A 72,089-nucleotide genomic window follows, 5' to 3' on the forward strand; every position below is an offset into this window, starting at 1 on the left:
GTTGGCGTTAGCAGGTTCGTCTGTTAGTCACGACCAGCGATGGATGCTCTCCTTGATCTTCCGATGCTCTGATACCAAGTTAAAGTACTTGAGATTCGAGAAGAAGAAGAGAAGAAGGAGAAGAAGAAGAAGAAGAAGAAGGAGGAGGAAGAATAAGAGTTTGTCAAAGAAATCAGGTATATTATTGTTCACTCTTGAAGAGCTTTCTTAACATTTTTAAGAAAATTACAAATGGGCCCTTGAATAGGTGCCCAAATACCAAAAAGAAAAGATAAAAGGACATAAATGCCCTTACATTCTCAACACTTTCCATTCTTAATATCCCCTTTTCTACATATGAAGACCCTAATGACACGATTGCCTAAAATTTTCCATTCCTGATATCTCAAATCTCTTGTTAGAGATGTCCGCATCAAAAGGTACTCATCATTTATAGTGTACTCTTCCTACATATATTTTTTTGGCAATACCCAAATATACCCCCAAGTAATGACCCTTATGCCAAATGAACAAAATTTCCACCAACCGATAGATAAAGGACCCACTTGAACTAACAAATTTTATGAACATAATTTTTTAAGGTAAAGTACATCGATGTTAGGTGTTGGTGCATTAAATGGTCATGATTAACCTTTGAATCTTAGCAACCATTGGACAAGTCAATTTAATATTTCAACTGTGGGGTATAGTATATTTTTTGAGTACATGCTATGCAGCTTTGGCCCAAGTCCCAATACTCATTAGGGGATACACATGTAAAACCGCTATATGATATAATCTAATGCCTATTCAAAGAAGAGATGCCAAGTGATCAACTGAACTACTTTATTATACCAATACACAACCAAATCAGTGTCTTCTTGTTTTTCCTCAATCTTATGATATAATCTTGAGTGCCACTTTGGATAAAACAATAAATCATATGGACCCATTGATGAACTTTGTAGACAGCGTGCGAGGGGGCCTATTATGTCACATGCACCAAGGGTATTTTTGTCCTAGATGATAATAAAATGAAATTGTTTTTAATCGCTTTATTGCACCTGACATGATACCGGTTGATTGGTTAAAATTATCAAAATCGAACCCTAAAATCATCTTTTTATAAAACTTGAACTAGTATTGATAAAAAAGTTAATTTTCAAAATTATTTTTATTTTATCTTTTGATAAAAATATATGATATTTAAAAATTTTCTGACCAGTCAATTGTAATTATAATCAGGTATTAAACTCTTCCCATATCATTATCTTTCCCGCATCATAGATTTCCTTTTGACTTTGATTAATGGTAAAAGTGCGCCTCCTCTTATTTGGGTGGGGCGGCATCCGTTGGTTGGGTTATGGGCTTGTGGCCCCCACTCCACATTCACACTATCAGGACCGACCACGGATTGACGGGTCCCACCATGAAATTGCCTGCCAGCCTGTGGAAACAGAAGATCAGATGGAGGAGGTTAACCAATTGTTTTGAAGCTTATGGCCGCATGCGCAGACCTGCTTTCTACTCGTTGAAGAAGAAGAAGATGGACGTCTAAATTTGCCACGTCAGCAATTTCGTTGGTGAGACCGGAGGATGTGTGGTATCTATGGGCTATGGCAAAGGTGTCTAGACGGCCCGACTAGTAGTAGTAATCCTTTTCAATATGATGCCACGTGAAAAGCAAATCGGAACCTATGAAATACAAAAGATACTTTTCATTCTTATTTCGGCGGGTGAAATACAGCGGTTGTTGGAACGGTCGTTTTCTGCAATGGGAAGCCTTAAAGGTGGAAAAAGCTTGAGAGTTGAGAGAACGAGCCTTGATTCATGGCCGCCTGTACTCTGTTTTGGTTGGTCTAAGAACAAGAACAGAGACCGATAATTTGATTCGGATTTCTGGGGTTTGACGGAATAGGGAACGGTTTCATTGTTTTCATTTCGGGTAAGCTTACAAAGAACGTACTTTAGCAATTCTCTTTACTTCCATTCTTTCTGATTAAGTTTCAGATTTTATTTTTCTTTCTCTCGGTTTATTCCGTTGGTTATTCACGATCTTAGTCATGATGTTGATGTGAATAGACATGAAATCATTTCATCTTTCTCTCAAGACTTAGACTAGATAATAAGCTAGGTGGTTCTGAAATCGGATTTTTTTTTTTCAATTTTGTTTGGCAGTCAGTTGGAAATAAAGATATTTCGTAGAAGAAATATGCACATGGATGCTCTTAGAAAACTAACGAGTCAAGAAGTTTGAATTTGATGCTGGGAAAGATCCTCCCTTTCTTGTTAGCTTGACTCCGTTTCCTAGTTCGACTAGGCAGCCTCAAATACTTAAGTTTAGAGTTCTTAGTTGGATGAAGCAAACCATTCTTTTTGACGTCTAACAGTAAGGCTGCGTTTGGTTTTCTAGAATATAAGGGAGGAACAGAGGGAAAGTTCTTCCCTCAACTCTCCGTTCCTCTCTTATTTTCTATCAAACCCAACATATAAGAACTTGAAAAAAAAAAGGGGGGGGGGGGACCAGATCATATATTTTATCACCCTAGAAGAGAAAACACCCCTTTATTTGTACCCAGATAAAATATGGACTTGTTTTGAAAAGGTCTATCCTGTAAAACTTGATTTTTGTAATCTTGTTAGCAGGATTGTATGTATTAAATGAAGCAATTGATGCTTGCAATCTCTATTTTAAATTTTAAAATTTAAGTTTAATTTTTTTTATTTTTCTAATTCGGCAGATCTCCTTTGGACTCATAGAAAAGAGAAAGGAAAACGGAAACCATGATATTTCAATTGGTCGATGAGAGATCTGGGGCTTTCTGCTCTCACTTTCTCATTTGAAAATTTGATCTGAGAATTGTTATGCTTGAATTAAGGCATTAACATTGCAAAACAAAAGTAGTATGTTTTCATTTTGTAAAAGAGAGAAAATCAAGACTTAAAACGGAATCAAGCTGATGACTTATTCTTGTATCACGCTTTGGTGTCTTAAAATATGGATCCTTATTTCATATGGAAATCAATTTGCAGCCTGAAGGCGCATTCACGTTTACATGCAATTGCAGAAGATTGAATCTGATATTATTTCCTGGATATGAGTTGTGGTTGTTTTGGTGCCCCAGCAGTAGAAAAGAAAAAGTACCATGCTTATACTCATCAAGATGCAACTGGTAAGGACTTATTTATGATTCGATCTTCACATTTCTGCAGACTAAGGTAAAAGTTAATGCCATACAAGGGAAACTTATTCATATGCACAGAAAAGATTGTATAGCCATTTTTGTGTGTGAATGAGCACACTTCTGTGCTTGTGCATTTCAGTGTATATGTGTTGACATGAATGCATCAAAGTTCAAGCTGAATCAGGAATTAGACAAAATCATTTCTGCAGACTAAGGTAAAAGTTAATGCCATACAAGGGAAACTTATTCATATGCACAGAAAAGATTGTATAGCCATTTTGTCTAATTCCTGATTCAGCTTGAACTTTGATGCATTCATGTCAACACATATACACTGAAATGCACAAGCACAGAAGTGTGCCCATTCACACACAAAAACACATTCTTGCCTTAACATATAGTGTTATGGATCCTGTCATGCCTTCACTTTAAAATTCAACCTAAAATTTTAACTAATTTGTTGTTCTTGAAAGTATGCTAAGTTTGTCTTTGAGAAGGGCATTGGAGGGGACAGGGTTCACAAGCCTTCAAGCAAGGTGTAGTGGAGGCCTCCTAAAGCACAAATATGAAGTTTACCATGCCATAAAGAGTTAATAAGTGTAATTCCCATGTCATTAGCACACCTTTATCATCATGCTTCTAATCAGATTATTTGAATCACATGAATTGAATAAATCATGCTTCTAATCAGAAAAGGATTCAATGGTAGGATTTAAATAGAAACCTCCGGAATTCAAGGTTTAAATTGTGAATCATATCATAAATCACAAGATTTTGAAATTATAGCTGGAAAGGAACCACTTGACTTTGACTAAGTGTGTCTTTTGAGGGGTCAGGTCATCTCCCCTCCTAGTTTCTCATTAATAAAATTCTCTTTTTTCTTTAAAAGAAAAGAACCATATGACTATGCAAGCATTCCATCATTTGGTTCTATTAGCCACCAAGTTAAAATAATGATGATTAAGCTGCTTCTGGTTCAAAAGTTATGTATTAAGATAATTTTTTTGTATTACCATGTTTTCTTTATTTGTTTGCTATGCTTCAAATATCTTACTCTTTCTTCTTGTTGATCTCCCATCTCTTCTTTTCCTTTTATTTTCAATTTGTTATTTATTACTATTTTTATGGTTGTGTGTAGAGCCATTGCCAGGGAATATCAAAATATTCCGTTATAATGAACTGAAGTCTGCAACAAACAATTTTGATGCAAGCAATAAGATTGGCCGAGGAGGGTTTGGAACTGTTTACAAGGTCTGAACAATTTACATAATATTTTAGTTTGAAGAAGTTAAAGAGGACAGTGTTAACCACATGGGTAGCATCATATGTATTCACCTGATGTTTTATTTTGATTGATGCCTATGGAATCATTAAAAAAAGAAGAAAAAGAGAGAAGAAAAACACAGTGGTAATTGTGCTTTAGATCGAGAAAGTCAAAGAGTACAAGCTTAACTGCATAAATAGTGTCATGTATAATTATTTGAAATTTGATAGGTAATGAAACAATCAATAAGAAATGATAAAAAAGAGATAAAAACAAAATAAGACTAAATGGTCTTGAGCAACAACGACCTCCCCCCCCCCCCCCCCCCCCCCCCCCCAAAATATATATATATATATATATATATATATATATATATATATAAATGGATTAGTAGTGCATCTCAACATGAACACATGAGGCCACAAGCAAGACAAATCTAAAATGCAATCTCCAAGAGGACCAGACATTTCACTAAGCTAAGTAAACAACAACGACAAAACACGACAACAATCAATGAACTAAAGGAAAGGCCATAGTTTTCAAGGCACCAAGGCGAGGCTAGGCGGCAGGAGGGCACCTTGTCTCCTAGTCGCCTAGGCGATGAATTATTTTAAGTAAAAACATGTATCCTAGGGTAGTTCCGTTAAAGTATAGAAAATCAACATATTCCAACATATTCATGAGAAGAAGAAGAAGAAGAAGAAGAAGTTAGTATATAAACACACAAAATTAGTAAAGAAAAGAAGAAAATGTGTTGATTGGACAACATTTTATGTTCTTCCTTACTTATTGGTTCAGGTTTTGAAAGTCTTTGAGGGTTCAATACAGCATGTAGCGATGTTTGTGTTGATTAAACCCTAACAAATAAGAAAATAATAAAAAGAAATTAGTATATAAACACACAAAATGAATATTTTAGTTTTAAAAAGGTCTATTTTATAATTATAACCTCAAAAAATTAAGAATATAAAAGTTTTTCATAACACACTATAGAACACTGCTTGGTGATTAGGCGAGGTGAGTCTCCAAGGGCCCCTTGTCGCCTTGGCATTGCCTTGACAACCATGGGAAAGTCAAATAAAAATATTTATTGGAACTCGAATCATCCAATGCTAGTCTTATTGCAGCCTCATTAGAAGACATAGGTTCCTCCTCACTTTTCAACTTGTGAATTTTCCCCTTTTGTTCAGTTCTTTTTATCTACCACTCTCTTGCTTCTTAAAACAAAAGAAGGGTCAAAAACCATCTATGGGAGAGAATTTCTGAAAGAGATTTTACAATCAAGGTGGTTCTATATAATTGTTTTGTTTTCTTTTTCTGCTTGATCATCACAATATAGGAACTTATTAAATATTAATGCTTTTATAGCTTATTGTACTTTTACTAATGATTAAGAACTTATGCACTGGTTCTATGTTTGGTATCAAATATGAGGCACAAAAAAAATTGTCTTATTTTTCTATCAAGTATACATAATGTCTATATTTATTAATTTTAATGTCATTTTTCCAGGGAATCCTCAGCAATGGAACAAAAGTTGCTGTTAAGGCACTTTCTGCTGAATCAAAGCAAGGAGTGAATCAATTCTTGGCTGAGATTCAAACAGTGTCAAATGTTAAGCACCCAAACCTGGTTGAGTTGATTGGATGTTGTGTTCAAGGAAACAATAGAATTTTGGTTTATGAATATGTAGAAAATAACAGCCTTGATCGTGCATTATTAGGTAATCTTCAGCAGCCACTATAGGTGAATGACTTGATGATATTCTGAAGAAGGCACTTAAGTATATTTTATTTTTTGTATCCTTGCAGGTTCTAAGAGTAAAAGCACCAAGTTAGATTGGGATAAAAGATCTTCTATTTGCATGGGTACAGCTAGGGGTCTAATATTTCTTCATGAAGAACTTGAGCCACCAATTGTGCATAGAGACATCAAGGCTAGTAATATACTTCTTGGCAAGGACTTCATTGCAAAAATTGGAGACTTCGGGTTGGCTAAGCTTTTTCCAGAAAACATAACTCATATTAGTACACGACTTGCTGGAACAACGTAAGTGACCTTTCAGATTCTGAAAACTATGGAAGGTTATATGTAGCATATATTACATGCCATTGTTTTTCTTTCCGCATTAGAATTTAGAAAATGAAAACCTTGCCTGTGAAGGTGTTTCTTGAGAATTTTGATCATTTTAGATATATTGTTGATTAATCTTGTCATTTCTTTTTTCTTTTCTTTTTTGTTTAATATATGTAGTCTTTACATGTAACATGTAGCGAACACCATATAGTTGAGATAATGCTTAGATGATGATGATGATATATACTCATTACATGCAGCCACACACACAGGAACACTCTCCCTTTTGAGATGCTTCATCTGTTGACATAAAATTATATTAAAATTGTTATCCTGATATTACAAGCGGTTTATATTGGTCATTGGCCAAGCTGGTTCGGGCCAAGTTTACATGTTTTGCACTATTTAATTTTACGAGATATATTCCCACATTGTAGTATTGTTTGATGCAGTGGTTATTTGGCACCAGAATATGTATTGCGTGGTCAATTAACAAAGAAGGCAGATGTTTACAGCTTTGGGGTCCTTACACTCGAAGTAATTAGTGGCAGAAGCGTTGCAACAACCTGGGGAGAGATGAAGAAGTGTCTTCTTGAATGGGTTTGTTGGTTTTCCTTTCTAATTATTGTAAACCACTTTTGCAGGACTTGCACTCCCTGGACATTTCCTGATCAGTATTTTGCAATCTTGATTTGATTTCTTGACTTCTAGATCCTCTGCTCTTTTATGTGAGACTATGGTTCTATTTTCTGGCAGTAGTTCTGCTACCAAAAACTTTACAGTTTACTCAGCAACTCTTCCGTTGAAAAATTCGAATATACTTTTGCTTATAAATTTAATTATGGAATGTTACAAGATTGTTATCTCCCACTTTCATATTTCTTCCCTGGAGTTTACTATTTGATTTTTCCTTGTCCCTTCTCATCATCTTCTTTTCCTCCCTCTTTTGGACTCAGCTAAAGAGAAAGGAAGGCATGACAATCAACAAAACATTAAGTTACAGTTGCAAGTACATGCCTTGTTAATCCCCCTGTAATGACAGTCTTTAGCAGTCACCTGGTTTTTTGGTTTGCTTACCTAAGATTCAGGTTTACAGATCATGATTTTCCATACTTAAATAAATCCAGTTCATTAGGGGTAGGCTTCTAAGATTTACTTTTTTGCTTTTCCAAAGTTTGCCTCGTCCAATTGCTCCATCTTCTTTTGTTGAACAGTCTATTGTGAGACGTGAATTTAAACAAATATTTTTAATTTTGAATTGTAGTTTCATATTAGATATTTGGATTTGTAATTCACATATTTAAGTTGTTAGGAGATACAGTTTGCAAAATGGAGATTCTTCTCTGATTTTTCATGAAACGATTTGAAATAAAGTATGGTCTTTAGTGACTGCTAGGTCACAGGGGTGGTTTGGGTTTGCCTAACAAAAAAATAGGCATAAGTAGAGGAAATAAAAATGGAAAAAAAACCAGAAATCTATGTTGGAATAAAGGATATTGAAATCTTCCAACAAATAATGATATACTTTCCTACTTTCTTGTTCTTTCCTTTTCTCCTGAAAGGGCATTCTTCATAATTTGTAATGCTTAATGTGCATCTTTCCATAATCTTCCTCTTTTTAATGTATTTCTCTCTGTTTCATCATCATCATCCAAGCCTTATCCCAACTATATGGGCTTGGCTACATGAATCCTGTTTCACCATTCTGTTCTGTTTAATGCCATATTCACTATTAAATTATTGGCACTTAAATCATTTCTTACTAGTCCCTTAAACTTGTAAAGTATACTTCTTATGGGTCCTGTCGATGGTCTTCTAAGCACATGACCAAACCATATTAGTCTAATTTCTCTCATTTTATCACTTATTGGAGCTACTCCTAGGTTCCTACAAATGGCTATTTCTTCTATCCTTTATAGTTTTTCCACTCATCCATCTTAGCATATCTATTTCTGCCACTTATCCTCTAGACATGTTTCTTAGCTGGCCTTACGACTGTTTTGTAGATATTTCCTTTTAATTTAAATGGTATTTCTCCCTGTTTCTATTCTATTATAATATATGAGGTTTGCCTCTACAGACATGGCACCTTTATGGGGAAGGAAAATTGTTGGAGCTGGTTGATCCAGAGATAGAAGAATACCCAGAGGAAGAAGTTCTTAGGTACATCAAAGTAGCCCTTTTTTGCACCCAAGAAACAGCAGGTAGAAGGCCTACAATGAGCCAAGTTATGGACATGCTCTCAACAAACATACGGCTCAATGAGAAGGAACTTAAGCCTCCAGGTTTCTTTGAAGATTCAGTGGGAACCAGTGAAATCTCTTTATCAACAAAAAAATTCACATCAACCAACTATACCAACCAATTGTACAGCTTTTCTCCAGTCACCATCACTCAGGTGATTCCAAGATAAAGTATCAAATTGTGTTTCTGAGCTTGTAAGACACCATTTGGGTCTTATGATTTCTGTAAATGGTTTTGGAAGGGAAAAATGTGAATCAGTGAGAGAGTAGTACCTCGATGCCCTGCATGCCATCTTTAATGCTTGGGTGCTTGTTTGGAAGCTCTGTAGTGGTTCTCTATTGTATTCTTTTCTCCATCACAAGAGCTATTTGAAAGTGGCCTGTCTGTGGAAGGTTACTTAAAGTAAAGATGTCGGTTGAAATTGATAAGTGTTTTTGTAATGTATAACATTAGTAATTATATGGAGTAATTTAAGTAGCTTCTAGCGATCTCTCTTCATTGTTTTCTTCTCTTCCCTCAGAGTTCTTTGGAAGTGCAGTCACTGACAGATCTCCACAAGAAAAGATGTCTGTTCAAATTGAGAAACAAATTTCTAAATAGTGCTTCACCATACTTTTCATTTGCCCGGAGAACATTGTCCAGACTGAGAAGAGCATCTTCACAAGCAAAGATCAATGCCTGGTTCCAGCAAGACAGTCTCAATCTTCAAGCATCCACAGTTCCACACTACCTGGTTGGACTGTTCAGATTGCTGTAAATGCTGGCTTAACTGTTTTTTAATATGGTCATTCACACAACTTCAAGCAACCTCTTGCTGCTTAAGGGTAACCAAGGTTCATGGTATCAATATCATACGGCCAATATGTATTCTTTTTTGGTCTGAGGTACACAATGCACCCATTGAGCAAAACAGTTGATACTTACCTCAAAACAAGTTTGTATTGAACTTATATTCTTTAATATTTATTAGAATGTAATACAAAGTTGTATGTTGATACTTGTGAAAATGTGTAAGAAGTAAGTATCTTGCATGCTAAGTTCACTTGATTTGTGGTTTCTCAGTTCCCATTATAATTTATAAACATATGAATATTTTTTATTGTGGTGTATTATGTATGTAAAAGTACAATATTGGATTCATGTGTATTAATCATACAAATGTAAGTTACAATTGGTTTATGTCTAATATGTTGATTGAAATATTTCACCTTAGACAGAAGCTGGTGAACTATGTACTTCTTATATGTTTTGCCCCTTGTATCCAATTGAATTGTGGAATTTGTGTTATTGGTGTATTCATAAAAGGGTTCAATTATGATGTCGGAAAGACATTATACTGGAAAAACTCACAACCAATCAACTGGCATTATAAAAGTAGTAACCAATCATGTGGGTTTTCATTAAAATTCAATGGGGGTTTTGATTGGTCAAAACCTTTCTGGTATCACCAGGAGCAAAATTTGTACCCAGTTCAGTTTTGCTTTTGCTCATTTGGCTGAATTTGGGAAGAGTGATAAATACAAATATGTATAGTGCAAAACCTTGTAAATGGTATTTCTAAACATTGTATTTGCACTGTATATATCTCAAATTGAGCCTTTGTAATTATGATTTTCATTCTTACCTATGCTAGATTTGTACTTTTTTTGCTCTTTTGCACTCATTAATAGTGTAAATTTTGCATCTCAAAACTGATTTGCACCACCTTCCTCCTACCTACCTCAATTTTTTTTCTTATAAAGTGGGGACAGTAGTCGATCAAGACTACAATCAGTCTTGAATCCGAAAGTAAAATAAAGATTTCAGGTGGAGAAAAGAAGAAGAAAAGAGAAAGAAAGTAGAAGCACACAAAGGGTTTTAGAAAATGAGAGAGAGGGTCGATTAGAATCAATCTACCGACCCACTCTTAATATTTATATGTTTACTAATTGTAAAAAATGTTGAATTGCCCTTAATGCTTACATGGCAAATAAACTAATAATAAAGCTGAAATAACAAGATGTAACAATAAAACTAAAATAACTACCAACTAACACTAACATAACTAACAAAGAATACATGTTGTGTTGCCATACGAACACAATGGGGACCATAGCCATGGGGTCTACATCAGTGTTCTCTACACTCCCCCTCAAGTTGGGAATAGATATTTATCATTCCCAATTTGCATAGGTCTGCCTCTAACTTCTTCCTTTGAGCAACCTTGGTGAGAAGATCTGCGAGCTGTATGTTGGAGGTGATATATGGGAGACACTTCTTGAGATGAAACCCTTTCTCTGACAAAATGTCGATAAACTTCGATATGCTTAGTTCATTGGAACAACCTTAGTGAGAAGATTCGTGAGTTGTATGTTGGAGGTGATATACGTGAGACACTTCTTGAGATGAAACCCTTTTTCTGACAAAATGTCGATCAACTTCGATATGCTTAGTTCCTTGGAACAACCTTGGTGAGAAGATCTGCGAGCTGTATGTTGGAGTTGATATACGGGAGACACTTCTTGAGATGAAACCCTTTCTCTAACAAAATGTCGATCAACTTCAATATGCTTAGTTTTGTCATGTTGTATCGGATTGTGAGCTATATTAATAGCAGCCTGATTATCACAATACAGCATTAAGGGCTTCTAATAATCAATACCCAACTCTTCAAGCAATGACTTCAGCCATAGGATTTCAGCCACACCATTAGTCATCGATCTATATTCAGCTTCAACACTAGAGCGAGAAACAACACTTTGTTTCTTACTCCTCCAAGAGATAAGGTTACCTCCTACAAAGGCACAATATCCAAAGGTAGACCTCTTGTCATCAGCACTCCCGGCCCAATCAACATTGTATAGACTTTTATCTTCATGTGATCATTATTCTTGAATAATATACCTCTACCTGGACATCTCTTCAGGTATGCTAATATTCTTTCAACTGCAACGATGTGAGTAGTTCTACGAGAATGCATATATTGACTTACAACGTTGACTGCATAACTGATGTTTGGTCGTGTGAGACAAAGATATAGGAGTTTTCCAACCAGCTGTTGCAACATAGCTTTGTCTTCAAGAGGCTCTCCACCATCTGCACTAATCTTGTGATTCTGTTCAATGGGTGTATCTGTAGGGTTAACACCCAACTTTCTACTTTCTACTAACAGATCTAGAACATACTTCCTTTGAAAAATAAAGATCCTGTGTTTAAATCTAGCAACCTCAAAGTTCACCTAGATCTTTCACTTCAAACTCTTGATGAAGGAGTTGTTTGAGAAACTCAATCTCACTATTATCATTCCCTGTCACTACAATATCATTCACATATACAATAAGCAAGGTCAAAGAAGAGTCCACTCTTTTAATGAACAATGTATGGTCTGACTAGGCCTATACATAGCCGAATGTTTCAAAGGCTTGTCTAAATCTATCAAACCAAACTTTGGGTGACTGCTTTAGTCCATACAAGGCTTTATTCAGTCGACAAACCTTCTTACATGTCTCTGCATCATAAAATCCAAGAGGTAATTGCATGTAGACTTCTTCCTAAGTCTCCATTTAGGGAGGCATTTTAAACATCCATCTGGAACAAGGGCTAAGAATAACTGGCTGCAAGGGTTAACAAAACTTGAATAGTGGTCATCTTTGCCACTAGAGCAAAAGTCTACAAAGGGTCTATACCATAAGTCTGGGTAAATCCTTTTGCAACTAACCGGGCTTTATGTTTCAATGGAACCATCAGCATTATGTTTCACGGTAAGTATCCATCTACATCCAACTAGTTTCTTTCCTTTGGGCTGGTCAACTAGATTCCAAGTATTATTCCTCAAAAGGGCATTCATTTCAACCTTCATTGCATCTTTCCACTCAGGAACTAACATGGTTTCCTGCACTGTTCTTAGAATAGGAATATCAACAATGGATGTGAAAAATGACCTGTAAGAGGGAGACAGTCGATCATAGGACAGAAACTGAGAAATGCAGTGAGTTGTGGATGTGGTGTGATGTTGTTTCCATTTACGGATTGCAATAGGGAGATCAAGGTCATCCAAAGAAAGTGAAGTAGCAACAGTGGAACGTATCTCAGTGGAACCTGGATCTGATAAGGGGACTATAGTACCTGGATCTGGATCTGTAAGAGGAACTAGGGCTGGCCTAGATTGCTGATGACCAAAATCAATCTTTCTCCACCGCCTGTGATAGACTTTCAACTCCTAACACCTCTGAAAATCCTCTCCGTTACATCCCTCATCACTCAATGGAATGGGTAAAGGAACTTCAGATGAGTTAACCCCATTCTCACAAACCCCATTCTCATTACTCTCCCCCTAAAGTGAAACCCTAGGGTAATAGGGTATCTCCTCAAAGAAAGTAACATCCATCGAGACAAATCTCCTCCCAGAAGTAGGTTCATAGCAACAATAACCCTTTTGAGTTTGTGCATAAACGAGAAAAATGCATTTGAAGGCCTTATGGTCAAATTTGAAACGATGAGGTCCAAGAATCTGAATAAAGTAGGTGCAACCAAAGGTTTTAAGGGGAACAGTAAATAATTTTGCATCTGGGTATAGAAGGGTAAACGGAGGCTTAATGTCAAGAACCCGTGAAGGAACTCGATTAATGAGATACACTGCTGTGAGAATAGCATCACCCCAGAAACGGATAGGCACATTGGAGGTAAACATAATACTTCTAGCCACCTCCAAAATGTGCTTATTCTTCCTCTCGGCAACCCCATTTTGTTGTGGTGTATAAGGACAAGTATTCTGGTGAATAATCCCATGATCAAGTAGATATGAGGCCAGTGGCTTAGTAAAGTATTCTCTCGCATTATCAGATCTGAGGATTTTGATTTTGACCCCGAACTGGATTAAAATCATCTGATGAAAGGTTTACGTAAGAGCAGGAACCTCATCTTGAGAACGCATAAGGTAAACCCAAGAAAAACGGGTATATCCATCAACAAGCAACAAGAAATATCTGTACCTCCTCCCCCATAGAAGGGATGTGACATGGGCCCCAAACATCGGTGTGCATAACATCAAAAGAATTACTACTTCTTTTATTACTCAATGAATAAAATGTTCTACAATGCTTTGCAAGCTCACAACTCTCACATCTAAAATTTGACATCTGAACAGATTCAAACAAATTAGGAAATAGACTCTTCAAAGACCAAAATGATAAATTACCTAACCGATTATGCCAAAGCATAACCAGACTAACAGACTGAGAAACAAAAGACTTTTTATCTTCATGATATTTCCAATGAGAACTCTCTCCAAGCAGATAGATCACATTCGTCTCACGGCCAGTCCCAATCACCTTCCTTGTCTCCAAGTCCTGAAAAACACATCGGTCAGGGAAGATGATTACTGAACAGTTCTGATGTTTTGTAATACTACTGACTGAAAGCAAGTTAGTATCAAGCTTAGAAACATGCAAAAGTGAGGATAAGAAAATGGTATAAGACAACTTGATGTCTCCCTTTCCAAAAATGGGAATTAGGGAGCTATCAACAATGGACACTTTATCTCTACCAAAAGATAAGTGATAGGTAGTGAACAGGAATGGCAAGCTAGCCATATGGTCAGATGCACCTGAGTCTATTACCCAATAATGTTCAGTGTTACCTGGAGTTGAAGCATGGTAAGCTGAGGTCCGAGTACCTGAATGAGCAAAGGTTGATGTGGAAGGAGTTGATGATGACTGAAATGACTGAGTTGAATTCTCAATTTCCTTTTCTAACTTTGTTAGGGCAGCCTGAACAATAGCTAAGGTGTCTAGAGGCGTGCTTTTTGTGCTCAATGAGAATGCAGAATCGGTATTAACAGCCATATGAGCATTACCTATTTTGTTCCTCAGTTTTGCTGGGACTAGATGATGGTGCAACTTCCAACATGTGTCTTTAGTATGCTTAGGTTTCTTGCAATGTTCACACACTAGATCCCGCTTATTTTCCTTCTTCATATCCCTTTCTGTATCACCTCCAAACTTAGGCTTAATTGCTGCCAAGGCTGGTGGGAAGGGCTGATGCTGCATCATAACCTTCCTCCTAGTCTCTTCACTATGCACCAATGAGTAGGCTTGAGATAAGGTCACATTGTCCCTTGTTAGTATCTGTTGTCTCACGATATCATAATCAGAATTCAAACCAGTTAGGAATTCAAAAACCCTATTAATCTCAACTTGCTTTCTATGAGTCTGTACATCATTCTGACTTTCCCACTCAAGTGTTTCTAGATGGTCAATTTCATGCCACGGAGATTTCAAAGTAGAGAAGTAAATGGAGACCGGTTTCTCTCCTTGCTTGAGGTTATTAACCTCACACTTCAATTCATAGGCCCTAGCAACATTAAGGGGTTGGGAATAGGTCTCTTTCATGGCATCCTAGATCTCTTTGACTGTTTTTGCCCACAAATAGTTCCAGATAATATGTGACTGCATAGAGTTGCACATCCATGTTATAACCAAGTAGTTTTCTTGAATCCACTTAGTATACATTTGGTCCTCCTTGGATGGTTCTTTCACATCTCCCAATAGGTAGCTAAGCTTTCTTCTACCCCCAATAGCCATCATGGTCGATTGAGTCCATTCTAAATAGTTGGATCCATCAAACCTCACAGTTGTAATCTGAAATGCAGTCTCAGACATATTACTAGAACTACTAGTCCCAAAAACACCTTCCCCCTGATTCTTGAACTCCATTCTTGGTTAAGAATTAGCAATTAAAGGCTTTTAAAGCTACTGTAATAGAAAACAACACTTAAACAACTGATAACAGCCAGCCTAGGTCTTCCACAAATAATGGGAAAACAGAATTCTGTATGAACTCAGTTCATATCTGATCTGAAACCAATCGACAGTTCTAACCGTAAACAGTCCAATTCTTGATAAAGGTTCTCACCCCCAAAAACAGGTTTTGAAGCTGAAACAAGTTTAGAACTCACTTAGAAAAAAATCTAGGATGCTTAAACAGATTTAGGAATTACCCAAAAGGTGATAAAGATCAGGTTTGATCATAGGGTTAAGGAAAACTTGGAGAAATCTTTGTGAGAACAAAAAATTTCTCAGCCCTACCTTCCAGAACAAACCCTAGAAAAAAACCAGAGAACTCTGATCGCCTTTGAGAAAATAAGGGAAAGCTCAACTGCTCCTTCTAGATAAGTCCAACCTATCTTTGACTGATGACGGTCTCAAGAAAATATAAAAACTTACCCAAAAAACTCTAAGCGACACCTTCAATCTTGGCCTGAACCCTAATATTGATCCTTTTAACCTTCTCTGATTCTTTCTGATTACCAAAACACTCTCCAAGCCTCTACATGCCTTTGGACAACTACTAACCAAGAATCAACCAATGAGCAGTGCTTTCTAAGCTTCCAGCCCTAGGCAATTCTCATATGGTCGGCTGGATTAGACACACATAAGGAACCCTAGATTGGCTCTAATACCAAATAGTCGATCAAGACTACAATTAGTCTTGAATCCGAAAGTAAAAGAAAGATTTCAGATGGAGAAAAAGAAGAAAAAAAGAGGGAGAAAGCAGAAGCACACGAAGGGTTTTAGAAAAGTAGAGAGAGGGTCGAATAGAATCAATATGCCGACCCACTCTTAATATTTATATGTTTACTAATTGTAAAAAAATGCTGAATTGCCCTTAATGCTTACATGGCAAATAAACTAATAATAAACCTGAAATAACAAGCTGTAACAACAAAACTGAAATAACTACCAACTAACACTGACATAACTAACAAAGAATACATGTTGTGCTGCCATACAAATATAGTGGGGACCACAGCCATGGGGCCCACATCAGTGTTCTCTATAGGGACCACACACCCCACCTCACTCGTAGACAGAAAACCCTCATCCTACCTCCATTCTTTTTCATTTAAAGTTAGAATTACTTCATTTTATTTCCCTTAAACAAATAAAAAAGTCAAATCTGAAGCAGAAGTAAACCCAGAATTTATACTCAGCCTTTTTGCACTCCCATGCATTTACACCAATACAAATGAAATTCATACTGCAACCAAACGCAGTCTCATGTGTTTTATACCTCTTCTTGGTGCTGACTGTTGTGTTTGGAAAAACAATAATTATGTGTTTATAATGGATTGAAATAGGGGCATTTTATTACTGCACCTAAAAGCGGCTTCAAGAAAAAATATTCCATTCCAATAACCTACATGATTTTAACCCTATCCACAGGCCACAGCCTACATGATTTGGAGATGCTTGTAAGTGAGTCAACTTGTTTTTTATTTGACCAAATCAGCGGCTTCATTGCAGATCAAAAACACTCAATATAAAACATCATCTAAATATGCAACATGTAAAATTTGGTCCCAATCAAAGGTCGGCATGAAATCCACAATTTTTATGTTTACTTATACAAAACTTCAACGGACAGAAATTGTTGGGTGACATATGGCTTAAGAGGCTTATTTGGTGTCGGTATCTGCATCAAGCATCACAAGGCCAATTTGCTGGTCCACATTGGACAACAGGTGATTCGGTTGTTTGTTGACTTTGAAAACTGAGAACAAGGTAGATCCTTTCACGAAAGCAGTGATGCTTTAAATGTAAAATGCTATTGAAGCAGAAGCTACCGCACTGCTAGAGGGTTTTAATCTTTTCTCATTTTTTGGGCATTCAAAACTTCATTGTGGAAGGAGATGTCGGAGATGTAACCCAAGCTCTGTTGGAGACTTACGAGTCTACTCCTCAGTCCTCACCCTCCTTGCCTAGTTCTCACGCTCATTGGGGATTGTAGAGCCCTCCTTTCAGGTTTTGTGTTTGTCAATTGTGAGACCCGCCATGTCTAAAGGGAGGCCAATGTTGTAGCCTCACTTACTCAGCCACCGTTGTTTTTATTCACCTCCAAACTATCAAGTTCGAGCTTAATTCGAATTAGAGACTTGAGCTCGAGCTCAAGATTAGTTCGAGTCAAAAGCTCGAAAGTTTGAACTCGACTACCTTTGATTGTAGGCCTCTCAAGCAGCCGAGGTCTCCATCGACTACTGAAGTGTTGAGCTAAGGTTTCCCTAGCAGGCGAGGTATTGAGTTAAGGTCTCCCTTAATTGACAAGGTGCCGAGCTAAGGTCTCCCTCAGTTGTCGAAGTGCTGAGCGGAGATCTCCCTTAGTGACCGAGGTGCCGAGCCAAGGTCTCCCTCAGTGGTCGAGGTATCGTCTAACTCGAGCTTGATTTGAATTAGAGACTTGAGCTTGAGCTTAAAGTTCAAGCTCAGCTCTACTTGAACTCGACTACCTTTGGTTACAGGTCCCCTAATAGCCGAGATGCCAAGATGAGGTCTGTCTCAATTGGAGAGAGAGTGGCATTCTTGTAATTTATAAGGAGAGAGATGGCATTCTTATAATTTGTAAGAGAGAGAGAGAATTGGTAGGAGGAAGTGACATTCTTGTAATTTAAAAGAAAAAATAGCAAGAGAGAGAGAGAGTTTGAAGGAGAGAGTAGTATTCTTGTAATTTAACAGCAAAAAAAATGACAGAATAAGCGAGGGGTGGTTTGTCTTGCTATTTCAGTCAACGGTGGAAAAGGCAGGGGGAGGTTTCAGTATTTGTCAGAAAGACAAACCTCAAGGAAGGTTCAAGGATTTTTCCCATATCATTTGAAGTATCGTAAATCTTGGTTAATGGAAAACTTTCAAGAATAGATTGGCATGTTAACTCAATCATGTCTTTAATTAGGGCTTTCAAAAAAATCAGGTTTCCAAATAGACTTCCAGTTCCAGCATGGTCAGATTGACATATTCATTCATTGTAAAAATAAAGAAAAGAACAAAAAATGGCACCATTACCCTCCTCAGCCGTAGATAAAAAAATGTAAAAGGCCAATAGCAATGGGTCACTGATAGAACTAAACCAGCTTGTAATTAAAGAAATGAGGAGCTTATATTGCTTATTCTTGTATTCTCTCTGGTAACATACAAAGGCCACACCCAGAAACAAGCTTGAGTCACTAAAGTAATAATACTCAAGAAATGAATTCTACCTACAAAAATAAATTTCCAAAAAAAAAAATTGTAACGAACAGACATTGCAAGCCCACCGACCCTGAAGCAAAAAGAGAAGAAAGGCTCACTACAGTCCACAGCCAGAGTGTGTGACCTAGACGCAGCTGTGTTTATTCTCAGTAGCGAATGGCATGGTCAGATAGTAAGCAACATAAGATCCAATTCATGGAACAGAAGGGATAAAAGAAGATACAGGAAAAAAGGAAATGAACTTATCATGTGCCATCATCATCATCATGCGGTAGATGAGTCAGGCTTTTTAACTGTCTGGCCCTTGACTGCAGCAGGAGCATCTTTCTTGGGTTCTGGGACACCATTTGCAACCGCTTCTTTGGCAGCAGATGCTGGTGTAGCATCCTTGACATCGTTCTCATTCTTGGCACCCTTCCCATCCTTGGCGTCCTTTCCATCTTTGCCATCCTTAGCAGGTGGAGGGGGTGGTGGGATCATGTGAGATGGAGGTGTCTGCTTCAGCTTCAGGAGTAACTGCCGCATCCTGGAAAGATCAGTGGGCTTCCCAGGCTTTGGACCCTGGATAACCACAATGGATGGCTTCTTTTCTGGATCCTTTCTTCCTCTTTTCTTCTCTATATTAGGCACTTCATGGGGGATGAGCTCTGCTATTGCTTTCCAGTATTGTTGGTCCGCATTCTTGTGGAATTTCTCTTGGTTAGCCAAGTGTAACTGTCCAAGGACAAGACCATTTGTATTAGGAATAAAATAAACAATCTTTTAGTAGGATATTTAGCTAGTTTATTAATTATTTTCTGTCATCAATCAAAAAAAGAAAGAAAGAGTGAGAAAAAAAGTCAAAACTGTCCAAGAGAAAAGGAAAAAACAGAGGCAACAATAATGGAAAGGAAGCAATAGGAGCGAAGTTCTTTGGCAGTTCAACCTTTTCTCTTTCTCTGTTATGAGCCTTGTTAGTCTCACAGTTAACTCTTCTTTTCTCATAGAAAGATCGTTTATATTCTTCAGCTTCTTCAATAATCTGGTTACGCATCTCTTTCTCCCTCTTCTCCTTCTCCTCAAGATGAATAGCATTTTGGCTGCTCAAATCCATAGTTGAAGTACTGTAAGATCTAGTAAATTCTATAGGCAGTAAACCTTAGCAACTACTACTTAAATCAGGCAGGCAATTAGGTAAAGATAAGAGAGAATATAAAGCATATAACAAACCCTATCATAAACTATACACTAAAGTGAGAGAAGTGATTTATAAACTTGCAAAGATAAGAGAAGGCAGAAATTTAAATCATGTTGGATGCACAAAAGAGAAAGATTACTAAGTTTTTTGTAAAGAATGAAGAACTCAAGGAAAACTAGGCATCTGTTTGGAACCATTGCCGTTGCTCCAGAAAACGGCACCACATCAGAGCCATGTCAGAAAAAATGGTGCTTCAAGAAACGGGCATTTGTTTGGAACCATTTTTCCATAAAAAACGGTGCTCCAAGCCACACCTTGGAAATCGGGAAGGCATGGCTTGGAGCAACGCCAAATTTGGCGTTTCCTGGAGCTGCAGCTCGTTGCTGCCAACAGGGCAGTGATGTGGCACTGATGTGGCACTGGATAATGGATACCAGTGCTGAAACTGTTTCCTGGAGCATTGGTAACAGAAAAGTTGTTGTTGCTCCAGGAAACGTCCTACCTGGCAGCAACTATTCCAAATAAAAAATAAAGACACCGTTTTCTCAGAAAGCGGTGCTTCCAACCCACACATCAGCAGCACCATTTTCTGATGCCAAACAAAACAAACAACGACCTACCTGACTGCATCTGCAGCACCGATGCCAAACATATTCTAGAGAAGCCATTTAAAAGAAAAATTACTAAATGAAGAACATATAAAGGCTGATGGTGGGAAGGAATAAGTAACTCTAATATAAGTAAAAATAATAAGTACTTTTTTACAATTAGAGCTTCCAAAGCGGAGAATTTAAATAAAACAAAGAAGAGAAAAAATATTAGGACTTGATGATATTCCAATAGAAGTTTGGAGAAGTATGGGAGAGCAGGAGAGGTTAGGCTTGCTATTGGCTAACTATTTCATAAGCTAATGAAAACAAGGAAAATGTCAGATAAATGGAGAAACATGTTGCCTATATTTAAAAACAAGTGATAATACAAAGTTGCAATAGTTATCATGGGATTGAACTAATGGCCCACACTATGAAACTTTGAGAGAGAGAGAGTAATTGAATAGAGGTTACAACATGAAACCAGTGTTTTCAACCTGTAGTCAAACCAGTTAACGCATCACCTAGCCAGATTTCTAGGTCCATTTCATCCCCAACGTATTTGCTTGGAAAAAAATGTTGACTTGGTCAATGATCTGATGAGCCGTTCGGTTAAATCACTAAACCATTTGACCTGGTAGCATGTCACAAATTAGACATTAGTTCTCTTTTTTTTTTGTATTTTATCAATTTATCCATTTTCAATGTTGAAACAATAATGCTCATTTATCATGCTTTTTGTGTATTTTTATCTATACTAATATTTTTGTTCAATTTATGATGTCATAGGTTGACTGATTTGACCTGGATGGTTGAACCACTAACCCACCATCCAGAAGAAAAGCAGTTCCATTTTTGGGTCATTATATATAGATTGCATGAAACAAGCATATTGAAAACCTAACTTGGAAGCTACCCCTTTATAGAGATAGTTGACAAAAATATGATAGAGTACCTTCATAAAGTACTCATTTATTTAGAGGAAGCATATGATAGAGTTCCTAAAAAGTTAATATAATGGGTTTTGTACATTTCTGTCCACCCAAGAGAAGAAGCAAAATAATGCAGAGATGAACAACAACAGCCATTCTTTGGGTGGTTTGCGAGGAGAGAAACTCCCAACTGTTCAACAATAAGGAGAGGTTTGTTGAGGAAGATATTGATAATATATCAACCAAAGTCATACATTGGGTAAAAGCAATAGACATTTCCTAGAAATCATAAAAAAAAAAGCAAGACATTTCCTCTCCCTTCTCTGTGATGATATTATAAGAACCTGGAAGATAGTGGCTGATACTTCCTCAACAAAACAACTCTCCTTCTTACATGGACTTCCCCAAGTTCAGGTATTGTAAATCTGAATTTCGATAGATGCAGCCTAGGAAACCCTGGATTGGTGGGTTTTGGAGGGGTCTTCAGAAATGATGATGGAAACATTGTGGCTTTGTTCTCAGGCTGCATAGAGGTTGGAGACTCAAGGAAGAAATGTGGGAAATTCTACATGGGGTAAGACAGGCCAAAGCCATGAATCTCAGATGTTGAAGGAACTCCAAAGTAGTAGTTGGCTGGATAAGGGGAAACCAGGAGGCTCCTTGGATATCATGTGTAAATTGGGAGAAAATGTATTGTGGATTCCAAGATCTGCCAATGGGTTGGCTGATGGATTGACAGAACAAGGGACTAGAAGGGACAGTTTGAATTGGGATCAACTGATGTAATTATACTGCTGTTTTTCTGTTTCCCATCTTCTTTGCTTTTTGGTGGTGTTAGCCAAGGCTAACAATCCCAATGGTGTATCTTTACCCTTACATCTTAATAAAATTCTGTCAGTTATTCATAAAAAAGGGTTTTAGAAAAGAAAAGAGTACCAAATAGGTAGATGGACCTAATTAAGGAAAAGGACATATATATGATGGAGCAATAACCAATATTGAACACCCAAGGAAAAGAAAAAAGATTTTTTCATTAGATAGGACTCCACCAAGACTCAGCATTCAATCCTAATTTGTTTGCACTGGTCATGAATAAATACAAGAGGAGGTCCCTTGGTGTATTCTGCTTGCCAATAACATAGTATTAATTAATAAACTCAAGAGGGATGTACTGCAAAAAAATTAGATTCACGGACAAATGCCTTAATGACAATGGGTTTTAAAATAATTAGTAGGGGTGCAACTTGGGAAATCTCATGTTAAAATTTGAATGGGCCTGGCCTAAAAGCCCCAAGCCCGGTGCAATGTAAAATCTTCAAATCGAGTACCCAACTTGCATCGCATCCCTAATAAGCAGGACTGAAACAAAATATATGCAACACAAGTTTAATGATAATAGGAGTTCAAATTGCCAAATTGGGTGCATTTAGGATTAGAGACCAAGAGATATCTCAATGTGACCACTTCTTTATCTTAGTTCAATTAAGGAAGTTAATGGGTCCGGTTAAATGGTAAACCCAACTTGACTCGACCCTATAGGATTGGGTTAGGGCCATGCTCATTAGGGTGTAGGGTTGGGTAAGGGTTTTGATTCTTCAACCCGAGTTAGGTTGGCTGACCTGGCCTATTGGGTCATAATACCCCTACACAATATAAAGGGCATTCTTGTAATTTGGTCTGACTTCTAACCCCTAACGATAAAGTTTTAAGGTTTCTCTTCATGTTTGTTTTAACTTTCCTTCTTTCACTATGGAGAAAGTGATACCTTGGTCCGATAAACCAAATTCTAACTTAAATTCATAGCTCTTGGATTTTCAAAATGTGTGATAAAAAAATATATAATTCAAAGACTGCAGGTTGGATCAGGTCAGTAATGGGTTGAATCCTAGTCAGGTTCTGGTGGAAGTATGGGATGATTAGGTTAGGGTTGAGGCAACCTGTGCTGAACCTGACCCGTTGATATTGTTAAGTTCAATAGTCCATAAGAAGGGAGACTGAAAAAGATGCTAATCATAGAATAAGAGCAGCATGGGCAAAATAGAGGGGTGCATCTAGAGACCTGTACGTAGGAGAGTTCCTCATGGACTGAAAAAATAAATTATAAAGTGGCTCTAAGGCCAGCTAGAAGCAACATGTTCAAAAAAGCAAAATAGCAGTTAGCAGAAATGCAAATGTTAAGACAAATGAGTGGAAAAACTAAGATGGTTTGATCACGTGCAAAGAAGACCATCTATAGCACTGGAGAGAAGAAATGATCTATTACGAGTAAAAGGGTCTAGAAGCACTACGAGCATATCTAAAAGGAAATAGGCTGAAGTAGTGAGGTGTTAGACAGTTTTGTATGCCCTTAGCTTCAATCAAAATTGATGTACTTTATGAGTTTATTGTAAATGAATAAAAGTACATATTTGATTCATGTTCCCTTGGTATGTTTCTGTGTATTACCTTTAAACTGGACACTTATTGAGACTCGTGTTAGTTTTGAATGTTCACAGCCAGTGGGTCGGTCTGGGGAGACCTATCCTGACAAGGCTGACACTGTGGTGCCACCAAGTCGGTTGGGGTGGCTTGTCTCAGCTACCGGGGTGAGACCTTAGGCACATATAGTGTGGGATTAATTGAATCTTTGAACTAGACCAGATTTCCAGTATTGCCCTGGACCTTGGAGATTGATGGGCAAAACTGGAAAGTTACACCCGACCCCTAGACTCGATTATGATACTGCACTAGGTGTCGGATCGGGCTGTCTTTGATGTACCAATCAGTGAGATCCTTAGCAGGGGTCAAAACCTGGGTATGTTGGGACAATCCGAGAATTCATCTGAGTGGGTGATCATAGTGACAGGATCAGCCCCTTTGTCGGACAAAGGTAATGATCGGGGATGCACTCTCACTGTTGGAAACCAAGACTGCCGGCAGCCGATTTCAACCGTTGAAATTTGTTTTGCAAAATATATTTTATATGAGATATAAAAGTATATATATTATGGTTTCTAAAATGTTTGCAAAAGGGTTTTAATTCCCGGGATCCATATAAGTGGAGAGTGCAGCACTGTTCCTTGCAGCCGAGGGAGAGGTCCTCTCTTGTCGGGCAGTGTATGATCATTATGGGCTGAGAGGTTAAGTGTAAGACCATTGAGGATAATACCTGATGGGCTAATCTTGCATCTGCCCACAGTCCCTGGGTGTTACAAGGTGGCTTGGCCCAAGGACCACTTAGGGTAAGTGTTGGACCCATAGAGCCCATTTGATGGGTTTCAAGGGGTGCACTGTCTTTAACAGTGTATTCGACCAGGCCTTGTAACAAAGGCTGGGCCGAACCCATGTGGCTGATGTGTAGATCAATGCTTGGGTCCCACGCCATACAAGGAAGCCCAACTGGGCAGCAGTTAGGAAGGTTAAGTGAGCACATAAGCTTAATGGGCCTAAAGCCCATTTCGAACTGGGCTATTAATTTAGTTAATTAAAGGGGCGAATTCTGAGATGGATTAGCAGTTAGGATAGGGTCTTAATCCTATCCACTCAGAGAGTCCAGATCTGAATGTGATTCAGATCTAGAAACCTCCTAATAAGATTAGGATAAAGCTAATCTAATCTGCAGATAAGATAAGGGTTTATCCTTATCATTAGAAGAGAAGGCTGATCCAAGTATGATTTGGATAAGCACCTCCTAATGGGATTAGGAGCTGATCTTTTCAAGTTAACAAAATGAAGAAGGGGGCGACAGCCTTGAGAGAGACCAAGAAACACATCAGATCCTCTTTAGTGCTGAAATCAAGAAGAGAGAATTCTGCACCCTGCAAATACTCTCTTGCCGCCTCCCTGCTCTTGCCGCCCTGTTTGCCAGTTCGATCTCCAGCTGTGGGAGAAGTCAAGATTGGATCTTGACATCAGTTCTTTGAGAAATGACTGAAAAGGGAGCTGTGCTCACGTTCCATCCTGTTGTTTCTTGCGAAAGACAGAGTTCTTGGGGAAGAACACTGCTGATTCTGCTCCACCCTGCACTACGCCATCTTCAGTGGGAGCAGTCTTTGGATCCTTCCTTGGGCGTGAACACCTTCGTTGGGAGATATTACTTCTCCATATCAGGTATTATTCTCTCCCATTCCTTTTGGTTCAGATCTGGTTCAGTTTAAGGTTCAAGATTGATCCTTGAAAATATGATTTTCTAAATAGGGAATGTGATTCCCAGTTGAAGGAAGAGAAAAATTTTTGAAATTCGCCCCTTATTCCGCAATCTTTGGGCATCCATGGGATGGATCTCTCAACCCCTTCATGAGGAATGACTTAGGGGACATAATTTAAGAATGGATATGACATTGAATAGAGCGAAATGGCAGAACATGATACATGTAGCTGACCCCATATAGTTGACACAAGGCTTAGTTGAATTAAGATATCAAGTTAAGCTTAAAACAGTAAATATTACAAGTTATGATATAGTAATATCACAAGTTACAAAAATATCAATGAACTGCACAGCCTAAAATTGTTCTGGCTACAGGTTCCCAATTCTGGCAGTTCGACAGTCTGGTTCCAGTCTGGTTCAGACAACATTGTTTGAAGTTTTAAAACGCTTTTGTGTGGAAATAATTAGTATGGGATGCAAAGGAGATAACAACCAAGTTATTTGGGCCTTGACCTGAAACCAGAGAGGAAGACTCTCCCAAGTCCATCACTCAATTTACACCCTAAATGAGGGGTCAAAAAACCACATTTGGCTTGATTTTGGTAGTATCATTAGATAGATTATTGAATTACCTACCCAACAAGACCAAAGTTGTGGGATTCAAAGATCAATTGAGCAAGTTATGGCTGATTTATAGACAATTTAAATGTCTCAAGGGATTTTCTATTTTTTATTATTTGAGTTTTTGAATTAGAATATTATTAATTTTAGGACTTATATTGGTTTTAAAATTCATTTTCTGGTAAAAAAAGTCTATCAAGGATACCAAATGATGGTGGTTCAGTTGGTAGGTTCTCTGACTCGTCGGAGTAGAGACCTGGGATTAAATCCCACTGCCCCCAGGGTTCAGGGGTTAAGGGAAGGGAATGGGCTATCCCCCGTTGAGTAGCCCCATGAAACAAAAATAAAAAGCTTTGTGGGGATGGAAAAGGATAATCCATGAATGTGAGTATCATGAAGGATGAATGGTGTGCAGAAAAGTTCATTGTCAAATGATTAGAGTTTAAGACCAATTCCAGTCAACAAAAATATAGCTTATCAATTTGATAGTCCAGATTGATAGCTATACGCCATGCCTTATTGGACAGCCATAGTGAATTCCACAATTAAGGTGTCTAAGCTTCTTGCTTGGTTCTTCCCACATATGTTGAAAGGATGAGAAGCTCAACAATATCTGTTGAGGATGCTAGAAATCTTCACTTAATTCCTGAAACCACTTAAAGGTGCCCTCTACTTGAGGACTTCATGCATAACCTTCCTATATTTCTTAAAAGTATCACAAGACAGTGAAATTTATCTTGCTAATACTGATGTGTCCACTCCAAGAAAAAAAAATGATCTTCAATTGTATCTCCACCCAAATCTCAACTGTTCTAAAGGGGAGTGACAGAGAGCATGCCTTGGACTATTTGAGTAAGGGTTCCTAGATCAAAGGCCTCCAGCTGCACAAGTTTGAAGGCACCAAAGAGTACTAGATAATTTAGACACATGGATATAATGTGATACACTAGGAGAATCTTTCTCCATGTGATCAATGTTGGTTCCCATTGAAAAGAAAATAAGCCAGTTTGGAGTAAGCCCCGAGCCTTCTTCTCAAGTGCCACTTGTATGGAGCAGGGAAATTGGGATGGCCATTGGATGATAGGTGCAATGACCTGGGTAAGAAACCCTGTATCCCACACTTATTTGATGACAGCAGAATCATGCCAACATCATTGGTTCAAAGCGAACTGTTCATCTGCCTTAGGGATTGGAAAACCTAGTTTTGGGGGAAAGAATTACCAGATTAACTCGTTTAAATTTTAAACAACTAAAAGACTTATCGTGATACATAAATGTCTTCAACCAAGTATGGTAGACTTTTATTTATACACACATCAGCTAAAAAGAAGGATACTTATTCAATGTAAGAGTGCAAAACGAGCAGAAGCTTACAACTCCTAACGCAAAGTCAGAAACCACAAACAAAACAGTTCAGCTTATGAGAAAATTGCCGGACTTAATCAATTACACCAGGGGGAAATATCAATAAAATGAGAGTAACGCAGAAAGATCTGAGCGTATTTCATAAGCGGCAAGAGAATGATCACAAATCAAGAAGACAAACACAATGCAAGTATACAACTAGCACAGCCTCAACAGATCAGCCTAATTGAGATCCAAAATCAAAGAAAAAAAATGACAAATTGAACAATTCGAGACCTCACCGTCGCCATTCGCGAAAAGCAAAACCTTCCTCGGGCTGCATTTCACCGGGAGGAGGAAGCACAGGTCCGTCAGAGGTAAAAATGCCTTCCGTGTCCGCAGCGAGATCATATGCTTTCCCATTGCCGTTGGATACGGGGATCGAGGAGAAAGGGGACGGAGAGTAACCGGGAGTGGGATCATTGGCGACGGAGGAGCTAAAGCCAAAGATTTCAGGAGAAGGCGGGGAGCCATCTAAGTTGTGGGAGAGGTTCTGGCCGATGACATCGTCATCGGTGGGGAAAGCACCGTGGTGGTATTCAGAGGGTGCAGGTGGAGGGATGCCGTCGGCCATATCGATGGGATCTACCTTGTGTTCTTCGTCGGCAGCGAAGTTCATGTAGGACTCGTAGCGTTGGGAGGGGAGGCGAGGATCGTAGCCGATGTAGCCATCGTCGTCGAAGGGGCGAGTGGAGCTCCTCACCTCTTCTCCATCGTTGCTGAATGTGTCAAACGACTCCATTTGTGCACCTCTTGTCTCTGTTCTCTGTGTGTATGAGTCTCGTCTCTCTGGTCTCGAATATCAATTGTCCGTCTTTCGCTTGATTTTTCTCTGAGAACGAAGGAATGTAGAGGTGGTTGCACTCACAATCAGAAATAAAGAAATAGTCGACTCTCTGTGAGAGAGAGAGAGAGAGAGAGAACATTCAAACGTGTTGAATAAATAAAAGCCTGTCAGTTTCCTTCGACAACGTGAATTGTTTGTTTTTTCGACTTAAAAAAAAAAAAAATCACAGTTTGGAAAAACAAAAAACAAAAAACATCGATGATAAGAAAACACGCAAATCATATCGTTTTTTATTATTTTCGAACTTATGAATTTCTGATTTCAGAAGCAAGTTTTTCTTTTATAATTTGATATACCATGTTTGATAAAAGCACTTTTCTTTTATTTTTATTCGGATCTAACTCCACTGAAATGTGTTACTGATATGTGTGCAAAGGGAGTTCGCGAATATATGTATGGTTTTGCTATCCTATAACAAGAACAATGGCCACATCAGCAAGAAGGTAGTTTTTTTCGTTTTATAAAACAAAATCATTTGATGAGATCGGCTTCGATGCTCACAAGACCGTGCTCATTTCTTACCGATCGTATAGCCTTTTACAACCGTGAATTAGGAATATTTTTCTATTTGTATTTTTTTTATGAGAAAATATTAATTGCAAGGGACTGTGCGAACCGTATGAACACGGTATTCCGAAGACCAAATCCGATTTTTCATTTGATATAGAAGTATACCACTTTTTATAATTGATCCAGGCAATTAAACCGCTCAACTCGGAAATTGGTCGTCAAACCGGTTCCCTTTATCGCTTGGTTCAGAATTTTCTAAAAAAATTCATTGATTTGGGCAATGAACCATTGACCTTACGGTTAATTGCTGCACCATATGATCCGGACAAGGATTTTCAGGTCAATTTTATATTTTAACTAATTTTTTTTTATTTTTTAAATATTTAATAATGAGATGAATTGATCTATTTAGACTGGACAGTTGAACCACTGACCCGAAAATCAAAGGCAAGAACAGTTTCATTTTTAGGTAACATTGTGTTAAAAAAAATGCCCATTTTGCTGCTGCTAGTCTTACAACCATAAATTGCAGGTTCTAAAACAGCATACAAATGGAGATGGGTATCCCAGCTTGTGTCAGCCATGTCAATGGTTGCGTTTGGTACAGATTGGGATTTATCAATCCAACATCTCAACCAAAACCTGTCCCACCTGGTTCTCAGAGCTGGCAGAATGAAAGATTCATTTATTCTTTCTTTTGTGATTGTGAAATATTCATTTTTCACTCAAAAGTTAAGGCTGCGTTCGGTGACTTAACGCCAACACTGTGAGGATAAATGTTCCCCAATGTGCACCTGATTGGGTTTGTTGGGACAGTGTTGGGAGCATTTGTTGGTAGCAGATCCCTATATGTGTTTGCATCTATTTGTTCATAACCATGTTTTGCATTCCTATCTTATACAAAATGTGTACTTTTTATCTCATTTGCAGTAACTAGCTGTGTAAATTTTGCATCTCAAAAACTGATGTAAAATTTACACCACCTTCCCCCTAAATTCTCTCTTCATATTAAGTAGACACCCTATCATGTCCTGCCTCAATTCCAGACAAATAATCCTCCTCCTACCTCTATTCTCTCGCATATAAGGCAGGACCTTAGTATTGCATTTCCTATTTTACTTCACAGATAAGCAAGACAAATTCAAATTTGAAGCAAAAATAAACCAGAATTCACCCAGTCCTTTTGCACTCCATGCATTTACACCACTGCAATCAAGCGCAACCTAAGTTTTTTTTTTAAGTGTTTCTTTGTATGTATTATAGTTGGGATAAGGCTTAGATGATGATTATTAATTTAGTGAATGTGGGAGGTCGGCTTTACTACTCCAACTTACGAATTTTGAGTTTTGAGGGTTTTGATTTATAATAGTCTAAAGCCCAAACTAGTTGGACACCCTTTTTTTAAGGTGTAGTTACTTCACCTTGCTCAATTAGTTTCCATGAAAAAGGTACCACAAAGATAAATAGCTGAAATGTTGAAGTTTGAAGCAAAGTCTTGAGGAATGAGGAAAATTTGAAACTTAGGTTGTGTTTGGTATCATTGCAATTTCTATATGAAACATTTTGGGGTTGATTAATAGAAATTAATGAGAATGATGGATTGTCACTAGGTGGATTCAAGTTGAGTCGAATATCAAGCCATTCAGCTCGGCTTGCCAATAGAGTATGAGGCTCGAGCTTAATTGGAGCTAGAGACTTGAGCTCGAGTGTGAGCCAAACGCTTTATAAAAATAAAAAGTTTTTTTTTTGTTTGACATATGAAATTTAAGAAATATAAAAATTAGCTAGTATTATATATAAAAAATGAAAACATTATATATACATATATGAGTTTGACTATGATATGGAAAATATATAATATCCGAAAAACATCTGGCCAATCAACTGGAATCATAAACTTAGTAGCAAATCAAGTGTTATTTATCAAAATTCATGGGTGGGTTTGATTGGTCAAAACAACCTTGATCTAAACCTTGTTCTATCAACTTCATACTCCACTATATTTCCAGGAGATGACCTAGATTAAATCATTAAAAGGCCCTCTTCTTTGGACCTCCGTTTGATCCAACAAATTGAATTACCCCATTAAACCTTGCATTGTTGAAATGGCCCAAAGCCCAAGGCCATGTAACGAGAGCTAAATCTATTTATCCTAAAATCGATGCCGTCGCGTGGCCCATTTCTTCCACCGAAAGACTGATTATAGGTACTGATGGAGGGTGATTTGGCCTGACCTCGTAATAAGGGGACACATGGACGTGACTCAACATAGGTGACAACTTGGCATAGCTAGTTCTCTACAAAGTAATACTCCATCACCCCGAACTAAGGTTTTTCGAGTTGAGATCATCTCGAGCTAAGGGCACCTCAGTACCAAGTCACGACACCAATACATAATTCATTTTGGTGTACGACCCTTAGCTCAAGAACAGAAGTTTGAGGTAGAAACCAGCTCGGATACACCAACCTGCCCTCGATACAATCCTGAAAGTCAATCCAACGGTTCATTGAATTCTACGGGATCACGCCTCGTAACATCTAAGCATTATCTCCCCGTCCTGTTAGACAGTTTTGTATGCCCTTAGCTCCAATTAGATTTTATGTACTTTTGACATTTAGTGTAAATAAATAAAGTACGTGTTTGATTCATGTTGTGTGGTATATTTCTGTGTAAGACCCTAAAACTAGACACTTAATGAGACTTGTATTAGTCTAGAACATTCACAGTCGTTGGATAAGTTTGGGGAGATTTATCCTGCCAACGCTAACACTAGTGTGCTGCCAAGTGTTGGGGTGACTTGTCTTAGCCGCCAAGGTGAGACCCAAGGCACATGTAGTGTAGGATTACTTGAATCCTTGAGCCGGACCAGATTTCTAGTATTGCCCTAGACCTTGGAGATTGATGGGCAAAACTGAAATGTCACACCTAACCCCTAGACTCGATTATAATACTGCACTAGGTGTCGGATTGGGCTGTCTTTGATATGCCAATCAGTGAAATCCTTAGCGATGGTCAAAACCTGGGTATGTTAGGATAGTCTGAGAATTCATCTGAGTGGGTGATCATAGTGACAAGATCAACCCCTTTGTCGGACAAAGGTAATGATCGTGGATGCACTCTCTCTAATGGAAACCAAACTGCCGACAGTTGATTTCAATCGTTGGAATTTTGTTTTGCAAATTTTATATATATGATATATATACTTATACGGTTTCAAAATGTTTGCAAATGGTTTTAATTCCTGGGATCCATGCGAGTAGAGAGTGCAGCACTGTTCCTTGCAGCCGAGGGAGAGGTCCTCTCTTGTCGAGCAGTGTTTGATCATTATGGGCTGAGAGGTTAACTGTAAGACCATTTAGGGTTACACCTGGTTGGCTAATCTTGCATCTACTCACAGTCCTTGGGTTTTTATAAGATGGTTTAGCCCAGGGACCACTTACTGTAAGTGTTGGGCTCATAAAGTCCATGTGATGGGCTCAAGGGGTTCACTGGGCTTTCCAGTGAATTCGGCTAGTCCTTGTAACAAAGGTTGGGCTGAAGCCATGTGGTTGATGTGTAGATCAATGCTTGTGTCCCACGCCATACAAAGAAGCCCAACTGGGCAGCAGTTTGAAAGGCTAAATGAGCACATAACCTTATTGGGCCTAAAGCCCATTTCGACCTGGGCTGATATGATCACCCACTTCAGGGGGCGTATTTGGGATTAGGGTTAGCTAAAGGATTAGGGTTCTAACCCTATCGACTCTTGGAGACCAAATTCAAATGTGATTTGAATCTAGTAACCTTCTGATAAGATCAAAAGTGGCCTGACCTAATTTGCAGATATGATTAAGATTATCCCCTATTCAAATACTGATTTGGATTGTGGTAAATCCTAATAGGATTGGGAGATTTCTTAATCACTAAGAAAACAGGAAACCCTAATCTTGAATTACAAGAATTCGACCTAGGGTTTTGTAGTAACTGAAAGGGATGGTAGAATCCATCATATGGACGCCAAAACTGTTGCAGAATGGGTGGGCGAATTTCAAAAATTTTCTACCAACCTTTCAACTGGGAATCGCATTCCCTAATTTTAGAATCAAGATTCAATGATCCTATTTGAACCAGAATCGAATCAAATCTAAATCAAAAGAGAAAGGAGTGGTTATACCTGATCCAGAGAAATAATATCTCCCAAAGTTGGTGTTCACGCCTAAAGAAGACACCAAGATCTGCTCCTGCAAAAGGTGACACAGCAACTGTGGAACAAAACCAATAGAGTGCATCCTACACACTGAATCCTTCACAAGAATCCTTTGAAAGCCAATGAGCACCAAACTGAATCAACCTTTCAGCAAAGACTGATATCAAGAATTCTTTCTTGATCTTTCTCTGGCAGAGAAATCGAACTGCAGTAGGAGGTGGCGGCTGCAGAAGAAGAAAGCTAGAGACGATGATGGCGAACAACTTTTTCTTCTCTAGGGTTTCTGAGATCCTATCTCAAAATTGCAAATGTGAAAATTCCTAGGGTTCGAATTCTTGTCATTCGAATAGGGTTTCCTCCAGTTACTTAATGATTAAGAAAAACTCTCATGATCATATCAAGAGTTCCCCTTATCCAAATATGTATTTGGATTAGGACTGTTCTTAATCTTATCTGCAGATTAGATAAGCTTTTGGGCCCATCCTAATCTCATATCTGCCCCATGTTAATGACTAATCAAATCAGCCCAATTCGAAATGGGTTTTAGGCCCAATAAGAATCAAGTGCTCAAAAGTCTTCCAAACTGTTGCCCAATTGGGCCTCTTTGTATGGCATGGGACCCAAGCATTGATCTACACACCGGCCACATGGGTTCAGCCCAACCTCTGTTACAAGGCCTGGCCGAATTCACTAGAAAGCCCAATGAACCCCCTAGGCCCATCACATGGACCCTATGGGCCCAACACTTACACTAAGTGGTCCCTAGGCTAAGCCATCTTATAAAAACCTAGGGACTGTGGACAGGTACAAGATTAGCCCATCAGGTATCATCCCAAATTGCCTTACACTTAACCTCTCAGCCCATAATGATCAAACACTGCCCGACAAGAGAGGACCTCTCCCTCGGCTACAAGGAACAGTGTTGCATTCTCTACTTACATGGATCCCGGGGCCAGCAGTTTGGTTTCCACCAGAGAGAGTGTATCCCCGATCATTACCTTTGTTCGACAAAGGGGCTGATCCCGTCACTATGATCACCCACTCAAATGAATTCTCAGACCATCCCAACATATCCAGGTTTTGACCCCCGCTAAGGATCTCACTGATTGGCATATCAAAGACAACCCAATCCGACACCTAGTGCAGTACCATAATCGAGTCTAGGAGTCAGGTGTAACTTTCCAGTTTTGCCCATCAATCTCCAAGGTCCAAGGCAATATTGGAAATTTGGTTCGGTTCAAGGGTTCAAGTAATCCTGCACTGCATGTGCCTTGCGCCTCACCCTGGCGGCTGAGACAAGCCACCCAAACAGTTGGCAGCACACCAGTGTCAGCCTTGGTAGGATAAATTTCCCCAGACTTATCCAACGGCTATGAACATTTAAAACCAACACAAGTCTCATTAAGTGTCTAGTTTTAGGGTCTTACACAGAAGTATACCACACAACATGAATCAAACATTACTTCATTTATTTACATTAAATATCAAAAGTACATCAGAATTGATTGAAGCTAAGGGCATACAAAAATTGTCCAACAGTAACAACTTCTGCAATCTGAGATAGGATCTCATCTTCATAAGCTGAAATCTGCATCCATGCCACTTTTAGCCTTAGGAACTTCTCCAGCTACTGCCACCTTACTGCTTGGTTCGAACTCCTCTGAAGGGAAGATCAAGAAGCTAGTTCTTGAGATCAGTCTTTGTTGAAAGGCTGATTTCGTTCGGTGCTCTAAGCCTCCAATGGATTCTTGTAAAGAGTTTGGTACATAGGACGTACACTGTTGGTTTTGCCCCACCATCGTTGTGCCATCTTTAGCGGGAGCAGATCTTGGATACTTCTTTGGGCGTGAACACCAACGTTGGGAGATCTTGATTCTCCGTATCAGGCATAGCCCTTCCCTTGTTCTTTGGTTCAAATTTGGTCTAGTTTGGTTTGAGTAGGATCCTTGAATAATTGATTCTAAAATAAGGGAATACGATTCCCAGTTGATTGAAGGGAGAATAACTTTTGAAATTCGCCCACCTATTCCGCTGCTTTCTTGGCATCCATATGATGGATTTCTCCCTCCTTTCACGTTTGATTCAGGCTGAAGCGATTAACATTATCAACTGATAACATTATCTCCAGATAACACGGAAACGGATTCTATCATGGCGTTGATCTCGAAACTATTCCGTAAAGCCTGCGAAGACTCCATTATATAAAGACCCCCTCCCGGAGCCCAATGTACGCACAATTACTGCTTACTAGCTCTCTTGCTCTTTAATTACCCTCAGCTCGCACATACTGACTTAAGCATCGGAGCGACCTCGTCGGGCAAGCACCCCCGGGTTCTCTGATTCCTTCTATGCAGATTCTCCATGTCCGCCATCTACTGGAAGCAGAATCACCTCCAGCTAAGAGCAGCCAGATTGCGTAGCATCAATTGGCGTTGTCTGTGGGAAGCACTTCAAAAATCCCTTTTCCACAAAGCATTTCACATTCAACTTCTATGGCATCTTCCAGCAACGTCGGACGCAGCGCTAACGTGAACGTCTCCAGAGGACAACTCCAAGTCCCAATCGTGTGCATTGGACAATTCATAGTACCCCTCTCTGCAGATGGGGTCCCTACATTGAACATGCCTCAAGTGATTGCATCGGTGAACGCGCCGCTCCCTCTTACAGTGGGTACGACCTTCACAGAGCCCTCTGTTATTCCCCCGTAGTCAGACAGAATCAACTCGATGACCTAGTACACTGTATATGGGCCATGCAGGCCTAAATGCAGTAGGTCCAACAATTTCATTTGTACCAGCAACAAGTCCTCCACCATGTTTATTAGCAGCAGTACCAGCATCAGTTCCCTCCGCTGTCGCAAAATCAATAGCCGGTTCCACCTTGGCATCCAGCTACGCAGACTCTAGACAGGTTTAGGACTCTGGCCACAGACTCTAGACAGGGCCCTTCAGTTCACAGCAGTCGTCACCAGTAGTTTGAGCAGCTGCCAATGGGAATAGTGCCTGACAACACTGAGACAAGTAGCACTAACGCGGAGACGATAAAGCAGCAAAGGCGACATCGCAGAACTCATCGAGCAACAGTCCAGAACTTGCCCGAACTGCCTAAAGGAAAAGAAGAGACGAGCTTGGGGACCGTGAAGACTACTCCGCTCCTTTTTGTGTCGTCTCCTCTATCTCTCGAACTATTCGCCACCCCAATGCTAAAAGATTTCAAAGTACCTCCTCTAGACAAGTATGATGGGTTGTTCAATCCAAACGACCATGTAGATTCATTCCAATCTCAGATGCACCTGGTCAGAGCAGATGAATCCTACATGAGTGTTGCTTTCTCCACAACTTTTAAGGGGGTAGCTCGCACATGGTACAGAAACCTTGCACCCGGGACAATCAAGAGTTGGGCGTAGTTCATACAGATATTCACCTTGCACTTCATCACTAGTAAGAGGTATCCGAGGTCTCAGGAAAGCCTCCTCGGCATAGTCCAAAGAGAAGGAGAATCTATCCGAAGTTACAACTAGCGTTTCAACGGCGCGTGCTTGCAGATCCCTGATCTAGACTCAGCTGTGAGACTTAGAGCTGTGAAGAGGGGAATCACTCACAAAGAATTCAAGTGGCACGTGGTTTCCAACAAACCCAAAGATGTTACTGAGTTCCTCAAGCTCGCTGACCAGTTCATCGGAACAGAAGAAGAGATGAACTAGAAGAGCGAGAATCCACCAGAAAAGAGGAAAAGAGAAGGTGAGACCTCAACTAACGGAGACAACAAAAGAAAGAAAGACGAGCCAGTTCGAGGGGAAAAACCGGATCAGCATTCTCGAGCTCCTCAAGCTGAAAGAACAAATTATACTCCCTTGAATGCAAAGCGAGCAGAAATCCTCATGGCGATCAAGGACACTTCTTACGTGACGTGGCCACCTGGGACGAGAGGGGATCCAAACACCATAAATAGAAATGTATACTACCACTTTCACAGAGATCACAATCATAGCACCAAAAATTGTAAGAATCTCCGCGACGAGATAGAAGAACTCATCCATCGCGGATATTTGAAAAACTTTGTATTAAATGATAATAAAAATCAAACAGCTCGATAGGGAGAGCAAAGTTGACATGCTCCCAAGTCCAGCAATAGACAGAACGAGCAGCCATAAAGACAGTTGCCCGAAGAGAGGCCTGTTTGAAGAGTAATACACATGATCAACAGTGGATCGATTGTCGCAGGTTGCACTTCAGTCGCGGCGAAGACATCGGCTTGTGAAATAGAAAGAGAAGAACAGAATCCTCCGAAGCGGCCAAGGCTAGAAGAGCCCATTTTCTTCATCGAAGACGATGCGCGCGGAGTCCAGTACCCCCATGATGATGCGCTCGTCATAAAAATAAAAATAAACGATTTCGAGGTGAAGCTCGTCCTGGTCGACTCAGACAACTCGGCGGACATACTCTTCAAAGATGCATTTGACAAGCTATAGCTCCAGGAGAGCGACACCAAGCCCGTGAACACTCCCTTGGTAGGATTTTAGCGGAGAGGAAGTCAGGCCCCTATGAAGAGTTATAGTACCTGTGGAGATCGGTACCTAGCCTAGCATAGTGAGATTCGACCACACTTTTTTAGTGGTCGCTACTCCCTCCCCATACAACACCATAATAGGTCGGCATATCACCCACGCTCTGCGTGTAGTGGTGTCCACCTATTACTTGGCCATGAAATTCCCCACGGACTTCGGAGCGGGGGTAGCGCGAGGCGACCAGCTCGAGTCTCACAAATGCTACGTCGCCACCCTCAAAGGGAAAGCCAAGGCAACAGGCAACCTCGAGTTGGAGCGACCTACGGAGTACCATAAGGAGTAAGCTTCGCCAATAGAGGAGACGGCCTCTATACCCGTTTCAACAGAAGATCCAGCCAAGACTCTCTAGATCGGCACTTCGATTGAGGAACCTCTACGTTCTCAGCTGGTAAGATTCTTACTTCAAAATTTAGATGTTTTTGCATGGTCCGCGACAGATATGCCCAGCATAGACCCTAAAATAATCACTCGAAAACTAAACATTGATCCTGTAGTTAGGCCCGTTAGATAGAAGAAATGCAACTAAGCCCTAGAGCGCTGGAGAATAGTTGATGAGGTCGAGAAACTCCTTGTAATCGATTTCATCAGGGAGGTCCATTACCCGAGCTATGTGGCTAACCCCGTTCTGGTAAAAAAGGCCAACGGTAAGTGGCGCATGTGCGTCGACTATACTGACCTGAATCAAGCTTGCCCAAAGGACTATTTCCCACTTCCCAAAATCAATTGTTTGGTGGACGCGACCTCAGGGCACAAGTTGCTGAGCTTCCTAGATGCTTATTCGGGCTACAATCGGATCAGGATGCACCCTGCCAATGAGGAAAAATGGCCTTCATAATCGAGCTCAGCCTATACTGTTACAAGGTCATTCCCTTCTGACTAAAAAATACAAGGGCAACATTTCAAAGACTTGTAAACCGACTGTTTGAGCCATTGATCGACAAAAAAGTAAAGTGTTATGTAGATGACATGGTCGTCAAAACTCAATTTTCAAATGATCTAATAAAAGATTTATATTGTGTGTTTCAAATTTTGCACCAATATAATATGAAATTGAATCCCAATAAATGCGTCTTCAATGTCACTTCAGGTAAGTTCCTGGGTTACATCGTTAACCAACGCGGTATTGAGGCCAACCCAGAGAAAATTAAGGCAATCCTAGACATGAGACCGACCCATAAATTGAAAGAGGTTCAGAGGTTGAACAGTCGTATAGCCGCTCTGAGCCATTTCATGTCTAAATCGGCAGATCGTTGTCTGCCTTTCTTCAAGGCAATCAAGAGAAGCAAAGACTTCAAGTGGACCGAAGAGTGCCAGCTCACTTTCGATGAGCTCAAAAGGTACCTCGTCAAGATCCTGGTTTTGACTGGACCCGAGGAGGGAGATATTTTGAAACTGTACCTCTCCGCAGGTGACGAGGTAGTCAGCTCGGTACTGATAAAAGAAGTAGAAAAGTTGGCGTATGTGCTAGTCATTGCAGCTCAGAAGCTTTGGCCATACTTTCAGCTCATACCATCGTTGTCCTCACCAACAAACCTTTGAGGCAAGTCTTGCTCAAGCCTGAGGTTTCTGGTAGATTATGAAGTGGGCCATTGATCTCAGCGAGTGTGACATCCAATACGAGCCTCGAACTGTCGTTAAGGCCCAAGCCTTAGCTGATTTTGTCGCGGAATGTACCTTCAGCACTATAGTCCCTGAGATGATCGAGCCCAAGCATGGAGAAGCTTCAACTAGTGTGGCACCACTCCCGGTTGGAACAAACCCGACCTGGGACGAGGAGCCCTGGATCCTTCATGTGACGGCTCGTCAAATCAGCAAAGTAGCAGAGCTGGAATCATTATGTATGGGCCAAGCCGGGTGAAACTGGAGTATGCGCTTCAGTTCGAGTTTGTTGCGTCCAACAATGAAACAGAATACGAAGCGTTGATAGCTAGGATCACCTTAGCAAATGAAGTATGAGCTAAACATCTCATCATCTGCAACGACTCCCAGCTCGTGGTCAACCAGGCCACCGGCGATTATGAAGCCCGTGAACCGACCATGGTCGCCTACCTAACCAAAGTCAGAGAAGCTTTACGTGATTTCCAATCCTACTTCATCATGCAGATCTCGAGGTTCGAGAACGCTGAGGCCGATGCCCTATCCCGATTAGCCAGCACAAGCAACAACACCATGAGAATCGTGTACATAGAGAACTTGCCTCGACCTAGCATTCTCAGGGGGGCAGAAGAAGTTGCTCCTGTCACGCAAGCAGAGCCGAGCTGGATTGATCCACTCGCGAGCTATCTACTCCACAGGACCCTCCCTGTAGATCATAATGCCACCAGAAGGGTAGAGCGTCAGGCAGCCAAATACATCATGATAGACGGATGGCTGTACTAAAGATCCTACATGCTCCCTTATCTGCGCTGCTTACGACTTTTCGAAGCTGAGCTCGTACTCCGTGACACTCATGAGGATTTGTTGGCGGACACCTGGGAGGCAAGGCCCTCTCCCAAAAATTGTTACGATAGGGCTACTACTGGCCAACGATGAAGGCAGATGCGATTGAGTTTGTCAAAAAATGCGACAAATGCCAAAGGCACGCCAACATCCACCACCAGCCCGCTGTCGACCTAGAGTACCTCACCAGCCCATGGCCCTTCGTACAGTGCGGAATCAACATACTTGGATCATTCCCGCCAGCAACAAGACAGAGGAGATTCCTAGTGGTAGCAGTGGACTACTTCACGAAGTGGGTGGAGGTCGAACCTCTTGTGACGATCACAGCGCGAAGCATACAAAACTTCTTCTAGAGGAATATAGTTTGTCGTTTTGGACTACCTCGACTACTTATCTCTGACAACGACAAGCAGTTCAAAGACATAAAGTTCCAGAATTGGTGCAAAGACATGGAGCTACAACAGAAATTCACCTCGGTGGTGCACCCTCAAGCCAACAGCCAAGCGAAAGTCACGAACAGAGCCATCCTCCGCGGATTGAAGGCATGCTTAGCCCGAGCTAAAGGATTATGGGTTGACGAGCTTCCCAGCGTACTTTGGGCTTATCGGACTACTGTGAAGACCGCCACGGGTGAGACTCCCTTCAACCTCACCTACGGCACGGAGGCAATGATTCCAGCCGAGATCGAGGTGCCTACGCTACGCCTGGAGGCACACGATGAAGAAACAAATGAGAGCGAAATACGCACCAACCTCGACCTACTTGAAGAGGTACGGGACCTCACATACATTAGGATTGCGGCCTACCAGTAGAGAGTAGCTCGATACTGTAACGCCTGAGTCAAGAAGCGGAATTTCTACGTAAGATACCTGGTTTTACATAAAATCATGGTGCCTGAGCCCGATGTTGGTAAGCTTGGACCGAATTGGGAAGGACCCTACTGAATAAAGCAGGTGCTTGGAGAAGGTAGATACGAGCTCGAAACCTTAGAAGGGAAATAGGTACCTCGGGCATGGAACACAACACCATATAAGACCTAGTCGCCTCATCAGCATAGGCGAAGTACTTTCAATGCTCAAGGCATAGACAGTTCGGGTATGAACCCTATGATGCATAGCCCACTCTGGCATACAACGGGGTGAACCCGTCAGGGACAACCGACATCTACTTAAGTAGCCTATGTGCAGACAGGTCGGGTATATACCCTACTATGTCGCTCCTCGTCGTACATCATGGAATTGCCCCTAATTACTGGGCGACAGTTTGGGGCAACGACAAGTGAGGAACCCCCCATTTCGATTATCTAGCTCGATAGCTCAACAGTTTGAAAATAAATCACCACGGTCAGAAAAAGGTTAATTGCACAGCACTTAGCAAAAAAAGTAGATTTCATTATAAAGAGTTCGTTAAAAAAGGGGAGAGAAAAGGAACAGATGCTGAGCTCGCTGACTCGGAGTACAAAGGACTATTCAGGGCACTCATCACCCTTGCTCGAAGTCTCAACAGAAGAACCAGCCTTGTCGTCGGCATCGGCCTCTTCAGTGTCGAGTAGCTCATTATCGCTCTCTGCTTCAGAGTCTGGATCTCCAGCAGCTTCAAGGGCCATCTCTTTTGTAACCTACGAAGTAGTGATGGCACTCATATTGAGCTGCGAAAACTTGCCCTTGGTCACCCACCTACTGAGCTTGAACCCTTTACGGTAGCCCTCCGACCCAGCCTCGATCAGCTCTCCCTCGAACTCCTCCAAGCTCTTATAATCCTTGATGGCCTTGACATTGGCTTCCTCTATGGCATTAAGAAGAATCTCAGTTCGCTCCTTGACGTCGGCCTCAAGGTTCTCCACCTGGCGCCTCAAATCCGCCTTCTCCGACATCAGCGATTCGATAAGCTCCTTCTAAGCTCACACACTATTCTCCAGCTGACTGATCTTGCTGCGAGCTAAATTCAGCTCAGTGTGAGCCTCATGGGACGAACTCTCAGCAGCAAAAGCCCACTTCAAGTGCTGCTCGGACAGGTAAGTCAAGGCGTGCACGGCGGTGTACACCTGCCAAGAGTATAGATTAGTACTAACAAAGCTACAAATACAAAAATCAAAGTAGAACGAGACTTACCACCATAGAGTGGGTAGTCGCCCTAACCCCGAGTTGAGCAAGCGTTAGTTCAGCCCAACTCGCGACTTCCTTGGAATACATAGTTCCTTTGCTCTTTTAGAGGCTGCATTGCGGAGTCAGGATACTTTGAACTATTTCTCCACTCCCTGAAGAAGCAACAGTTGTCGTAGGGGCAGGCCTCGAAGATGTCTCAGGCGTACAAGGTGGGATCTTCTCCAACTCCAAGTCAATCACCGGAGGAGCGCTGGAAGGCTGTTCGGGCTCAGGGATGGCAGGCTCTAGAGACTCAGTACGAGCTCTTTTAGTAGCTTGCTTCTTCTTCTTTTCTTTCATCTGCCCAAAAAGCTTGTTCGCGCTGAGATTCATGGGAGCTGCAACAAAACTTGGCGTTAACAACGTCGACAAGAATAGAATATCATATCAAAATTAACTTTAAACCAAGACGACCTACCAGGGCTCAAGCCGGCCTACACGAGCTTATCTTCGGCAAGGTAATCCTTATAGTGGAAGCCGAGCTCCACCCAAGAATGGAGCATCTCCCTTGTCTTCAAGTCTAGCCTAACACCAGAGTCCTGAATGGCAGCCCTCCAATGGGTAGGAAAAGGCCACCCTGTGGGATTACGAACTGTGAAATAACTCCATATCCAGGTCGAGATCCTATTGGGTAGTTTGTGCAAAAGTTTATAGCCCGGGCAAGGAGATAGATAGTAGGTCCGCCTATACTCGATAAGGACTCAAGAAGAATTCTTCTTGATGGACAAGATAGAAGAAAAAATATCGAGGTCGAGAGGTAGACAGTACTCGTAAAAAAGAGAGATAGTCCCTACTACATTTCGGATTGAGTTCGGGTGTAATTAGTTTATGGTGATGTTGAAGAACTTCAGGACCTCTATGATCAAGGGGTGCAAAGGTAAGCGAAGACCAACCACGAGCTGCTCTTTGAAAATTACGATCCCATTATGATTGTGTTCCCAAGGGAAGTTACTTACGAGGAGACTATAGGTGTACTTGTCCGGGAGGTGGTATTGATCTATTAAAGCCCTAAGTCTATCCACGGTCAGCGTCGAGGGACCGAACATGTCCGGCGCCTGACCTCGATGAGAAGTGGACGCCAGGTTATCCAAGGTCTCTCGCACCTCCCAGGATGACTGCACCTCGGGAGGACCGACCTGAGCCGAGGTACCTTCCTCGGGCTCATCTAAAAGACTATCGAAACTTAGGTCGGACATAACTACGAATTGAACTAAATTGAAAAGAAAGGCTAGGGAAGACTCACCCAAAAAAATGACAAAACTGGGAAAATGGCGAACTAGGAAACCCGAGCTAAAGAGTCTAAGCACAACCTCTAAGCGAAGGCTAGTGAACTTATGGCGAAGAAAAATGCCTCGGGTCCCCCCTTTTTATAGCCGCTATGTCCAAGAATCAACGGTCAAGATCAAGGTGATCCAACGACTCTCAAGAAAATCGGTCGTGCGACCCCTAAGGTTGAAATCAGTTTAGCGTATTTTTTGGCATCCGCGGAATTTATAGATCGCGTGTCGCCCACGCGTAAACCATACGCAACCCGGGTTATCCTTGATTGAGCTGAGCAACGAATAGGTCCAACCGACGTACTATCTGAGTGGACAGCCTAGATGTCAAGCCAAATCCACCCATCATATCGTGAACTTCCCACACCAGGTCAGGACCCTTGACTCGGGGAGTGGGGGGCAATTGATGGAGGGCGATTTGGCCCGACATCTTAATAAGGGGACACATGGACGTGACTTGACATAGGTGACAAATCGGCATAGCCAACTCACTATAAAGTAATACTCCCCCACCCCAAACTAAGGTTCTTCGAGTTGAGATCATCTCGAGCTAAGGGCATCTCAGTACTAGGTTGCGGCACCATAATTCAGTTCGGTGTACGACCCTTAGCTCGAGAACAGCAGTTCGAGGAAGAAACCAGCTCGGATACACCGATCTTCCCTCGATACAATCCTGAAAGTCAATCCAATGGTTCACCAAATTCTGCGGGATCACGCCTCATAACAACTAAGCATTATCTCCCCGTCCGATTTAGGTGGAAGCGATTAACGTTATCAACTAATAACGTTATCTCTAGATAACACGGAAACGGATTCTATCATGGCATTGATCTCGGAACTACTCCGTGAAGCTCGCAAGGACTCCATTATATAAAGGCCCCCCTCCCGGGGCCCAAGGTACGCGCAATCGCTGCTTACTAGCTCTCTTGATCTTTAATTACTCTCAGCTCGCACATACTGACTTAAGCATCGGATCGACCTCACCGGGTAAGCACCCCCGGGTTCTCTGATTCCTTCTGTGCAGATTCTCCACGTTCGCCGTCTACTGGAAGCATAATCACCTCCAGCTAGGAGCAGGCAGATTGCGCAACATCAGGTATGATTAGGAGGGGATTGCAATTCAGATTTCTGAGTTGCATTGTAGTCTAGTTATCCTAAAATCAATCCAAATGGAAAAATACGGACAAGTCCAATGCAGATTTCTGAATTTCATTGCAGAGCTATAAATATTCAAAATGTCAAAAACCCCTACTCTATACATCAATGCCCGCCCGTAAATTGACATCAATTCCGAACTGACACCCACCCCAACTGTACTTTGTGTCTAAAGATTTTGACCCTGGGCTGAACCGTCATTCTCCCATCCAAATCCATATTCAATCAATGCTGAAACCTGAATCCTATTAGATGTGATGTGGGGATCTTACATCATATTCGAATTTGAATTTCAACTCCACTGCATTTTTTTCAGACTTTCAGAGTCCATTAATGCCCTAATTATTGGAATCTGGATCACCTGCCAACAAAACATGTTCCAACTCTCTACCAATATCATCTCATACATAGCAGGCCCCACTTTATGGTGAGTCACAATCTCATTGTGAGATGCAAGGTAAGATCATATCGGAATAGGGTTGAAACGTGTTTTCTTGGCAGATCTCAATTCTAATTATTGGTGTTTGAGTTGTTCAGATCCGTGGTTCCTTAAACAAGTTCACATCTGTGCCCCAGGAGGCGCCCCACAACGTCCCACAGCACATCCTGTCATGTATTGGGAACATTTCCCGATGATAATACCAGAACAAATGATGTCATCATCAGGAAATGTTCTCAATAGATGATAGAGATGTTCTGTGGGACATTGTGGGGCGCAGATCTGAACTCTCCTTAAATATGCCCCATTAACAACAGTTTGGATTGGCTCCTCCCCGCATCCCCGATGTGCAGCTACAATGTGTCGTAGGGTTGGTACGGGGAGCACTCTACAGGGAGCCAATCTGGATTCCCCTTAACACAATATATTTGGTAACTCATGTGATGTGGTACCTAGTAGATTAAGCTTTTGTTTCAGGCTCTGTAGAATCATAAGTTGGAATCTGCTCCCAACAAAACCCATTCCAACACACTTCCAACGTGATTTAATACCACTCATCTCATCATGAGACTGAGACCCACCCTACCTGTGAGAAGTGTTCTTTTGGGAGCAGATATTGTTAAAAGGCAGGTTGGATTTGATAAAGAAATATGTTTAATATTCCTATGAGAGTTGGAGGTAAATCCTCAAGGTTATGTTTAATTTGAAGGAAGAGGTAGGGAAAGGAGGGAAAGGCATGAAAAACTTGTATGGGTTTTCATCAGTTTTCCTTCCTTTCCATACCTTTTCTCTTAAACCAAATACATTTTAAATTCCCAGAATTCTAAGTGGGGGTAGAATTGCATAAATGAAAGAATGAAACCAAGAGTAGAAATAGAAGGATGAAACTGCTACTTCACGGAAACTGAAGGGCAGTTGGAGGGGGAGTTGGTCAGTGTGAAAGTTGACCAATTTCCCCAAATTTTCTTGCAAAGTGCAACTATGAAAAGTAATTTTTTTCTCCTAGGTGGATAAATTGCTTACCTAAAAACTAAAATACCCCTACGCCCTACCAACACAAAAATTAAGGCCCATTTGGTTTTATAGGAATAAGAGTTTAGAGTCGGAATCAGAATGGGTCATTCGGATTCCAACTATTTGGTTGGGCAGAACTAGAATTTCATTCCCATTCCACCAGGATTGGTCATTCCCTCCCCCTCCCTTGGGAATGTAATCCCATTCCAAAGTTGATTTCAATCCAATTTCAATTTGTCCAAAACCGAAAAAAATATAAAATATATATATATATATATATGAAAATACCATTCTGATTTTGATTCCAACTGCAAATCAAATGAACCTATTCAGAAAATTGTTTCATTTACCCAACATTTCCTGAGCAAAAATACATAGGTAAAAAAATGAACAACGCCTAAGAGGAAAATTAAAACTAAAAATGCAAGGGAGAATGATCAGTCCAGTTCAAAATTTTGTAACCCCACTATATAGGGGATGAATCCTGACCATGAATTGATGCCAAATTCATGGATAGGATGCGGTTTATAGGGAGGGGGGCGCACTAGTAGACTATGGGGGGCTGTCATTCAGAAATCTGCATCGGGTTGCAGAGTACTTGACCCAAATTTTAAAACTGTTTAATTTGATAGAAAATAAGAGAATACAGAAAGTTGGGAGCAAGATCTTAGTGAGATTCCTAGCAACTCTGCTTCTCTTATTTTCTTTAAAACCAAACAGAGCCTTGACAGGCTTCCACCCTTCCGATCCCAACACAGCCCAAGTGTTTGGCAATATATATAAAAACCATGGAGGATGGAGCACAAGTGCAGAACAGTAGTAAGTATTCACATTAGCATGGTAATGGTTCAATCACCATTTTATCTATCGGTCCAACATATCAGGTTTTCAGACCATTCAATATGGTCGTCCAACTACAATTGCTATTTTCTTTCCTCCGATAAGGATCAATGGTGACTATATCATCAGTGGTAGAGAGTTGAGACACATCCATCCTTGTGACTTGTGAGCTGCGGGCAATGATGATGATCCCCAAAAGGTGAAACCGATGGCTCAATTTGGAGAAATTCCCAAACCTGTGGATCTCATACGTGGATGTCTCAAAACAATGATGTTGGCTCTTTCATGATCTCGCTCGTCCACAGTCCAAATAGCCTCTAAAAGCTTAAAAGAGTAACAACCGGAAGCCAAAACCCACTTGGTCAACATGATATTCCTTCACTTCTGAGCAAATGTCAAAATCAGGTTAGAGAAAAATCTCAAGCCAAAGTAGGTTTTTCTGGAGACCATTGCACTCCAAGCGATGGCCCAATCTGCATAAAGAAAACAGCAGGAAACCAGAATATATCCTCACACATCCTATGGCTAGAAACCATTGGCCTTTTTGAGGAAAAAATGAAAAAAAAAAATCCACAGCCGTTGATATAGCCCTCTTCATCTGCAAAACTAAACTGATTATGATCCCCTGCATATTTAGAACTTGGACCTGTGGTTTAACTCTGCAGTGTATTTAGACCATCTAAATCCCTCCCTTTGCTCTTCAAAAGAATTTGGTGAGTTCAGTATAAGATCCACCCAACAGGCGTAGAACCAAATTAGTAAGTCTCTGTTTAGTGGTGAACTCGTGGTCCTCAGTGTGGAGAGCCCCATCTTTCATGTCAACATGTATGATACAGATGTTTCAGAAACTGCTACACCATTAAAAAAAAACACAAAATATGGTGTGACAGTTATCAAGGAGGGGTGTTCTTGGGATATCTGCCAGAAGAAGGTATCCGCTGCAGAACTCGTGAAAACTCTGGCTTTAGCCGTTTACTTGAGATCCCTTGCAATGACCTGAATGAAATTAGATATAATCAGTAAGCAAAGGAGAAATGGGACAAACAGCAAGGAGACAACAGAGGATACTATGCTAGAGAACCCAATCACAATATAGAGACCCCATAGCAACCGGCGAGCCCAAATGTATTTTCTTCTTCTGCCACCTTCTGCAACTTTTTATTCTTTTCTTCATTTTCCCCCTTCTCTTGTGGGTGGAGAAAGGGTTCATACACTAGGCACAGAGCACTCACTACTCATGTTCCCCCAGCATGGAATACATTAAGAATTTTTGGTTTAGCTCAGACCTCCCAAACCAAAACCCAAGTAAAAAATCTTAATATTAGAAATTCCATATGAACAGTGAGGCAATGACAACCAACAAACCATCAAAAATAGCAACAGGTTGAAGTACCCCACCTTGGAGAACCCGGACGTTTCTGAGTATTCTGATTAAGCATCAACTTTAGATTTCCAAGGGCTTCATCTGCAGCCTATGTAAAAAGATTGCCATTTTTTTAGATTAAAAAAATGTTAGCATTGGTACCAGTAAGATTTAGAGAGGGGAAGGAATTGTATAATACATTAATACCTGTATTTTAGCTTCATCCCATGATGACCCAATTCCCTTCCCCAATACATGCCCTGCTACTTCAACCTGTGACAGTAACAACCAGAGGGATTACTAATTGGGAAAGGACAACTAATAACCAAAAGGCAAAACTGTAATCAGAGGTTTGTACTACCAAGCATGAAATATGGATTCTACTGAGACACCCCACCAATGAAAATCTCCACTTTGATTGTGCTCATGTATTATACAATTCTAAGATTAAAAGGCATTTGCTCTTTTTTAGGATTTTTCAGCCAATTTTTAATCCCCAAGCTTTTGGTAATAATGCATATTCAACTGTCGCTCATTACTTGGCACAATCATTAAGATGTATGTTTCACCTAAGAGATTACCCAGAAAATAAATTGCCTGAATAAATAGGCATATGCAGTATAAATCAAGGTGCAGACTTTTAGTTCCATTATAGACAAGGTAGTTGATTCCGTAACTAACTCTTGAGAGACTGACTACAAATTGAATTAGCACATGCTTCACTATAAATTACAAGTACAAACTTCAATCTTATTTTCAAGTTCTCTATTCCTTGACTGATTTTACTAATCAATAAATAAATCAAGGTATCCTTAAAATCTAAAAGAAAATTTGTTGTTAGAGCTTACTGATGACTACATGATGCATTGGATACCAGTCAGTTAGATATTCAAACATAGTAAAAACAAGTAAAGCATTCACGACTTCTTAAAAAGAAGCACCAGCGAGCATCCCTAATCATGTAAAATGCAAACCTCTGCATAGACTTCTCCTTTCTGTGTTGAATTTGCAGAAATTGGGGGCATTTGAAAAGCTAGATTAAGTCCCTCGACCGTGCACTGGGAAGTAAAGCCTTGACATGTCAATGATCAATAATAAAATGCAAACTTAAGAAACTAAATTAAAGAACTAGAAAACAACAAGGTTCAATTTGTGGCAGCTTACTAGTTCCTTCAGGGCAGAAAGAGAGCCCACCGATTTCTTTGATCCCTCCAGCCTTGTCTCAACAAACCTGGAGGACTCTGATGACGTTGAAAGTGAAAGAGAGTCCTCCTTGGAGAATGGAAGAGATCCAAAAGAATTTGTATCATTCAGAAGCCCATTCTCATTTCCATGAGAAAGCTTATTCCCATCCCCATGCGAAGAGTTTGGATCAGACTTGATATGTGACAGATACTTATCTGTAAAAAATAATGACCATGTGGTTAGAATCATCCAGAATGCATGTTGAGAGAAGAGAAATGATAACATTCAACAAACAACCTTGACACAAAGACACCACCCCCATTGTAGAAGAGAAAGAGGGAGAAAAGGCAAAAATATTTATATATGAATCTTCATCTCAAAAGCAGTTACCAAACAGAAACTAGGTATGTTTACCAAAAGTTTACCAAAAGAAGAACGTAAACTAGCTAATATATTTCTGACCATCAGAAATGGAGACACAGGCTTGAAAGACTAATGACAGAGTGCATGCACCAAGAGGAAAATAGAATGCATTGGTCCCATTAACCTACTTTACCAGTGTCAATACATATCAACTGGGGACTGGGGTATGGACAATGATTCATGACCATCATGTAAAATACGAGGAAAGAGAAAGTTGAGCAGCAATGTACTATTTGGTGGAATATTACTTGAAAGAAAAATATTGGGCAAAGTGTTGAAGCCACCATAAAGATAGCAATGAAGGTATAGTTTCAACTGGTTGCACATAAAAAACCAAGAAATCTTCTGGCTTCAGTTCACAAGAAATTTATCGCATGATATAGTAGAAATTGGTTCTTGGTGATTTTTTTTTATCAATAACAAAAAATTGTATTCATTCATGAAAAGCTCCCTACTGGTCCCTGGAGAATATTAAGACAATATAATCAATTCATTTGCAATAGTTAGGCATAAATCACAATCTAAGGTCTGCCTAAGAGAGTATCAAGTATAGTGTGCTTACTGGCCAAATTCCTAATAGAGTTCTCAGCAGCCTGATGCTGGGCTTCTTTCCGTGTTCTACCAATTCCTTCACCAACTTTTTCTCCCATGAAATAAACCTACAAAGCAACAATTGACATAAACTTTTATGAGACTGCACCCCAATTAAGTCAACTAAATTGATATTATATATTTAAAATTGAAATGCATATTTTTTTCCTGACTGGTAAAAATTGAATTGCATGTTAAACCTAATACATTAAAGTCCATTCAGGCATCTAACTAAGGATAAAAGAAATCATTTGAAAGGAATTTTGAGGGGGTTATCCCCAAAATAGAACAAAAACATTTTTTTTATATGTTCTGAAGGGCTACACAATAGGAGGTAGCCCATTCCCGACCCAGGTGCAGGTGGGATTCAATCCCAAGTCTCCGATACAACCAGCAGGAGACCTTACCAACCAGCAACAAAAACATATTTCATAGCATTAATACAATAAAATAATGCAATCAAATCCAGAGTAGCTAGCACAACTGAGCAACTAACCTCGAGACTGCTAGGAAAAAATATGTAAACAAAATAATAGAACAGCTATCTTGTTAAGAAAAACAAAACCAAGATATCAGAAAAAAGAGGCATAATTAGCTTGGTCATGTTCCCATTCTACTCTCTATGCTTAAGAAGGAAAAGAATAACATCAATAAAAAAGAAAAAAAAATGTGACAAAGCACAAGGAAGTCCACCAAACTTTAACAAGTGGGATTCAATAACGTATTACCAAAAAAAAAAGGGATTCAATAACCCAGGTACCATCTCCTCAATTTCTTAAGCCATATTATACGAAAACAGCCATTACCTAAAACCCATGTTTTAACACTTCTCAGCCTGATATTTTATCATAGCACCACAAAATGGCTCCTTTATGAGATTATATGTAGTGTGCAAATAATGGAGTATAACAGATGCTTATTTAAACATAACATGAAGGGTTTGCTTCTAGGAATTCAGTAATCCTTCCCCTATTATCTATATCTATACTATCTATACTACTAATAAAAGAGAGAATAGCCCCATTTTCTGGACTTTTCATTAGACATTTTTACCCCTTATCTAATCAACATACAACGGGCATAAAAAAGGGCATATATGTCCTTTACTCTCACTCCAAAAACTGCCCACTTATAACGGTTAAGAAACTGCCCACTTATAACTGTTCAAAAACTGTCCACTTATAACAGTTAAGAAACTGCCCATTTATAACTGTTCAAAAACTGTCCATGAATTGTAAATAGTTGTCTTGGAGATACTGTCATGTGCAAATGCACGTACATGTTTACTAGTCTCATTCAATGTTTTAAAAACCGATCCAGAGGCCAAACTGTTTTTGCCTCCGAATCACGGGCTACTTGTTTGGCCGGTCGGGTCGAACACACACACACACACACACACACACACACATATGTATGTATATGTGTGTGTGTGTGTGTGTGTGCATGCATATATATATATATATATATATATATATATATATATATGCGGTGTGTGTGTGTGTATAAATATATATTTTAGCAATAAATATGTTTTAGATATGTTATATGTATTATTTTATATTAAATTTATGTTTTAATTTTTTTATTTATAATAAATATTAAAAATTGCAATTTGAGGCCAAAAATGGGGTTTTTTCGCGAAAATAATGGGGCAAGGTGCCTATGGCCGCTTGGGGCGCATAGATCTTGAAATGTTACCCAAAATAAAAAAAAATCACCCCAATCGGGCATCGTAGTGCAAAGTTATGGCCTCTAAAAGTTTTGCATGCATTGAGTGTGCAACCCGGTCACCGGGTCAAATGGCCGCTTGGGACGCATAGATCTTGAAATGTTACCCAAAAAAAAAAAATCACCCCAATCGGGCATCGTAGTGCAAAGTAATGGCCTCTGAAAGTTTTGCATGCATTGAGTGTGCAACCCGGTCACCGGGTCAAATGGGTCAACGGCCAAACTGGCCGGGTCAAATGGCTCTTGACCAAGTCAACGGTTTTTGACCGTCTGACGGGTCTTGACTGAACCAGACCCGAAATCCTAGTCGGGTGATGGTTCGAACGATTTGACCAACCGAGTCAACAACAGGTTGAAAATGTAAAGAGACTGGGCCGAATGGGTCCTAGTATCTTCTCTTGTAATATTTATTCTATTTTCCTATTAGCTAATGGGCCTCTCTTAATGGGCCTGATATTTCTTTTTGTTTGATCTCTTTATGTTACTGCCTAGCTGGCCACCCACTTAAGGGCATACTTGTAATTATTTTAACATTAATTTTTTAGTAAAGAGGATTAGAGAAGAAAGGGAAGGATTATTCGAACCTTTGTTCTTCTTCCTCCTCTTTTCTCCATCTTCTTCTCTTGTACCGTTGCTCTTACTTTTCTTCCTCCTTTTTCTCTCTAATTTTTCAAGTTTACACCTATTTTTGAGGAATGTTTTACATCTTGGTATCAGAGCAGGTTTCTTTCTTCCTTCTTTTCTTCTTCCTCTTTTCCCATACACCCTTAGATTAAGAGAGTATATGGAGAGATAGGTTCTATATAGCTTAGAGGATCTCTAGCCTAGTTGGTAGAGGGTTTGAAGAGTTTAAATCTGGCTTGATATTGCCAAGAAGTGGTGTTGTTTTGTTGCTGCCCAAAACCCTAGCCGACTAAAGATTTTCGAAAGTACAAGTAAAGGTGAAGCTTTGGGTGTGGCGCTCTGTGCTTGGGAGGTGTCTTTTGACTCCTAAGGGAGGGCGATTCAGGTTTGGAAGAGATTGGGAAGCTCTAGTAGGAGCGGCTACATCCTCACTCTTCCTCCCCAACAGTTGGACGGAGTAAAACCCTAGTTTTCAAGCATCTGGGTTCTGGTTTGACTTCAAGTAAGTTTATATAGACCAAATTTCTGGTTCTTTGATTTTCGTTTGATTAATGGAGCCATACGAAAGTGAGTTCAAGCAAGTTCCGGTTTCCGGCCTTGGCTTGGTAGATTTCATTTTGACTGGTGTGACCACAATCAAGTTAGATGGGACAAATTATCTTGCTTGGGCACAGTCTATAAGAATTTATGTATGTAGTAGAGAAAAACTCGGGTATCTCACAGGTAGTAAAGTGAAACCCAAAGAGACAGACCCTGAATTTGAGAAATGAATGCAGGAGAACTATACAATCATTGGATGGTTGGTCACCTCTATGCAACCTCATATAAGTCAGCATTATCTCCGGATGTCTTCGACTAAGGAGATGGGACAGTGTTACTGAGACCTATCCATAGAAATTGAATGTAGCCAGAGTCTACAAGTTGAAAAGTGATGTAAAGAACCAAAGATAGGGGGAGAAGAGTGTAACAATCTACTATTCTATACTGAAATCCCTATGGCAAGAAATTGATGTTATGGAGACAGTTGTATGGGAGAGTAAGAATGATGCTGAAATGTATAGGAAGTTGGTGGAGAGAAATAGGGTGTTTGAATTTCTTACTGGACTCAACCCTAAGTTTGACATCATTAGGCAAAATATCCTGGCCAAAGATGAGGTTACTCTTTCCCAGGCATACGCTATGATAAGCAGTGAGGAAAGTAGGCAACAAGTTCAATTACAGAGTCCACCTACAGTATACTTTGCACATGCTGAAATAAAGCCAAAGGGTCATACTGAGAAAAAGGATCAGATATGTGAATGTTGCAAGAAACCGAGGCATAGAAAGGATACTTGCTGGAAGCTTCATCCTGAGTTTCTTCCTGATAGGTTTAAGAATAACAACAGTTCTAAGAAGGGCAGTCAGGTAGGAAAGCCTAAGACAGCTAATGTTGCTACAGTACCTGAAGGAGTAAATAAGGAGAGTGAAGAAAAATCAACCATTGAGCAGTTGGCAGCAATGAAGGCAGATTTTCAAAAGTATGGGAGGCTGCTAAATCACTTGGAAGCTACTGTTTTTTCAACTCACTCTTCCAACAACACATCATCATCATCTGCATTTGCTCACTCAGGTATTCGTACTTCTGCAAATCATGCTTCAGTTTCGGGTAATCATAAAATCCCTTGGATTATTGATTCCGGTGCATTAGACCATATGACTAGCCTGTCTAATATCTTCTGCTCATACCACCTTCTCTCTCGTAAAGAGAAAATATCCCTTGTTGATGGGTCTCTTGCTCCCATTTCTGGTAAAGGGGATATAAAGACCTCTGACACCCTTTATTTATCTTCTGTCCTTCATGTCCCTAAACTTAATACAAACCTTTTATTTGTTAGCAGCTTAACTAAATCCATGAATTGTAGCATAACATTTTTTCCCACTCATTGTGTTTTACAAGACCTGCAATCTCAGATGATGATTGGGAGTGGCTATGAGGCGAACGGAATATACTTGTTGGACACACCAGAAAGAGCTTTTGGACCACCTCTAGGAGTTGCCTTAGAGTCAATCTTGTCAGAGTCTATTGACCAAGTCTTGTTATGTCACTTTCGGTTTGGTCATTTGTCTTTTTTTGCTTTGAGTCATTTGTTTCCATATATGTTTAAGGGAGTGTCTTTATCGAGTTTTCATTGTGAATCATGTGAACAGGCAAAGCATTGTAGACATTCTTATTCAGTAAGCAATAAAAGATCTCTTTCTCCTTTTCATATTGTACACTTTGATGTGTGGGGGCCATATCATTTGCCAACTATGGGGGGTTACAGGTACTTTATCCATTTCATTTATGACTACTCTCGTTACACTTGGATTTATCTCATGAAATCCAGGGATGAAGTACCAGCTATTGTGCAAAAATTTCATGAACTCATCCTCACCCAGTTTAACACTCGGAGTATTTTGAGAAAACCCTCTCTGCCTATCTTGAAACTTTTGGGGTTATTCATCAAAGTTCTTGTTCCTACACTCCACAATAGAACGGAGTAGCGGAAAGGAAGAACCAACATGTGGTTGAAGTTGCTAGATCCCTCCTATTTGCATCCCATGTTCCTATAAAATTTTGGGGAGATGTTCTTCTTACTGCTACCTTTTTTATCAACTGTATGCCCTCCCGGGTTCTTAACTTCAAAACCCCCTTTGGCCTTCTCTTCCCGAATGAGGATCTTTTTTCTCTCCCTCTCTGTGTTTTTTGGGTGCACTTGCTATGTGCATGTTCACAGCCATCAAAGGCACAAATTTGAACCTAAGACTCTTAAATGTGTTTTTCTGGTATATACCTCCACACAGAAAGGATATTGTTGTTTTGATCCAGTTAGTGGCACCCGCTTTGTATCTCGGGATGTCACATTTGCTGAGTTGATTCCTTTCTTTAGTATTTCTCCTAAGGACGAGAAATCTGAAGAACCCTTTGTTATGTGTTAGGAATTGCCTAACTCAGGGACTATTTCAAGGAAGCCTGCCTCCTGAACGAGAGAGAGAGAGAGAGAGAGAGAGATTGTATTCCCAAAATCAATAATTCCTCTTTTGGCTTCCTTTCCTTATTTATACACTTCTGTTATATCAGCATCTCCACTTGTCCAATTTGTTATTTAGTTTGTTCTAGTGGTTGGCTGTCAGTTACATTACTTAAAAGCTGACATGGCCTTTTCTTGTACACTTGTATTCCCTTTATTTGTGTCTCAACAGTCCCTCCTCCCTTGAAAGCGACCTTGCCCTCAAGGTCAAGATGTGGAAATCTATTTTGTAAGTCCAAGTAAGGTTCCCAAGTTGCATCCTCAAGTGGAAGACCTGACCATACCACTAATGCCTCTAGTTCGATGTGATTCCCTTTGCGTATCCACCTAAGATCTGTTATTTGGGTGGGCTCAATTTAACTTGGCCATCTTCCAAGAATGATGGGAGGGTGGTTGTTGTTATTGCTTTTGTTTTTAGCCATTTCTTTAATAGAGATACATGGAATTCAAGGTGCAATTTTGATGTTGCTGGAAGGTCAAGCCTGTATGTCACAGACCCAATGCGTTCCACAATCCGAAATGGGCTGAAGTACCTTGGGCTCAGTTTGTTCCACCTGCGGCCTGCTACTAAAACTTGCTTGTATGGTTATAGTTTAAGGAAGACTTGCTCCCCATTCTAGTGCTAGACCGACCTATGCTTTCTGTTGTAAAAGTCTGCCATCCATTGTTGGGCTCGATAGAGGTGGGATTTGAGATCTTGTAACACCTTATCTCGCTGGAGGAATTGGTCTTCCACTGCGCTACTGCTGTAGACCCTTTCTCATATGGGAGTAGGGGAGGTGGGTCTCGTCCATATAGAGCCCGGAAGGGAGTCATTCCTGTTGCATTGTGATACGTGGTATTGTACCACCATTCCGCCCAATGAAGCCACTTGAGCCAGTGACGTGGCCTATCCCCTGCATAGCACCTTAGATAGGTTTCCAAACTCCGGTTGACCACCTTAGTTTGCCCATCCATTTGAGGACGGTAGCTGGTAGATTTGAAGAGTTTCACTCCCTGTAGTCGAAAAAGTTCTTCCCATAAACGACTCGTAAAAATTGGATCGCAGTTTGAGACAATAGAGTTAGGGGTACCATGCAGTCGTGCCACCTCCTTAGTAAAAATCTCAGCCACCATTGAAGTTGAAAAGGGGTGGGAAAGAGGGAGAAAATGACAGTATTTGGTGAATCTATCAACCACTACGAGAATGACGGCCTTGCCATGGGAAAGGGAAAGCCCCGTAATGAAGTCCATGGATATATCCGCACACACTTGTGTAGGAATTGGGAGTGGTTGTAGCAGTCCTGATGGAGACTGGGTATCAGCCTTATTTTTCTAGCAAATGACGCATTCGGCTATGAATTTTTGGACTGAATTCCGCATGCCTTTCCAATGGAATTGGGTGGCTAGTCTCTTGTAAGTGCGCAAAATCCCTGAATTTCCTCCTGCTAGTGATGAGTGGAACACCTCCAAAAGCTGTTGAATATGGGTTGAATCCTGTGGTATCACCATTCGAAGTTTATACAACAGCAAGTTATTCTCCACTGTGTACCCTGGGTGGCTAGTAGGGTCCTCTTGGACCTGTGAACGCAGCTTGTTCAGTTGTGGGTGTCTTTCAACTTCTTCCCTTAACTGACTCATGATGGAACATGTTGGGCCCGTGAGAAGTAATGGAAATAGTTGTGGTTGGTGTGACGGTTACATTACTTAAAAGGCTGATGTGGCCTTTTCTTTTACACTTGTATTCCCTTTATTTGTGCCTCAACACTATGTCTCCAGTTGTTCCTCTTCCCATTCCTCTTGAGTCCTCTCATGAGGTGTTCACTTCTCCCACAAGACCTACCTCCAATATTCTTGTTCCTCCTCCTCCTCCACCTCATTCTCCTATAATTCTTCCTCATCCTATTCTCCAAAGGTGGTACCAAAGGCAAAGACTCAGACATGGGCAACTTGTTTCCACTCCGACAGAAGAGCCTCTTGCTCCTCCCATCATTACTGAGGTAACAGGTCAGCCTTCCTCTGACCGATCTACATCTTTCCCAGACCTTGACCTTCCTATTACTCTCCGCAAGGGCAAGCGGAAGTGTACAGCCCATTGTATCTCCAAACACCTGTCTTACAGCCTTCTCTCTCCTTCCTATTACTCTTTTCTTGCTTCTGTTTCTTCCCATGTGATACCCAGGTCCGTACCAAAAGCCTTATCTGAACCTGAATGGACGGATGCAATGATGGCTGAACTGGATGCTTTGCACAAGAACCATACCTGGGATATTGTTGACTTGCCTTAAGGGAAGGAACCAGTGGGTTGTAAATGGGTGATTACCATTAAATATCACTCTGATGGATCTATTGAGAGGTTTAAGGCTAGGCTGGTTGCTAAAGGCTACACTTAGATGTATGGCACTAACTATCTTGAGACATTTGCTCTTGTAGGTAAGATGACCTCAATCCAGGTTTTATATCTCTAGCCGCTACTTTTGATTGACCCCTACACCAGTTTGATGTTAAAAATGCCTTCTTGAATGGAGACCTACATGAAAAGGTCTATATGTCTTTGCCTCCAGGGGTGTATAGGAAGGAAATGCAAGGCAAGGTGTGTAAACCACAAAAATCTATTTATGGTCTCAAACAGTCCTGGGGCTTGGTTTGAGAGATTCAATGCTGCTCTTGTCTCCTTTGGTTACACACAAACTCAATCTGATCATACCCTATTCTTGAAGAGAAATGGCTCTCTAGTGACCTTTTTGATAGTTTATGTTGATGATATTGTGGTCACGGGTAATGACACTCAAGAGGTCAATAAACTCAAAAGATTTCTTAACTCTGAATTTGAGATCAAGGACTTGGGAGATCTTCGGTATTTTTTCAACATTGAAGTTGTTAGATGTAAGGATGGTATCTTCATTTCTCAACGTAAATGTCCTTGACCTCCTTGCGGAGACTGGTAAACTTGGAGCTAAACCAATCTCCACTCCTATTGATCCCAATCATAAGCTTTCTGCTACAGATTGTGAACTTTTATTTAATAAGGGGGTGTTTCAGAGACTGCTTGGGAAGTTGTTATATCTTTGCATGACTCAGTCGGACATTTCCTATGCAATAAGTGTTATTAGTCAATGTATAAATTCTCCTAAAGATACTCATTTAGCTGCTGCAAAAAGGTTTCTGTGTTACTTGAAAGGGTTATGTGTTACTTGAAAGGTACTCCAGGGAAAGGTATTCTATTTGCCAAACATGGACACATGAAGCTGGAAGCTTTCACTGATGCTGATTGAGCAGGATGTAATGATGATAGAAGATCCACCTCAGGTTATTGTGCTCTGGTCGCTGGGAACATTGTGTCATGGAGAAGTAAGAAACAGTCTGTAGTTGCTAGATCCTCAGCTGAAGCAGAATACAGGGCAATGGCACATGGCGTGTTAGAATTACTGTGGCTACAATCCATTTTAGAAGAATTGGGGATTGACTATGAGAAGCCAATGATGCTCTACTACGACAACCAAGCAGATATAAATATTGCACATAATCCTGTTCAACATGACAGAACTAAGCACATTGAGGTTGATAGACATTTCATAAGGGAAAGAGTTTCCTCAAAAAAAGTTTGTTTGCCATTCATCACATAAGATGAACAATTGGCTGATATCTTGACCAAGGGAGTTCCGAGAGGGAAAATGACACTATATATAAGCAAGCTGGGCATGATTGACATCTATGCTCAGCTTGAGGGGGAGTATAAAGAGACTAGGCTGAATGGGTCCTAGTATCTTCTCTTGTAATATTTATTCTATTTCCCTATTAGCTAATGGGCCTCTCTTAATGGGCCTGTTATTTCTTTTTGTTTGATCTCTTTATGTTAGTATCTAGCTGGCTGCCCACTTAAGGGCATACTTGTAATTATTTTAACATTAATTTTTAGTACAAAGAATTAGAGAAGAAAGGGAAGGATTATTCGAACATTTCTTCTTCTTCCTCCTCTTTTCTCCATCTTCTTCTCTTGTACTGCTGCCCTTACTTTTCTTCCTCCTTTTTCTCTCTATTTTTTCAAGTTTACACCTATTTTTGAGGACTGGTTTACATCTGAAAACATTGATCTCATTCATCTTATCTCACAGGTACAGGGTGACCTACAAACATGATTGGTTGGTCCTAATATTTACCTAGAACAATTTAAATAGTCAAGTCAACTCAGCTAATCCTTGTGCCAATGATCAATATTGTGCCAACTATATGAGGCTGGATATGTAATCCTGTTCTGCTATTTCACTCTATACAGTGCCATATCCATTGTCAAAATTATGGGCCTCCAAATCATTTCTTACTTACTTCAACCAATGTCCCTTTTGGCCTGCCCCTAGTTCCTTCTAGACCCTTCAACTTGCATCAGATCACTTCTCATAGGTGCTTTAGATGTTCTTTCTTTGCACATAACCAAACCATTATAGTCTACCCATATTTTATCACTTTCTAAGACGCCTCCTAGGCTTTGGCAAATACACTCATTTTTTACCCCATCATTTCTAGTTTTCCCACCCATCCATCTTGACATTGGCATTTTTTCTGCTATACTCATTTTTGGACAATGTTGTTTCTAAGACAACTCCGTACAGCATTTCTGACCTTATTGTTTTATAAAATTTTCCTTTTTACTTCAGTAGTATTCCCATATTGCACAAAACTCTAGATGCACCCCTCCATTTTGCCCATGCCACTCTAATCCTATGGGGGACATCCTCCTCAATCTTATTCTTTTTTATGAATTACCTACAATAATTTAAATGACTGAAACAAAAAGAATTAGTACCCAGTCAAAAAAATAAGGCCAATGGATTTAACCTAGAAATGTTCTAGAATCAATAATTTTTGGGTAAATCAAAAGCTAAAGAAGCAACCTCAAATGAGAACTGCAAATCCGTACTAGCAACCAGACCATGCCTGAATTCCACCTACAAGTAACAAAAACAAATTCAGAATGAGAAACATATAAATTTATTCAGCCCCATGCACAGGCCACCAGGGTAGTTGACTTTTTTTTAATAAATAAGAGTCCTAAGACTTTCTCAATACCTTGGTTCCACACTTCATTGCAATTTCTTGTACAACCCCAGCTGGAGTTTCTGGATACTGCAAATTCCCACGTCCAGATTCAAACTGAAGATCCCTATTGCTGGAAGATGAGCGACCGAGAGGCAGCTCTTCACCTTCAAAATGAAAATTTCAGAAGATAATGTAAAAATGTCACATGCAATGAACTAATGCATCCAAAATATAAACAACTGAAATAAATGAAAATATAATAAAATACAACAGTCTCCATCTTTCCAAGTCCATTAAAATAAATAACCAAACAAAAGGCGAAGCTAGAATCTTGATGCCTCTAAGACACCATAGAAAATTAGAAACAATGGTATCATTTTTTGTAGACCCGATTTCTTATTCTATTCCCAGCAAAAAAATTACATATTTAAACTATACTCCATATTTCACATTCTCGACCATCAGTCACATCAGTTAAAAGTATAAATACCTGAAACTTGAATGGATTGACTTCTTTTTTTTTTCTTTTGACAAGTAACTTGAACAGGTAAAGAATCGAAGTGAGGACCAGACAAGTTAGCAAGGTTTTGTTTACACACAAAATCAATATGACTTTCAAAAGCATATAGTAAAGAACAATATAACATCAACAAAAATGAGCAACTGCTTGAAGATATTTGACTTGTTAATAGAATAACCCTCGACTTGAACAGGTAAAACGTGTAGCATCTCTCTTAACCAATTTGACCTGCCCTAACCCTAGTTTTGTTTGGTACATGTTCATAGTTCTAAACCTGTTCAAAACTTCATACGTTCTGCTTCAAAACCCAGCAACTTTGTTACAAAAATCAGTATTTCTTTTGGGGTCTCTACATGTTTCAAGTGTTGTCCAAAAACAAACTAGGTCATTAGCAAATTATGTTACATTTAATGTCATTCATGAATTGGTGATTTTACCCCCAAGAAATTCAATTCTGTGCAATCTAATTCATTTTAAGATTCCAGATCACCTCAAAAATCATATAATAGAGTTACAAACTTGGGATGTGATTTCCCAAATATAACTAACACAATTATGTTTAGGTCAAAGATTACCAGATAATGGACGGTGACCCGATACCGAATGGTTTATTCTCATCCGATCATCTGTTTGATGTACCTATATATCAATAATTTCTTAAATCATTATGCTTCATCAACCACAACTTTCGCTCTACTTTTAGGAATCAATCTCAAGACTACAAGGTGAAACCATTGCCTGTTACCTCTTTCGCCAATCTTTGGTTTTCGTTAAGTGATCTATCAGAAGGAATGGAACTCTCCAATCCCTGGAAAATTGGTGGACGACGAGGTCGGTGCTTATCAAAATGCACTGCCTCTGGTTCTAAAGGAAATTCCTTAGGTATTGTGCGATTTAGTTGTCTTGGGCTCATCTCTTCCTCCGACGGAAACCAACTTCCATGAGATTGCACAGCTGGGACTGAAACTTGTAGAGGAGGTCTAACTGGAAACGGAGGCTCACTTGAGGTGTGTTCTCGTGTGTCTTGCCCATGTTGCAAAATAAGAAGTCGCCTCCTTGTATCAGGATCTAATTCTGATTCTGGGACCTCACCCTCTTCTCTTGCGGGAGAACTTTGCAGGCTAAGTTCTGGTGGGCCTACTTGAACTAATGGCTTAGCCAATGTTGCAACATGAGGAAACTGCTTATTAGGGAAAGGCATCATTGGCCCTTGAGAAGTTGGCAGTGAAACAGAGCTTGATGAAGATGCCACTGCATGCTGGATAAGTGGTAGCCTTGGGTCCAGACTATTGACCAAAGAAGAAGCTGGAATTGCATCCTGAACAAACAAACATATCTCCAAGTTCTATCATATATTTTCTATCAGCAACTTGAAAAGCAATATTATTGATAACAGGAAAACATACATACAATTATCTTAGCAGTAATAACATTTATATTTATCCTCTCCATTTATCCAAAGACTACCCCCCTCAACCCACTAATTCTTTCAACTATCCTAGTGCTGCTAGCAGCAGGTTGAATGTACAAAGATTCTTTTTATCTCATAGTTTTATCACACAACCGCCATTAGATTTTAGTGGTACATCTTAGATGCAAATCTTTAATTTATTCAATCTACATACAGGATATTAAAATTGGGAATAAGGTATTATATTTTACATGAAGAAAACTTTGCTTTAAAAGAATAAACTCATCCACAATAGATGCAAAATAAATTTACGTAAAAGGTGTGTCTTTCCAAGAATATGAATGCATCACCATCCCACAACTCTTAGAATCCCACTACAAGCCAAACAATGGGGAGTTCTAATCCTGGATTTGATCTATCCAGGACAGGTATATCCTTGCTTCTAAATCCCTTCAAAGAAAAAGAGGGCATCTGTTGGAGAGGGGGGAGCTACGAAAAAGAAAAGTGGCAGAAGTGATATGCAACCTTTAATCTCCTTTCAACCTCAACATCAGTAATCCCTTCAAAACAAAGTGGATCTTTGTTTCCGTTTGAAGCAGAAGTATCATCCTGAAAATACATTCATTAAAGGATGTTTAACACAAGATAGATCAGGAAGAAACCAAAAATTTAAGTGTAGCATAGCGCCAGGGTCATATATTATTACATGATGCAAATAGCCAAATACAAGGACGAGATTAGAGATTGAAAACACAGGCAATGCCATAAGTGTCAAAGAAGGCCTTTCTAATGGATTGTTCAAGTGCCAAATTAAATCATTATTTTTGGAGGACATCTCCCAGTGGGACTATTTAGTGATAGGTCATTTACCTGCATGAAAGCAGCAGGTTTTGCTAGAATGTGGAAGGCCTACCCCCAAATTAAATCATTACTTCTGGAGGACATCTCCCAGTGGGACCATTTAGTGATAGGTCATTTACCTGCATGAAAGCAGCAGGTTTTGCAGGCATGCAGATGGCCTACCCTAAGTACCTAGCAGGATCCTTTTGGTTTCACAAAAAGACTGAGTGGGAAAGCCCAAAGTTTATCATGGTTTACCTCTGAAATTAAATAGTTGCTCACATCAGGAGGAGAAGGAAAGCCTGCCATATCATCTTCATAAAAAATTTCAGGAATCCGTTGTAAAAGAACTTCATCAAACTCCCTGTCAAAATTAACCAAGATTCTTTAATGCCAAAAAGAACAGCACAAGCCCACATACAAATCCATACCTTATGTAGTAAAGTATTATGATTACCTAAGATAGAAATAATCTAAAAATATTTTCATCAGTAAACTTTCATTTTGGGAAACCATCTATAAACTTAAAGATGGATTCTTTCCTTTATCAGTACTTGGAAGCAACAAATTGCAAATAGAGTGGAAAGGAGAAACAGGATTTCTGTAGCCATCCCCATACAGTTGGGATAAAGGCTTTGTGAAGTTGAATTGAGTAACCAAATTCGCAAATCCTTAATAGCAAGACTTTGTATGGGATGTGTGTGGCCTTACTTGAAAAATCCACCTCTAACATTGCATGCAACATTTCTTGCAACACAGAGAACTGGGACAGCATTATTTGCCTGCAAGGAAGCCAGTAATGATAAGATGAAGTTGTCTACCAATGAGTGGATTAAATACATGTTTTTCCTTGAAAAATATTGTAGTATAAAAAGGATTGTGGCATACTTCAGCCTGGGGAGCATAATATGGAGCAAACGCAGGAACAACATGCACCCGAGGTTGATCTTTCTCATCCCACACTTTCAACCGATCATCAATAACCAATGCCATCTTAGGATGGCAAATTCCAACTTGGAAAACATTGAGCAGAGACTTCCTTGAGCCTATTAAGATGTCAAAATAAATAAATGTGATACAGACAGCAATGCCCATGCAGTTCAAAAATATAAGACAAAAATTTAAGTATGACACTGAACAAAGAGATTGGATCAGAAACAATATTGAATATCATTAATCATTTGTCTAATTAGACACACAACAAATAATATAAAATGAGATTGTGAAATGGAGAAGCATATAATCCATTCATAACTCACCAGCTTTGACACACACTATGCGATCCAGTAGTTCTTTTGTGTTGATTAAATTTGAATCTGGATCAAGGAGCCTCCACATTTCTAGAGCATAATCTCTTTCAGCCATTGTGCATACATAAACCTCAAATCGTTTGCGCCCTCTTGCTGTTAAGTAGCTACGGAGATCCTCCCATGCAGGTCTCAGCCTTACAAGAACACTTGTATCACGAATCTGCAAAGAAACAAATACTTTGTATTGCTACTGGTGAAACACTTCAACTGGACACTGCAGACAGTCCTGCATATGCTCTGCATTTAAATATGGTAGTAACCTATCATCCCTAATGTGAATACGTAAGCCTAATGAAGAGCAAAAATAAAAAGCAAGTAAAGGAGCTCTAACTGGAGGGAGGCATCAATTGTAATCCCTCTGTGACAATATGATTACCAAAAACTGAATCATGCAGTACATGCATCTTTGTTTATATCAATGTCAAATTGTCAGTGCTTGTGCATTTAATCATATCTTTGCATGTGCAGTTGCAGATATAATGATAGTGAGAACCATGATTTCAAATTGAGACAGAGAGCATCATCCATTGAGTTATGGGCTTGACTTCAACAAAGGTCTTGGGATTGATCAGTACATACCCCAGGATTTATACGAGTCAGAATGATGTTCCTCTCCTGTAATCTTATAAGTGGACGAACAATTGGTTGGTGGTTGTCAGACAGAGCTGGAACAATCTCAGATTGAACTTTAATCACCTTTCCATTATCAATAACCTGATCATTTTCTGCATATTGTTTCAAAATAATCTTGTCATCTTGATACCGTTTCACCTCTGCTATCATGCCAGCAATGCGTTGTGGGTCCACCTCTGTGCTTATTTTACGCTGTAAGGCATCAATTCGGTCCTCAAATGAACGCATTGTATTTGCAACTACAAGTGTCTCATCAAGATCAAATACTATGCCAAGACATCTAAGATTTAACATGACAAGACAAGAATTGTAAAGTCCTGGTGCAACATTAAAACCCCAAAAACATAAACATTGTTCGCCAATCTTCCTAGTTGGCATGGCCACCAAATGGAGCTCCTCCTCTCCCAGGGGCACAACAGCAGTCTGTAAGCATAAAAACATCAACAAACAAAGCAACAGCATAGTAAGCAACAAGATACTTTGGGGAGTTGAAAACAGCCACATACATGGATATCTCCAAAAGTGCATTTTGTTAAAGTATCCATTTTAGTTTTTATGTCAACATGCAGATGAATCAAACAATGGATGCATTTATATATGTAGATGTGTTAGATCAGAGGGCAGATAGTACAAAATGACAGAGGTATCATCTTAAGCAGGTTCTCAATCCACAGAACTATCACAGTGAAGCAATGTAATAACTGTATGAGATTATTCGACTTCCAAGAAAGATAACAACAATTTTCATGCACACATACACATTAAATTTGGATTTTGAAAACATATGCCTATTTTCTTTATGCAGAAAACTGTTCATAAATCATCTCCCTCAACAAATTCTACCTGAATCATGTTTCTCAGCAATAAGCAACAATAGCAATTATTTGTTGGATCAGATTTTATGAATTTTCAAGTGTCATTTTAAGTTTCCTTGTCAGTATCAAAGTTTCACCTGAAACATGCTCCTACTCAAATTAGATTCATTTATTAGCATAAATCAAACCATCTACACATATTAACTTTAACAAAACCCAAGCATTTGTCAGCGTTTTAACAAAAAAAGCTTTTCCAAAACAACCAGTTCAGTGAAAAGCACAAAAACCCTGTGAGAACCATCAATTAGAAAATCCATGAGAGCCAAAACATGATAACCACTCTATCAAACCCTGGGAAGACAATAATTTATTCTTCTTCCTTCTTTTATTTTATTTTTTTTTTCTTCTGATCAGTTGGGAAGATGATAGTTTTGAGATCATTTGTTTCTCAAGTTTGTGGAGCAAGTTCATCTCCTTCCATCCTAGGTAGCATTGAGCAGTGCATTGCACACATATTATAACAATTTATTGGGGAAAATACAAAAAAAAATGCTAAAAATCACAAGTAAAAAAAAATAATAATGAAACATGAGCTAAAATGATAGAGTTCACTTGTATTACGAAATAAGGTCCCTTGTTCATTCTGTTCAGATTTATCTGGTTCAACATTTCTTCTTCTGTTTGAGCTGTTTTTTCATTTTGAGTTTGGTAGTACCTTGTTCTCTCTGAGACAAGACGAGTGCAAAGAAAACAACGGAGAGTCCCCTGACTGCGACTTCGACTCCATTTTGAGGCAAACGCCACAGGGGGCGATAGTGTGAAGGACTGCCAGTGGTGGGCACCTCTCACTCGGTTGTGAGAAGTGAGAGATCCTGAATTCCTTGTTCGTCATGTCGATTTCCTGGTTCTTGGGGAAAATCTCTACTTCCCCAAGTGGAGAATTCCCCTGATAAACCACCGATTTGAGCATTTCAAAGGGGACCCAGAAAGAAATTTCTGCTCCAAACTCAAAAAAACCTTGAATCAAACAAATCAGACTGAAAATTCCCCTTGCCTTGTCCTTCTGTCCAGTAAATCAGAAGTTCTGGGTCCAACATTAGAGAAGAAACGTGGGTTCTTTCAAGGGTCCAAAAATGGGGTTTTCTCGTCCATCTGAAAGAAAAATCGTCACGGATCCTTTAGCTTTGTGTTGATTTCATCTGGAGTTTCGATTGTCTTGCATTTTTGCTGATCTATGACTCGATCTCACGCAGTTTTAGCGATTACAGCAGGGGAAAAATTTTGAATGTTCTTTCTAGTTTGCCTCATGTTTCTGATATTTTAGGTCCAAGAAGACGATCAACGACGAAAAAGAGAGGTAGAGGATTGCTAAGTCGATCGATTTGGTTGGTTGGTTGATGTTCGAACCAGTCTGTGATTTTAGGGTTTGATGATAACGACGACGACGAAGCAAAGAGAAAAAAATAGAAACCCTAAGAAGTCCAGCATTCCACGAGAAGGAAACGTCAAAAAAATAAAATAAAACAAAGTTGTGGGGGCTGCTCACAACATATATGCAAATGAATACTCTTCGTACTAATCCTGACCACATTACATATATTTTACGTTGCCCCACACAGGGGAGGGGGGTGGGGAGGGGGGTGGGGGGTTGAAAGTTTGACACGAATTGAAAATTGATGCCCTAACAAAAAGATAATTGAGCTTTTTCATAATACATTTTAGATCGGATCGTGATAACTGAAGTAATTTTGATTCGGTTCTGGCATACTCGCATTCAAGCTCTTGAATCGAGCTAGGCTCGAGTATAATTCTAGTCGAATCCACATCCACCCATACGCCCACCTCGCTTCGCATTAACTTTGCAAATTGGAATTAGGGATGTTCCGGCTTAACTGAATAAGGATGGATTGCTTAATCCGACCTTGCTACGCGAATTGTATGGTGGAGCGAATATTTGTGGCATTAATTTTGAGTTGGTACCTACTTCAATTGTTGGTTAAACTGGGTTTACCAAATCATGAGCCTTTTTTTTTCAAACCAACCGGTCTTTCAAACCATAAGCCTTTTTGAACCAAAACCAATTGGTTAATTGGTTCCGTTTTTTACCAAGTCGGTTCTTTGGTTTTGGTTTATTATATTTATAATATTATATATTATAAATAGTTATTTATAAATAATATATGTAATGCATATATATACAAGGATTGGAAATATCGATACAAGATGGTATTTCCATGTGTTTGTGTTGTATTGGGTGTATTGTATCAGTATCGGTGCATATAAATGATATGCTATGAACAAGGGTGTATCTCTTGAATCATGTGTATTGGAACATGGAAGGATGTGGACCAATACATATATATACCATGTGTTTGCATTGCCTCTCTATTAAAAAAAGGGGGAATTCTTAATTAGTACTTTGTACTTTGGGCCTAGTGCCACTTTGATCCCCAAACTTTAAAATGTTCAAAGTATTAAAAAATTCCAAGTATATCATAAAGTCAATTTTAAGAGACGTATCGAGATACGCCTTAGATACGCATGTATATTGGAGAATAACTAAGATACGAATATATACACTTGGAAACACTATAAATACTTTAATGAATCATAAAAATACATCGATAAGACTAAATATAAGATCTCAATGAGGTGTATATACATTAAATTAATACATTTTAATCGTTTTATGAATAAATAATTATAGTTAATTATAATTTCATTAAAAATCATATGCTTAACTGTAATTTATAAATTATAATTCTTAAGTTTTAATGTTTTATGGGATGGAAAAAAAAACCCAACTCTCATATCCAACCATAAAACATGTATTTACACAACTTCTAAGTGAAAATATAATTAATAATTATTTATTATTTAAATAATTATTATTTATTTTCAAATATTATAAAAAATAAATAATCATTGTACAATATATTCAAAAAATATTTATTAAAGAAGAAATTTCAATTGCTTTGTGGGTATGATAGATCATCCAAAGAATTATAATATATTCAATCGTTGTGATAAAATGATAAAATTTAATTAATTATTTTTTTATTTTTTTATTCTAAAAATGTAAAAATAAAAAATAATAATTAAAAAATAAATTTCAATGGTCTGTGGATATGATAGATCATCCATAGAATTATAATATATTCAATTGTTGTGATTAAATAAAAAAATATAATTAATTATTATTTGTTATTTTATTCTAAAAACATTAAAAAAAAATTAAAGAAGAAATTTCAATTGCTTTATGGATGTGATAGATAAATCCATAGATCAAAAGCATATTAAGCCTTTATAGGCAAAGAAAAATTACATTTTCAAATTTTTTGTTAATTTATATTTCTCCAAATATCTTCATGAAATTTCCATAGATCTATCGATAACACAAAAAATTATGATTTTGAATGTAAGAAATGTATATCAAACATACAAGAAAAGAAAAAGAAATCACAAGATATTATAAAAAATGAAAAGACTTACCTATTTTTTCCATATTTTTTCAAATTTTGAAAAATCTTCAAAAAAAATTAACGAACCACACTTGTTTTTTGCAAATTTTTGCAAATCTAGCACTCTTGGAATAAGGTTTAATTTGGAGTTTTAGAGTCATTTGGGGGCTTATTCAAGGAAAAGAAACTTGCTTCCCCCCTTTATTTTTTTTCCAGTTTTTTTCCATTTTTTTTTCATAGCGTATCAGTTTTTATGCGTATCTCATCTCTATTTTTCAAATTGGGCATATTGTATAAAAAAAATTTAAATCTTGGAGGAAATAGAACCGCTTTAGCCACCGGACTAGATCAGCAATTTGAACATATGTCAAATGGATCAATTAACCATATAATATACTTTACATTGTTAGACCTTAGATTAGAGAAAAGGAGTGAAATGACAGTTGAGAGAGAGAGAGAGAGAGAGAGAGAGTAAGAAGATAAGGGAGGGAAGAAAGAAATAAAAGAATAAGAAGAAGAAGAAGAGTAGGTGGTAGTGTTATAGATCAATTTCAGGTCATTGTTGACGTTGCAACAGCTTGTCTAACCCTATAAACTGGTTCATATCTTGTTTATCCCTCCCTCTTTTTACCATAAAATCAAATATCTATCTCATGTCTCAAATTTTATTTGGTCATTTCTCATTTCTTGCTCAAGCCTCAACCCCCCCCCCCCCCCTAGTTGGCTCTATATTCTATCACATAACTAGTTTTCAAAATCTTCATTTTATTTATTGATTATTATTTAAAAATTAAATATTTTGTTGAACAGCAATTTTTTTTTGGAAAAATATGGGATAGGGTGAAAACGAAATTGGATAAGCAACCAATTTTTGGGTTGAGCAATTTGATTGCCTAGGTCAAACCTCAAATGTAGCATTCAACCACTAAGCTACATTATTTCTTGTGACAATAAATGAAACATACTAAATTTTATTAACTTTTGTGTCCACATGAAGTTCAAACAAATACAGTTGTGTATGTTTAACAATATCGACTAAAAATTAAAAGGAACAATATTCAAAGTCGACATTATAAATTAATGGAATAAATAATTTATAAAACCCACATTTATATAAAAAAATGATTTTCAATCTAAAAAAAATTATACAAAAGATATTAATAATAGAATAATTATTTTAGTACTTAAAATTTGTAAGTTTGCACATGATAAGCATCTTAAAATTTTCATATACTTTTATAGATTAATAATTATTATTTTAATTTACAATAAATAACAACATATTACTATATACAAAAATAAAATTATTGTTTATAAATATTCAAGAATATAATATTAAATTGAATCTAGAAAACCACATACTAACCTAAACTTATATAAAAATGACTTTATTTAAAAATAAATAAAAATAAAAATAAAAATGTTAAGCATGAAATAATTATTGTAGCAATTAAAAATATGAATTTGCATAGTATATGTATCTTAGAAATTTTAACAAATTGGATAGCATATTTATTGTTTACAAAAATAAAATTATTGTTCAACAAAAATTTGAGAATTTGGTATTTACTTGCATTTTTTGTTAATTTAAAAAGTAAAAAATTGATATAGTAACTAAGATATAATAGTTGCATATATTTTGTGCCTTTGGCTTAAATAAAATATATAAAAACAATGGCCTTGCACATGTATTAATTTGTAAAAATCTATATAATTTGTGTCTAAGACTTTTGATTTGTGCATTGTCAATAAAATTGCATGACATACATGCATATGTCATATATCATTAAAAAGTACGTTTATGTGTATTTTATATTTAATAAATTTATGTTAATTTAAAAAGTAAAATTGTAATATATATTTTATATATCATTAAAATGTACATTTCCTATGTATTTATACATTAGTTATGGATATTTTAACCTGAAATTCAGTGTTACTAATGTACTTATGAAATTTATGTGTATTCCCCTAACATATCTAAGCATTTCCACTTTTTCTTTTTGTTTATATTCGTGCATTTCCAAAGCACATTTGTATTTGCTTTCATATCTAAGTTACTAACTACAATATCCAATACTGATACTTTGATATTATACAT

At 39.1% G+C, this 72,089-nt stretch overlaps 3 protein-coding genes across 3 annotated transcripts; 1 reads left to right on the forward strand and 2 right to left on the reverse strand.

Annotated features, from left to right (window-relative positions):
* The first annotated feature begins 1,699 nt into the window (after nucleotides 1-1,699).
* On the forward strand, nucleotides 1,700-9,927 carry LOC148877823 (cold-responsive protein kinase 1-like). The gene is made up of 8 exons (XM_088944620.1): nucleotides 1,700-1,924; nucleotides 3,013-3,152; nucleotides 4,303-4,415; nucleotides 5,941-6,151; nucleotides 6,240-6,477; nucleotides 6,957-7,104; nucleotides 8,585-8,902; nucleotides 9,269-9,927. The coding sequence occupies exons 2-8, from the start codon at nucleotides 3,077-3,079 to the stop codon at nucleotides 9,503-9,505; spliced, it is 1,341 nt and encodes a 446-aa protein (XP_088800746.1). The 5' UTR covers nucleotides 1,700-1,924; nucleotides 3,013-3,076; the 3' UTR covers nucleotides 9,506-9,927.
* An 8,705-nt stretch (nucleotides 9,928-18,632) lies between these two features.
* Nucleotides 18,633-28,804, reverse strand: LOC148877824 (clathrin light chain 1-like). The gene is made up of 3 exons (XM_088944628.1): nucleotides 27,842-28,804; nucleotides 19,672-19,825; nucleotides 18,633-19,460 (listed from the first exon to the last, which is right to left on the reverse strand). The coding sequence occupies exons 1-3, from the start codon at nucleotides 28,339-28,341 to the stop codon at nucleotides 19,011-19,013; spliced, it is 1,104 nt and encodes a 367-aa protein (XP_088800754.1). The 5' UTR covers nucleotides 28,342-28,804; the 3' UTR covers nucleotides 18,633-19,010.
* Nucleotides 28,805-46,985: 18,181 nt separating this feature from the next.
* On the reverse strand, nucleotides 46,986-68,096 carry CPL1 (C-terminal domain phosphatase-like 1). Its single transcript, XM_088944640.1, has 17 exons — nucleotides 67,243-68,096; nucleotides 65,659-66,135; nucleotides 65,029-65,239; nucleotides 64,658-64,815; nucleotides 64,481-64,551; nucleotides 64,028-64,133; nucleotides 63,455-63,538; nucleotides 62,264-62,836; nucleotides 62,094-62,157; nucleotides 61,029-61,162; nucleotides 60,854-60,907; nucleotides 50,552-50,648; nucleotides 49,546-49,781; nucleotides 49,356-49,439; nucleotides 48,589-48,654; nucleotides 48,417-48,490; nucleotides 46,986-48,014 (listed from the first exon to the last, which is right to left on the reverse strand). The coding sequence occupies exons 1-17, from the start codon at nucleotides 67,495-67,497 to the stop codon at nucleotides 47,912-47,914; spliced, it is 2,847 nt and encodes a 948-aa protein (XP_088800766.1). The 5' UTR covers nucleotides 67,498-68,096; the 3' UTR covers nucleotides 46,986-47,911.
* Between the last annotated feature and the right edge of the window lie 3,993 nt (nucleotides 68,097-72,089).

This window comes from Nelumbo lutea, chromosome 1 (genome assembly GCF_056320005.1).
Source record: "Nelumbo lutea isolate HS-2025 chromosome 1, American lotus-T2T, whole genome shotgun sequence".
NCBI classification, from domain to species: domain Eukaryota; kingdom Viridiplantae; phylum Streptophyta; class Magnoliopsida; order Proteales; family Nelumbonaceae; genus Nelumbo; species Nelumbo lutea.

Excerpts from the sequence above, each read along its gene's own strand:
- LOC148877823 (XM_088944620.1), top strand. The coding sequence starts at position 3,077 with ATGAGTTGTGGTTGTTTTGGTGCCCCAGCAGTAGAAAAGAAAAAGTAC. Across the intron at positions 4,416-5,940 it reads GGTTTGGAACTGTTTACAAG|GGAATCCTCAGCAATGGAAC; the intron begins GTCTGAACAATT and ends TCATTTTTCCAG. Across the intron at positions 8,903-9,268 it reads CTCCAGTCACCATCACTCAG|AGTTCTTTGGAAGTGCAGTC; the intron begins GTGATTCCAAGA and ends CTCTTCCCTCAG.
- LOC148877824 (XM_088944628.1), bottom strand. The coding sequence starts at position 28,341 with ATGGAGTCGTTTGACACATTCAGCAACGATGGAGAAGAGGTGAGGAGC. Across the intron at positions 19,826-27,841 it reads GCTTTTCGCGAATGGCGACG|CCAAAATGCTATTCATCTTG; the intron begins GTGAGGTCTCGA and ends GGATTTGAGCAG. Across the intron at positions 19,461-19,671 it reads ATAACAGAGAAAGAGAAAAG|TTACACTTGGCTAACCAAGA; the intron begins GTTGAACTGCCA and ends GTCCTTGGACAG.
- CPL1 (XM_088944640.1), bottom strand. The coding sequence starts at position 67,497 with ATGCTCAAATCGGTGGTTTATCAGGGGAATTCTCCACTTGGGGAAGTA. Across the intron at positions 66,136-67,242 it reads CTTGTCTCAGAGAGAACAAG|ACTGCTGTTGTGCCCCTGGG; the intron begins GTACTACCAAAC and ends TTATGCTTACAG. Across the intron at positions 62,837-63,454 it reads AGGTTGAAAGGAGATTAAAG|GATGCAATTCCAGCTTCTTC; the intron begins GTTGCATATCAC and ends TTGTTTGTTCAG.